The 72089-nt window shown below is 42.2% G+C and overlaps 1 protein-coding gene and 1 pseudogene across 2 annotated transcripts; both read left to right on the top strand.

Moving 5' to 3' along the window:
* The first annotated feature begins 9854 nt into the window (after positions 1-9854).
* LOC142855477 (non-selective voltage-gated ion channel VDAC2-like) lies at positions 9855-10680 on the top strand (annotated as a pseudogene).
* Positions 10681-19874: 9194 nt separating this feature from the next.
* Positions 19875-64764, top strand: LOC142856070 (alpha-2-macroglobulin-like). 2 transcript variants are annotated; one of them, XM_075982873.1, is made up of 36 exons: positions 19875-20340; positions 22363-22546; positions 23453-23609; positions 23764-23816; positions 25520-25540; positions 25782-25950; positions 26789-26873; positions 28556-28676; positions 29379-29493; positions 29640-29749; positions 32328-32489; positions 33644-33871; positions 34281-34344; positions 35510-35652; positions 36224-36373; positions 39345-39512; positions 39956-40034; positions 41213-41339; positions 44519-44747; positions 45635-45761; positions 46638-46759; positions 47209-47260; positions 51804-51887; positions 52656-52832; positions 53128-53215; positions 54012-54168; positions 54445-54519; positions 55420-55600; positions 57334-57557; positions 60054-60272; positions 60429-60556; positions 61367-61457; positions 62261-62329; positions 63743-63845; positions 64276-64317; positions 64637-64764. In XM_075982873.1, exons 1-36 carry the CDS (start codon positions 20243-20245, stop codon positions 64651-64653), a joined length of 4419 nt encoding a protein of 1472 aa, XP_075838988.1. In that variant the 5' UTR covers positions 19875-20242; the 3' UTR covers positions 64654-64764. The 2 variants fall into 2 exon arrangements, with proteins under 2 accessions (XP_075838988.1, XP_075838987.1); XM_075982872.1 differs by having other exon boundaries at positions 20139-20340; positions 29379-29496.
* Positions 64765-72089: the final 7325 nt, after the last annotated feature.

The raw sequence follows: 72089 nt of genomic DNA, 5'->3' as shown, positions 1-72089 counted from the left end.
GCTGGAATAAGATTTATAGGTAGTATATAATAATAGAAATACCATACCCAAAATTAAAGCAATCAAGAATATAGTATCATCTAAAGAAGTAAAGATGGCAGATGAGGGAAATGGGAATTTTAACTCCACATGACATCACTTTAACCAGACTGACTATGTGTTTTCAACTGTGTCTACATGTGCTATTACTCCAGAAATATTTTATGTTTAGGAGGTTTGAAATAATTTATCTTTTAATTCTACTTTATATGCAGTAGTTAATCTTAGAGCTGCAACCTCACACAGAGTGATTAATTGCAGTTTTAGAAAAGATTAGTCTTAAATAGTTAAAGTTTCATCATTTTAATTTATTATTAATAACATAACTTGTCTTCCTATTTTGGTGTTGTGTCATCTTCTACTTTGGGGAAAGAAGTGGATTATGGAATTACAGATAAAATAGTATCACTTTAAAATTTAAAAATGCAGTTGTATTTTTTCCCTTGTTAATGGCAGCAATAAAAACAAGAGGCCAGGCTTGTGAGACATTGGGATTTCATAGTTTTTTTATATTTTAGAACTTCATATATGAGCACTTCATATATGAGCACTATGTCACACCCACCCTTCCCTATTCCCCTTCTAATCCCTCCTGTGTCTCTCTAACTGCCTCTTTAATCCATAGCTTTTCCTTCTTTAATTCTTATTGTCACACATACACACACTCTATTGAGTCTGTTTAATATTGCTTGTACAGATTGGACAGCCTATGTAGGCACTGGACCCCCCAGAGAATACAGATTCTCTCTCTCCCCACCCCGCTTTGATAGTCTGTAGCTCTTCTTCTTCCTCTTTCTCCTCTTCTTCTATTTTTATTTTTTGAGACAGGGTTTCTCTGCATAACCCTGGCTGTCCTGAAACTTCTTTGTAGACCATACAGGCCTAGAACTCAGAGATCTGCCTGACTCTGCCTTCTGACTGTAGGGATTAAAGGTGTGTACCATCACTACCCGGACTGTAGCTCTTCTAAATGTGCAATTTCCCTTGTCCATGTTGACATGTCAACTGGCAGTGTCACTGTATAGGTCTTGTTCAGGCAACCACATTGTTGAGATTTCCTGGGTACCATGTCCTCGTCATGTCTAAAGGACTCTAGCAGCAGGTGTCATGGTTCTAAGGCTCTTAAAAACTTTCTTCCTGTTTATACCCACCTTGGTAGCAAGAAGCCCACTGAGGTCTGTCTCCCTTTTCCTCTCAGAGCCCATCCCCCATGAATCATGAAGATATTCTCCCCAACCTTCTTTCTCTCAGTTCATCCCATTATCCCAGCTTCCAACACCAGCAGGCCTTCCCCGTGAACACACCAGCTGAGCAGGACAGGAAAAGGGGCCCCACACAGTCATCACATGCTCAGAAAACCTAGAGGGGAAACAGAGACCAAGGGGGAAAAAAACCCACTCAACAAAGACAAATTCAGAAATCATCATCTAGACCTCCAATCTTCCCAAACCCAGATGCCTGGATGCCAGCATAAAAACACAATCAATTACAGCCAGGGCAATATGTCTCCACTAGACCCGGCTACTCTACCACAGCAGGCCCTGAATATTCCAACATAGATGAAGCACAAGAAAAAGACCTACCCTTCTGCTCTCCTCCCAAGGAAGGAGTCGATGGTGAGGCAGCCTTTGAAGCCTGGGATTTCTTTCCCAGGTCCAGTCCTTCCCTGCTCTCTAGAATGATGCCCAACCAAAAGCCACGACTCTTTTCCTTTGCTTAGCAAGGAGGCACTTTTTAGATCAATGAGCTCTTTGGGGGAGTACATTAATGAATGGGGCATTTAAACTTGCCTGGCAATGCCCTTGGACCCAAAAGCAAAAGTTTAAGAAGTGATGAGATCTTAGTATTTTTCAGTTTAAATATGATAGGCATCTGGTCGCTGTCCAGGCATTAATTAGCGTCTGTCCAGTCATGGCCAGCTCAGGGATCACTCTGTCCTCTCTTTACCCTAATCAGATGCCACCTCCTTTTTTACTTTCACAGCATCTTATCGTTCCCAAAGACCTCTTCTTCCAGGAGTCAACCTGGGACACAGTGGAGGAAGGGACCAAGAAAGTCGTATCTAAACCACAGTCATTTGGGCTTGTGTTTTTACTCTAGCAGAAACCAAAAGGAAAATAGAAAAAATACTGAGTACATTAGAGGAAGAAGCTCAAATACTGAGAGCAAATGGCACAAAATCCCCCATTTTACACAAAGTGTTTTTACACAGAAGGTGTACCCTGGCTAGAAGCAGGATGCTTCATCCAGAACTCTTTAACTCAGGTTGTGTTCTGTGACGTCAGAGCACCTCATATCACCTTCTCCAGGGCCACGTGTGCTGCGCAGAGCACAGGTACCACAGCTAAACATGTATTAGGGATTTTATTCTTGTTGACTGAACCCAAGACATTGTACAGACACATATTTTTATATGATGTCTGCCTGTACACTTGAATGAAATGAACCAAAATGTACTTAGGGAGGAAAGAGAACCAACATTTCCAAAAATTATTTTTCTAAAATCTGGCAGAGGGTGATGGGAATAAAGTTCAGTGGAGTGCCGGCCTAGGATTCAGGAAAACCTGGGTTGGATTCCCAGTAACCCAAACATCAGAGACCCACAGTCATCTTCTCCCACATAATGAGTTCAAGATCATTACAGTATGTGACATCTCAAAAAAATAATAATAATTCTGGTAAGATCCTCACAAAACTTCTAGGTCAATAGTTTGGGTCTAAATGTTTGCTCCAATTTTCAGAAAATATCAAAAACAACAAAAGAACTATCTGCATTCCTTTGCTGCAGGAACTCCAGCTAAAATGACATTTGGGAGCTTGGAGAAGATGTTCTAGGCTCCCTCCTTTATCAGCATTCTCCACTTCCATCTGACAGAACTAAACTACGCTATTTCAACATGGAAGCACAAGCTGGTGAGCCTTGGGCCTTGTGGAGCACGGACTCTGCTTCATCACCTCTATTATTTTGAACTATACTCATTAACTATTTACCAACTTCAACCAGGTCTCTTTCCTGCACTTTTATGCGGAAAGTAACTCAGTTGTTTTTACTGGGAAGGGACTGCGGGAACTAGGGTGCCAGCAAACCTCTGGTTCCAATGGCAGGCGTGTCTGCTGAGGTAGAGATGGTGGCATTTACCTTCAGCACTGCCGTAGTGAAGCAGCAGAATTCCCACGGCAGCTTCTCCTTTACCCAGCATCCTCCAAGGTGACATGGCAGCTAGAAAGCTGAAAAATGGAATAGTTATAAGGAGAAGAGGAAAGTTAAATCATATAAGGTGTGTTTGTGGAAGATGGGGTTTTGAAAAAAAAAAAAAACTTTTCCCTAACAGTTCTTACTGAATGATGTTTAGTGCATCAGGGTGGAATTAAGGACAAACATCTCTCCTCCCCAAGGCAGCCTGGGCTTACTGGACAATTCCAAACAAGTTCATCATCCCACAAACGTTTTAAGCCAAATTACTGCTCTCTTGGGCATCGTGTGATGTCTGTTCAAATCTGACCTCTCCCCACTGTATGGCGTGGCCTATTTCCAGCTGAGATGAGGCAAAACCGCCCCCTGGTGGAGAGCTCTCGGCTTCAGACTAGATCTCCATAATCCCAAAAGAGGTTTTATGTGAACCAAAACAATGTGATTTAAAGGACCGCGAAGAAGCAGAGCGCACTCCGGTTTGGCAGAGCGACTGAAACCCTCACTTGAATTTCTCCAGGGAACGCTCCCTCTCCATTCTCTTCTGCTTTCCTTGGGGATACCCCTCTCATCCCTTTTCAAGTGGATTTTTTTTCCTGCAGCTCTTGAAATTTTGGCTATATTTCTGATATTATTCTTTGGATGATATAAATAATTGTATCAAACATTCTGAGAGTCTAAGGTGTCCACTCTTATGTGGTTGTCTTTTAATATTTGGGGAAACATAGTAAAACTTTCGCTTTTGAAAAAAAAAGATTAAGTAGTGGGTGAGGAGGGGGCAGAAACTTGGAGAAACGGAAGTCTGAAGTCGTCTCATCCCGTTTTTTCCTTCGAGAGGTTCTCATCCTCGCCCATGCTCATCAGCCATCCAGTCCATGACGATCAGTGCTACTGTTTTATTTCATACTTTTCAAACTGTTCAAAAACTATTCTTTGAAGCTTCCCGTTGCTGGTCAGTGTTGCCAGGAGACCAGCAGGGCCCAGTGAGGCCTCATACCTGGCACTGAGAATTTGGCTTCCTAACCTATGACCTCTAGAAGCAGAATTGTCTGTCCAAGAGGATAACTCCCTTCCGCTCCCGTTTTTAAGTGGCTTACAGAAAAGAAGCTTCCGTGGGGCCTTTTCATGCTTTTGTCTTAACCCTTCCTTCCCCTTCCCCTCCCACTTCCCAGGCCTCTTCAAACCTCATATTTCCCCTCTCTGCCTTCATATTGCTGATGTCCTACCAAGCCCCGTTCTGTAAAGAATTTCCTCCCCCTGAATGGCCACTCGCTAGTTTTCTTGCATGTACAGTCACTTCAAGTTATAAAAAGAAACACACAGCTCTCATGATTCCAAGCCTGGGTCCATGGAAGAGAGAATATTTGCCATTTGTCCTCAGTTACCTCACTATATATATAATATATAATATATATATATATATATATATATATATATATATATATGAATTCTATTTGCCTATAAATTTCACTATTGTTTTTTATCACTGAATAGAATCCCACTGTGTGTATTACCACAGTTCACTATCTTGCTTATTGGATATTCTGGGTGCCTCTTTTACTTGTAAGGATGGCCATCTTCCCTCAAGATCAGGTATTGCACTGACTTGGGTTTGCTCTATGTCTAAATTTGCAGTGTGAGTCTTCTTAAGGGGTTTCTGGGTCCTGCACATTCCATGTGTGCAGTTTTTTTAATCATACATTTATTTGAATGATCTAATTCTTCTACCTTGTCTCCAAGCCCTCACACTCTGTCTGATCTGGGGACTCTTGGAAATGATGTGAGTCCAAGAACGAGTCTTGGATGAAGTCAAGAAAGACGCCTAGTGTGGCTTCCGGCTGGGCCTAGGCGCAGAAAGGAAGCCGAGGAGGGAAGCAAGGGACAAGGACAACTCTCTAAAGAAAAACCACAGGCTTCTGGTGCCCAGCTGCTCCTGGGTCTGGAGGGCAGCACAGGTAACATCTGGGACAGACCCAGCCAGAGAATGTGCCTGTGTCAATCCCCCTTGTGCGTGTGCCTGGTGTGGCAGCCTTGATGGACAGTTCCGGGTCAGGGTCTTGGATCAGACTAAACTAGAAGATGTGTGGACTTGGTCGGCCTGGGTCTGGAACCGGAAGGGAATGAGGTGTGGAAGCAGAGAGAAGAGTGGGCTCAACAAGAGTGCCTGCAGAAGCATCTCCTCCTGGGCCTGGAACAGTGGCTCGGAAAGGGGCAGCATGGGGTCAAGACCAGGCTGGCCTCGAACTCACAGAACTTGCCTTTGCCTCCCACGTGCTGAGATTAAAGGCATGCACCACCACTGCCCGGCCACATTCATTTATTTTTTTTTTAACCTCTACTTTAAATCTGTGTAATCTGCTTTCTCCCTCTCTGGAAAGGTGAAAAGTCATGTCACTGGAATTCTGAACACACAGCTCAGAGCAGGACCCCCTCTGTATTGTTTGAGAACATTTAGTATGTTCACAAGAAAAAAACAAGCATCTTTTCAGTCAGAATTTATTGACACATGAAATTACCTTATTTTTTGTCTGCATGGTTTGGTTTGCATTTTTCCACAGGAATGTAAGCGTCCCAGTAGCAGAGACTGACGTGGCCTTTGTGCAGTACAGAACAGAACTGGGTACACGGTGTGCATGAAGATGTTTGTGCATGGAGATGTTTGTGCACGGACAGGGCAGCATCCTCTGCTTTGATGGCAACAAACCTTCCAGGACCCAATGCAGAGCCTCATTTTTGTAGATTCTTAAAAGCTGACTGGGTGTGTGATCTACTTCAGCATCTTGAAATTCTGAATGGGCCCCACTTCTTACTGGATATCTTCAAGGGATATCCCCCAAATAAGCCCAGATTCTGTACATTTAAGAGTTTTCCTCCTCAAATTTGCCATTGACAAGACCATTTGTTCATTTCAGTTAAAACCCGGGCACATCTCTAAAACAGGAAAGAAAAATGCACATCTATCTTATGAAGCTTTGAGCACATGAAGTAAAATGAGCCAGACCAAGTGCTAGTCACAAATGTTTGTCATTATGGTCAAATGACAGTATTTATAAATATTAACTACCTCAGTATTAACTTATTCTAAAACCAAAAAACGGAAAAAAAGATCTCGTCTTTGAAGTCAGGATATGTTTTACCACCAATATATGCTCATATATTTAGATGAGACTTTTCTTCTTTCGATAGAACATTAGATAATTGTGTCTTTTATGTTGATTTTATCTTAGGTGAGCCAGAATCATAATTTCCTCTCAAATATATTATTAATGCTGAAATGTTAGTAAGTCTTGTCAACTATATTAAAAGTCTGTATTTTTAGCCCCTTCCTAATGTAGTTGTAGGTTTGAATCACATTTTCTCACACCTGAACATACCTCGCTCCTCCATGGCCCTTCACTAACACATGCGCCATAGTCTTGCCAGAAGAACCATGTTTCTCCCATGCACTAGCTACACAATTGCCTACAAAATTAAATCTGAATTCTGTCTTAGGCAGTTCAGGCTCAGCTTCTCTCTTGCTTTATCTACAGGCCCCAGTCAAGCTGAATCTCCTTTATTTGCAGTTTATCTAACACCTCGTGTCATTTCATAATCCCATCCCTTTGGTCACATTGCCTTATCACCAGAATATTTCACGTGTGTCTGAGAGTTAACCAGGAATTCCTCTGGCAGCAGACAACAGGAAAGCCACTGCTAGCCACCTAAACAGACAGAGGTCCATAGGTTGATGCTTCAAGGCTGACAGGCTGGTGCAGTTGCTCAAGGTGCTAAGATGGAGACAGGCCGATGCTGTCTTTTGCCCGTGCTTAGCAAACAGAACTTTGTTCTCATGCTGCTGCTTGACGTTTTCAAGACAGCTACTGAATTGCAGACAGACATCCGCTTGCCGTGGAGGAAGCATAAAGAAGGCCGACATGCACACTAGTGTGTGTGTGTGTGTGTGTGTGTGTGTGTGTGTGTTTAGAAAGTATAAAGTCCCTGTCCATAAGCCCCATCTAGCAGTTTTCTGGTCCTTGTGTTGATCCTTGTGTTGGCTAGCTTTATGTCAACAAAACACAAGCTAGAGACATTTGGGAAGAGCAACTTTCAGTTGAGAAAATGTCCTCTGAAAACTGGCCTGAAGGCAGCTTGTGTAGTACATTTTCGCATTTGATGATTGATGTGGAGGCACTCAGTCCACGGTGGGTGATGCCACCCCTGGGGGTGGTAGTCCTGGTTCTATAAGAAAGCAGGCTGAGAAAGCCATGGGTAAGCAAACTAGTAAGCAGCATCCTTCCATGGCCTTTGCTTCACTTCCTGCCTTCAGGCCCCTGCCTTGAGTTCCTGACCCGATGTTTCTTCATGATGGACTACAAGCAGCAAAATAAAACAAACGTTTTCCTTCCCAAGCTGTCTTTGGTCATGGTGTTTTATCGCAGCAATAGACACCCTAAGACAAACCTCACTGGCTAGACTATATCAAATAGTCATAACTAGTTGGAAGGAGGCCAGAGAAAAGATTACTCTCTGAGCAGGACTATGGGGCACTGGGAAACAACTGAGAAAATGATTTTTTTTCATTTTTTGATACTCATATCAGAAGTTATATCTTAGGAATATATATATAATATATATTATATTTATAAACTATATATTTCCCTTTCATTATCACATGCATATTTAACAAGCACCTCATACACAGTCCATATCACTGAAGGATTCTCACTGAAGTCATAAGGAAAAGAACAAGAAGTGATTGTCTATACATGACTTATTAATTATAATGAAACTATTCACAATAATATATTCTTTTAAAGTAGATATTTTTATTACACGAGAACTCATCTTCAAAGCACATTTAAATAAAAACAGAGCAAACTGTACAATAAAATATTACTTTGAAAATAAAAATCAATTTAAAGTTTCATGTGGCATCTCAAGGGACCCTACACAGCCAATTTTGTTCTTTGGAAACAGCTCATACTTCTAACTTTGCATTATTACATATGCAGTCATGTAAACAGAGCTATACTGGAATAAAGATGACTAAATAACTCAGTGGGTACAATACAGTACAAAAATATACCCTTCTACTATTGCTAAAGATGCTTTAAAAAGTTCCAAGACTACTAAATAGTGGCAGTCTTTTCCACAAAAGGAATTTGGAAAAAATTAAATATGATAGAGCTAGGCCTTCATGCTATACCAATTTTAAAATGGAATTAAAAGTTAAAGTTTTAAAACAAGACCTAAATTCATGGAACTTGTAGAAGAAAGCAGTGAAAAGTTCATAGTGTTGGTCTTGGCCACGATTTGTAGGGTAGAAATCAGAAGTCCAGGTGACAAGGTGACATCAAATGCAAAATGTTTACTCTATTAACTACCTTTCTGCTGCTGTAGCAAAACATCATGACCAAAGATAACTTCAGAAGAAGTGTATTTGGGCTACAGTTTCAGAGAGAGGATCCACAATGGCAGAGAGGCATGGTGATCGGGGCCAGGGCAGAGCTGAGAGATTACATCAACAACTACAAGTATCAAGCAGAGAGAATGAACCATTAGCTGGGTGAGGTTGTAAACTCTAAAACCCGTCCAGCGGCACAATACCTTCAGCAAGGCCACGCCTTTTAAAGATTCAATAACAACCCACAAACAGCACCCTCAACAAGATGCTAATTGCTCAGATGCCTGAGCCTATGTGGTAACATTTCTCCTCCCACACACCAGACATTAAATTCAAAAGTAATCTGCAATTAAAAAAAAATGCTTGCAATATCTAACAAGAGACCAGTATACATACTATATAAAGAACTCCTATAAATGTACAACAAAAACCAGCCTGAGTTAATTAGTTGACAAGTGTCTCGGATGACACTTCCTCGAAAGATGAGGTCCATATACCTAGGAAGCCTGGGGACAGACCTTAACATTGCTACTCAACAGAGAAATGCAAACCATAACCACAGTGGGATAACACACCGTATCTGGTGATGGTCAGAGTTTTAAAATGACACAGGAATTAAGAAAAGGGGATGAAAACGGAGAGAAACGACTCTTGTGCACTGTTTGTTGGGATTATAGAAATCAGTTCTTGAAAAGAAAATGAAATTTTCTAAAAGAAAAAGAAAAATAATGCCGTGTTTCATCATTCCCACTTGTAGGTAGAACATCTTTCCTCAGCATCTGTGAGAGCATGATTTTAGGGCACCTTCACCTTCAGACCCCAAGGCCCACAGATGGTCAAGTCCTTTATGTAAAATGTTATAGTGTTTGTATATGATCTATGTACACTGTCCTGTACACTAAAAATCACTGTAAGATTACTTACGTATAATACCTAATAACAGAAGTCACTGAAGCAGAAGGCAGATGGTGCTACTGGAAGTTATGGGGAGGGGAAGTAAAAGAATCATTGATTGATGAATATAAAATTTCAAATCTGAGTGTTAAGAATTAAGTTTGGACTCCCAGCTGTGGCGGCTCCAGAGAGGGAGTGGCTTCAGCTGAGAGTCGACCCACAGTGGCAGCACTAGGGGGACACAAGCAGGTTACCCCCGACACACACACACACACACACACCACACACACACACACACACACACACACACACACACACACACACACGGGGCACGCGCGTAACTTCACCATGGTGGATTGTTGTGTATGCACTGCCCACAGCCAATGTGCATCCCTCCATCATATGCTGACCTTGGCAAAGCTGCCAGAGATATTCTCAACAAGGGACTTGGATTTGGCTTTGGGTTGGTGAAGCTGGCTGTGACAACAATGTCATGCAGTGGTGTGGAACTGTCAACAACCAGTTCATCCAGCACAGACCCAGGAAAGTTTCTGGGTAAATGATGTGAGTGTTGTCCAACTTTTATAGAAAAATGGAAGGTCGCTAACACTCTGGGGACAGAGTGTGCGGCTGGAGACCAGGCTTGTCAAGGTTTGAGACTGACATGCGTTGTGATCTTTGCACCTAGCACATGTGCAAACCTTGGCTGTGATGTCGACTTTCATTTTGCTGGACCTGCAATCCCTGGTTCAGCTGTCTCTGGTTAGAGGACCAGCGTGCTGGGTACTAGCTGACCTTTGACAGTGCCCAGTCAAAGCTAACAAGGGGTGACTCTGCAGTAGGCTACAGGACCAGAGACTTCCAGTTACACACTAATGTCAACAATGGTACAGAATTTGGAGAATGAACTTATCAGACAGTCTGTGAAGGTTTTCACACCAGTAAACTTTGCTTGGACATCAGGTGCTAACAGAACTCGTTTTGGCATTGCTGCTAAAATCTCATTGGCTCCTCCTGCTTCCATTGCTGTGAAGGTCAATAACTCTGGTCTAGTCAGAGTGGGCTATGCTCTGACTCCGAGGCTTGCTGTGAAACTTACATTCCTCTGGTAGACCGGAAGAGCTTTAATGCTAGAGGCCACAAATTTGGACTTGCCTTGGAATTGGAGGCTTAATCTAGCTGAAAGAACCTCTGGAAACGGATATCGGAAGGTCAGACCTCAATATAGTTCCATGTGTTCAGCAGGCTCCCCCGACTACACCTCCTAGAAGGTGATCAAACCAAAGGTTGATTAAACAAGAGTTGTATTTAAAATATTTAGACAGGTCCCTATTGGCTGGTTATCTAGTTACCAATGCTGCAATAATGCAGCCACCTCTACAGTATTTAAATGTATTCAACTGTTAAGTGTGCTATTCGGCAATAACGAAATAGACATTTATAAAAACTATGTGGAAAAATTAAACATTTCACAACAATGTTAAATATATGTCACACCACTGAACTCTGTACTTAAAATCGTTATGAGTAAGGAAAAAAAGAAAGATCCATATGTTCAACATATGTGTGATATTTATAATTTAAAAATACTTGGGGTAACTCATCTTATGTTCTTCATATCATTTTCTGTACACTAGCATAAGTGTCACTTACTGTTATAACGTAATACATATTTGTAAAAGCTAAAAATATTCAAGTTCTTTTCTTCTCTCCTCAAATCTTAGCAGAATTAGGCACACATTTTCAAAAGATTTATGAAAATATGGCAGAAATACAAAAGAGCAACATATTCTATAAAGAGAAAGAAAGATGAGAAGAAGGGCTGAGGGCAGGAGCTTAGTGTGACCAGAGTGGCCCCTGGCAGTGCCCCAGAACTGCCAGTCATGGACATGGTATTAGTTATTCTGACCTTTCAAAAGTCTAATGCCCTTTACTGGCATTACATGTTGCTGATGAGAATGGCTGGGCAAATGGACACAGTAAGTTAGGTCCACCTCTGTCTAGAAAGGGGAAGCAGAAGTCAGTTGAAAGGACCGTGTTAACTGGTTGCAAGGATCCACCAGCTGACAGACAAAGCATGGGGCTGTGTCTCATCCCGTGTTGGAGACGTGAAGACGGAGCAGGCTGGTACTGGTGGGAAATTGCCACATTTGAAGCACTGGGCAGTTTAACAGCCCAACATCCCTTTGAGTCAGGCTTTATATGAAACCTACACAGCACTTCTTCAGGGGCTCTGAATCGCCATGTGGGATAAATCCATGCTTGGTAGTCAGATGGCCTCTGGTAAGTTCCTTGTTCTTCTGCAAAAAATTAAGAAGCCTATACTGGGACTCCCACTTGGTTCAGAAAAGAGGTTCAATAGAGGAAGGCTTGAATGTCCTTCTCAGAATGTCCTGTCCCATGGGACTGCTCCACAGACTAGGTTGTGTCTCAAATGTCAGCTCTGAAGCTACTAATGCTCTGAAGTGGAGTCTCAGGAGAACATCATATTCTTACATAACATTTGAGTGAAGTACAGTGAACACTTACCAAGTCTGAACTTAAAGCGCTCACGAAATAAGATAGTAGTTCCCATTCTTGAAAATTAAACGAGTGAAATACTAGGCATGAGTGACTGTGTCAGACAGAGTTCCAATCCTTTGCGACTTACACGAGAAGCCCAGCCTCTCTCTAAATTACTGTGCGGCTTTCACAACTCGTACACCAATTGTCTCATTGTAACTCTCATCTGTGTTAGTAATAAATGAACTGACCGAACAGAAACACGAAAAGGATCTCGGTCTTTATATAAAACCGAAGTCCAAAGTCTTAGGAAGGCTCAACAGAAAAGAGTCCTCTGAAAATGTTACTGGGGCAAGGGCCAGTGAAATGGCTCAGTGAGTAAAGGCACCTCCACCACACCTAATCCCAGGACCAACACAGTAGAAGGTGAGAGCTGGCTCCCACCTGCAACTTATCCTCTGACGTCCACACGAGCACTGCTATTGTGTGCATACGCGCACATAGGCACGAGCGCGCGCACACATACACACAGTGAAAATGTCATTATAAATGTTGCCGACGTCATTCTATCATGTATGCACATTTTAAGTAATGTGCTGTAGGCTATATATGTAACAGGACGGCTGCTTGTTTGTCCCGGCTATCCTGAACCGAAATAATCACACAGAAACCATATTCATCAAAACACTGCTTAGCACATTTGCTCTAACTTCTTATTGGCTAACTCTTACATTAATTTAACCCATTCCTATTAATCTTTATATCGCCATGCCTATTAATCTTTATATCGCCATGTGGCAGTGGCTTACTGGGTAAAATTTCCAGCATATGTCTCCTGTGGCTCCATGGCTTCTCCCTCCAACTCTGCCCTTCCTTCTCCCAGCATTCAGTTCTGTCTTCCCCGCCTACCTAAGTTCTGCCCTATCAACAGGCTGAGGCAGTTTCTTTATTCATTAGCCAAGACAGAAGGACCTCCCACATCATATATATATACATATATATATATACATATATATGTATAGATATATAATACTGTACATATTAATTTATATTGTCAATTAAATACTAAATTAGAGGGATCTGGAGAGATGGCTCAGTAGTTAAGAGCACTTGCTGCTCTTGCAAAAGTCTCCACTCCCAGTACTCACATGGTTCACAGGCATCTAACTCCAGTTCCAGGGCATCAGACACCCTCTTCTGGCCTCTGTGGAACCAGGCACACATGCAGTGTGCCTATGTACAAGCAGGAAAAACACTTACACATAAAATACAATAAACGTCTTTAAAAATATTAAAGTCGGGCAGGGAGGCACATGCCTATAATTCAACCATAAGGGAAGATGAGGCAGGAAATTTAGTTTAAGACTAGCCTGGGCTCTATAGTTAGACATTACCTAAAAATTATCCAATTTAGATGAATAAATGAATGAATAAAGTGGCCAAGTAGAGTCTTTAATAGTACATCAGGAGTTCATGAATTTAAACATACTGAATGCATTTAAATTAATTGCCCTTCTTCTCTTGGTTATGCTTTCAGTGTCTCAGCTTTGCATGGTGTAAACCTCCAAAGCTGTCAGTGCAGTCATATTGGCACAATCCTAGTAACCATAGAAGCATCCTCTAGCATCATCCTGTGGCATACCCTTTAGCAGCATCCTTTAGGAGCATCTTCTCACACCATCCTCTAGCATCATCCTGTGGCATACCCTTTAGCAGCATCCTTTAGGAGCATCTTCCCACACCATCCTCTAGGCACCATCCTTTGGCAGTATCCTTTAGCAGCATCCTTTAGGAGCATCTTCTCACACCATCCTCTAGCATCATCCTGTGGCATACCCTTTAGCAGCATCCTTTAGGAGCATCTTCTCACACCATCCTCTAGCATCATCCTGTGGCATACCCTTTAGCAGCATCCTTTAGGAGCATCTTCTCACACCATCCTCTAGCATCATCCTTTGGCAGTATCCTTTAGCAGCATCTTCTCACACCATCCTCTAGCATCATCCATTGGCAGTACCCTTTAGCAGCATTCTTTAGGAGCATCTTATCACACCATCCTTTAGCATCATCCTTTGGCAGTACCCTTTAGCAGCGTCCTTTAGGAGCATCTTCTCACACCATCCTCTAGCATCATCCTTTGGCAGTACCCTTTAGCAGTGTTCTTTAACAGCATCCTGTTTATTTGGTAGAATATGAGGTTCATTTTTGCAGTTCCTACAAAAAATGCCCTTGAATTAGGCCTAGAATAAATAGCGACCCATTTTAAGACAAGGTGTAAAATATCTATGAAAGCCTTTATTCCAGTTTCTGCACAGCAAGAAAATCTCAAGTTCTAGAAAATGTCAATTGTATTGAACATATGTTTCATATAAGAAAACACCATACCAGGCTAAATGATAGAGGTTAAAAGTTATTATAAAGTTACAGGTTATGCCAACAAGAAGCATTTAAATTATTTCCCCTAATAAAAATAAACATTTTCTCTTTGACACAAAAATTAAAATGCATTAACTTAAAAAAGACATTATAATGTTTAACCAATTAATGGAATTATTTCTTATTATAGCCTCAGAGGATGATGCATGACATATGCCTCGTGTTCTTCTGCTTTATAAATAACTCGTAATTTCCTTTCAAATGGCACCGTGCTATTTCAAATTGTATGAGCATACTTAATTATAATTTGCTATAAAAATACATGAAGTACATGAATTATGCCATTTATTATTGACAGTTTCATCTTATCATACCCTTCTCCTCTGATTAGAAAGAAGGACTTTCTAATAAGAAAATAAAACCTAAGCCAAGCTAAGTCATAAGTGGCAGACATGGTTCCTGGAAGTGGCAAAGATGCCAAGCAGCTCAGAGACTACAGACTTCAAAGGGAAGAGTATGTATATATAACCTCCATAAACTGGTTACGTTTTAAAAGATGACTTGTCTTTTATACAGCTGACAGGAGATTATATTCTGAATAGATGACATGAAAGTGTGTGTAAGAAATTTTACAAGACTCTTATTTTAGCAAACATTATACAAACACATCAACTAAAATCTGTCCACTGGAACTGGAGAGATGACTCAGGGGTTAAGACCACTGACTGCCTTTCCAAAGGTCCTAAGTTGATTTCCAGCTCCCACATGGCAGCTCAGAACCATCTGGACTCCAACTCCAAGGGATCTGTTTCCTTCCCTTGACCTCTGCAGGTACCAGGTGTACAAATAGTGCACAGAAATACATGTGGGCCAAACATGCATACTCATAAAAGTAATCAAATTTATCTAAAATCAGAACAAAAACACATCCGCAAGACTTCCAAAATGTGTGTAGTGTGTGTGGAGACAGGGGTGGAATTTATTGCTTGTATTAAATTGGTTTAGTCTGGTCACTAATTCCTCCATATCTCAGTAGTGGTGTCTGGCTGTGGGTGCCAGTTGTCTTCAGAAACCTAAGGGAGCAAATAGAATTTAAGTGAGAAGGCAAAACGTGCTAAACTTTTGCTAACTTGGGGACATCCACAGCAAGGACTTTGTTATAGAAATGTCTGGAAACTGCTCTGATTTTATCTCACTGAAGTTGGGGGAGGCCATGAGACCACACAAACAAAATGTGCTTAGTCCTGAGAGCCTCACCGTGGACACACGCTGCCCCGCCTTCCTGGCTCCAGGCCTGCATGATTTCTGAACTGGTGAGTGTGGCTTGACACCTACTTAACATCCTCTTTTTGAAGGTGTTTAATGTATAAACAGCTGAAATGTCCTCACCATCTCAGGGACAGAAGACATGCCTGTTTCCCACGTTCTCCTGTCTTGGGCATTGTTAGCTAGTGCACACCGAGCCCAATCACAGAACTTTCTAGTCCCTATTAGGTACTTTTGCAATGTGAGGGAATTTTTTTTCTTACTAATTTTTGTTAAGGCCTGTCTCCTAATCTTGCTTCCCCCCCCCTAACTCCCAAATACACCCCTTGTGTTCTCCACCCTTTCTTCCTGTTCCATGAACTGCCTTTCTTATTTCCTTTCTTTCTATCTGTAAACACTCGCTACGTCCTTCCAAGATGTATAAAACCCATCCAGGCTGTGTGCTCCCTTTCCCAAGAGGCATTGTCTATTCAGGTAAAGAAACTTGTATTTTTTTTTTCCTGGAAGTAGTGCTGAACACTGTTCCCATGGTGAAACCCACAAAAGATATGAACAATCTCTTTTCAAATATGAAGATTTAAAATATAGAGATTAATTTTCGCTAGTGTGATAAGGTCTGCAGTTTGAAGATGATAGAATCTGATCAACGATAGTCCCATGAGTCTGACAGCACAGATGGTGGTACTTCCAACTCACTGGCAAGACAGCTGAAGTGCAGAGCAGATACCCAGCTGGCTGTGACCAACCACGTGATTCACTCAGAACCAAGGCTCCGGTGACCTGGAGACTGACTGCTCCACTCACTTGTCAACTTTTTCTTCTCAAGTTCTTCACCCCAAGTGAAATGGGTTTGGAAAACATTTGCTCTTTGTAAATGAGTATGTAGCAATGGATATATGCGGAGAATATATCCATCACCAGGAGGTGATGAATCTCTCTATAGCCTTTGCTTTTCTAGTCAGCATTTCCACTCATGCGCACAGTGTGCACAGATCAGTTCCAACTTCCTCTTGTCCGTCCCAGCTCTAGTATTCATAGTTCTGCTTCCATTTGACTTCTGTTGTCTTCTTGTGTCTGGCTTGTTTCCCTTAGCATAGTATTCTGGAGTTCCATCATCGATTGCAAATGACAGCATTTCATTATAGTTTACAACCAAGTGCTGCTCCATTGGGATGCACATTTATAGCACATCGGCTCGTCATGTCCTCAGAGCGTCCCTGTGAGATGATTCCTTCTCTACACAAGTGGAAGATTCTTAGCCGTGGCCATGGCAAAAGCAACTTAAAGGAGAACATTCATTCCGGCTTGAGGTTTAGGTGTACAACATGGTGGGAAATTCAAAGCCGTTGGATACATCATATCTACAGTCAACGTCGACCATGAGTGTGAACTAAGCTTGCAGACCAGTGTTCCGTTGGCTTCCTCCATTTTCACACTGTCCAAGGAATTGTACCAACCACAAGAGGTGGGTCTTCCAACCTCAGCCAAGGTGACCAAGATAATGGGGGATGTCCAGAGGCCCTTGCCCTAGGTCATTCTAGATTCTGACAAGTTAACATTCACTGTAGCCATCAGACAGATGTTCCAGACTCCCCCCTCTCCCTTTCCTTCTGCATCTCCAGCAGACATATACTGTAGCCATCAGACAGATGTTCCAGACTCCTTCCCCCTCTTTTCCTTCCTTCTGCATCTCTAGCAGACATACACTGTATCCATCAGACAGATGTTCCAGACTCCCCCCACCTCTTCCTTTCCTTCTGCATCTCCAGCAGACATACACTGTAGCCATCAGACAGATGTTCCAGACTCCCCCCAGCTCTTCCTTTCCTTCTGCATCTCCAGCAGACATTCACTGTAGCCATCAGACAGATGTTCCAGACTCCTCCCCCCGCTTTTCCTTCCTTCTGCATCTCTAGCAGACATACACTGTAGCCATAAGACAGATGTTCTAGACCCTTGCTCTCCCTTTCCTTTTGCATCTTTAGCAGATATTCCTGGCATTTTCTCCTTCTTAGATCAACTACAAATGTCTCTCCTGTTTGTCATGTTCCCTCCATATCTGTGTGAAGCTTCTGCCCCACGCAAACAGATGGTTCTCAAGGCTGTCATCCCTAATCTAGATAAATAGTTGTCATTCTATAATTTAATGTCACAATGACATAACTTGTCAGGAGTGACCTTCATTGTTTATCTTCTCAATTTACGATGAGAGAGCAAGTAAATTTTATTAGCTTTTGCCCACCCTGTCTTAAGAAATCATTCTTGGAAATGTTTGTTTCTAACATCTAAAAAAATGTCTCAAATTCTGTTACAGATTGAATCAAGGTATTATAAAGTAAGTCCTTTGTATTTTTAATTTTGAATGCTATTGTTACGGATGACTTGGCATGAATTCACAATCATGCTGATCTAGTAAATTACTTTTTTGGTAGAAGGGTCCTTTTCTTGAGACTCAGAGACCCCCTCACTCTCCTGAGATTCCTGACTTTTGCTCTATTTGACTGCCTCTGCCTCTCACTTAGACAAGTGTTTCTTGGGCCCTTGTCTTGGGCTCTTGACTTTTTCATCGGCATCTTCTGAGCATTGGCATTTGTTCCTGTAGCCTGCACAAGCAGGTGAATCTAGGGACCTCGGGTATCCAGGCAGTTTAACTTTAGCACAAGTGAGAAATAGTGTATATTTTCACGATGCTGCCCACAATGAAATAATATAATCCCAGTTCCGTATTATGACCCAGGACATGGACAGTTAAGGATAGAGGTGATTCACACGTAAGTAATGGCACATAAGGATAGGGTACAGTCTTTACTCCTAGAACAAAGAGACCAAGAACAGAAAGAATACTTGGATGCCACACCCGAACTGCCTAACACTCTGTGTTCTTTCAGCTCAACCCTCTGTCCTTGCCTCTGCTCCTGCCTGTCTGTTCTCTGTCTTACTCAGTCAAAGGTGGTTTAATTCACTTACCGACTAGCTGGGAAATTAAAACGAACAAGGCTTTTTATTCCCTGTCATCTTATCTCTCAAACACGCTGTCACTCGGCAACCTCTTTCCGGTTCCATCGTGAGTGCCCCGGTGTAGAACCCATTCCGCTCACTCCACTCACTCCGCTCAGCCCGCCATCTTCTGGATTATTTCCTTGTCCGCTCCATATTTCAGTAAGATTGAGCTTCTCAAGGAATAGATCTGAACTTTAATGTTGCCAAGGTTCTTCTCTGATTTAAAGCCAACTGTCTTCGCCACCCCTCTAATCGGTCAGCCATTTCTTTCAGAACAAATACATTTATTTTGTTTTATCAAGAGCATCATTACTGTCTCTCCTCCTGAGCTCCTGTGTATGTATGTCATTCTAAAGCTTAGGATGTCCCCTCTCCAGCACCCTTTCCTCGGGCTAACCACCACTCACTCTTCACAGCTTACTTTCAGACACGTTTGCTTCCTCCCAAATTGTTTCCAGGAGCCCCGACTGGACTTTGTGCCCTCGGGGAGTTCTTCAGCTTCTCTAAAGATAATGGTTGGCTACTTCATTTGTCTCTCTGGTAAAATCTATCCTATCCCCTGCCCCATGAGAATGTTAGAATTTTTGTTCATTCTTGCTTCTACTTGTCCGACATTCTATCGCTAGGTTCTGGCCAGGGAAAATCAATAAATGGTTAGGAATAACCAAGGAGCTGCAAGAACGAGTGGATGGACGCACCAATTAATAAAATTGTCTCTAGGACGTAGAGACTAGAGAAGGGAGTGTCATACAAAAATGCTGGATGGCAAAGACACTTAGGATCTTTGTTGGGAACAGTAGAAGGGGGTTCTTTGAAACTTGTGACTTTCCACTTTCTTAGACTAGAAATGTATGTGTGTGAAGGCTCCGGTCAATTCTATGCTATATTGAGACTTAGAAATTTACTGTTTAGGCTAGACTGGCTGGCCAGCAAGCCCAGGACACTCCTGTCTCCTGTCCTCCAGCATTTGGACTACAGTTTAACATTAGGCAACTTAAGAACAATCATTTTTCCTGAACCTGACGCTTTCTTTGCAACCTAGTATATAATACTTCTAAAGTCAAAACCTACTTGCTACTTTGGTTCAAAATCTTTTTCACAGAAGGCTGCCGAAAGTGGGCCTCATGTTAAAGACAGGCTTTATGTGGCCCGGAACTTGTTGGCACACTCGTTTGGAGTGAACTATTCAAGCCTCCCTAGCTCTGCTTAAGCTGCACCCTCCTTGCCAACTATCCAGGCAGGAGCCCAGAGCGTCAAGAAAAAGCACTGCGGGAGGCTACGGGGGGTGGAGAAGCCGATTGTCCGCTTTATTGGACAAACCAGAAAAAGTGAGCAGTAACTGAAAAGTGGTTAATCCTTCTGGGAATTTTGGCTAACCGGCCAGGAATTAACCTTGGCAGTAATTAGGCCATCAATGACCTTTTCAGAGACTGTTCAAAGACCTCAGCTTTGTTTAGAGAAATTCTGTGGGTGGAACCAGCTATTTGCAGAAAGAACAGCGTAAAGCCCGGCTGCTCCACAGCACGTTCAGGACCAGATCTCCGGCGGGTGCAGGGTGCAAGGCAGCGGGGGTCTCCAGTCGGTCCTGTGGCATGGGGAAGCTCAGGCTCCTACACCCAAGCGTGGCCGTGCTGCTGCCGCTGCTGGGGCTTCTTCTGCTACCCACGGATGTCGTCATATCACAAAAACCGTGAGTTCCACAGAACGCGAGAAGCTTGGCTTTAGGGTCTTGGTTTTTTGTTCCTTTCCTCTAATCATCTCCTTCTTTCTCACCTCTGAAGTTCCTCCGAAATGTCCCCAATCCCGCTCATTCATTCGTCCTCCTTCACTCACCCTTAAACATTTCTGAGCTCTCTGGACTTGGGAACATCCAGATCCCCTGTGATGCACCATCTTTCTGGATGCTTGAAGTAACAGTCGGTCTTCGGGACTGCGAGACCCTGTGGTCTTTACATGCCTCACCTTGTCTGAGTCAATAAAGACACACCTCTCCAGAGTGGCGCTTTGTCTGGAGAGTCACAAATCCTTAGGAATGGCTCGCAGTGTGTATGTTGATGCTGAAAAAGTAAAGGACTCAGTGACAAGACAAGACTTTTGTGCGGATTAGCTAGTGATTAGGTCTGTGTTTCAAAGAAACAAGAGTAGACAGACAGACAGACAGAACAATATTTGGGAGCACAGGCTCTAGGTAATTAAGGGCAGATCATACAAGAGGATGTGCAAGAATCGATGACAAAGGTATAACTGTTATCTACCATTTACTTACTGGTGTTGGAGACTGTTTTCCTGAGTGCTTGTGTTTATTCAAAAGAAGAATGTTATTTGTTTTCATGAGGAATATCCAACCACGCATCATCAATGTTCACTGGGGGGTAGGGGGTGGGGGGGGGGCACAATTCTCAATACAGATGTGCTTTGCAAGTATTTCTATTTTAAATCGATTATGTATGAATCATCATTTATGTATTTTGGTAAGTTGTGTGTTATAACTTCTGAAAATAATTCAGTCATAAGAAATTTTTGGCACAAATTTTAGTCTCACATTTAAAACAAGAGTACTGTTGTGTTTTCATACCCGTGAGTTGGGTATAGCCAACATCCATGTTGGATAGACCACAAGCATATAAATTTCATGCATAAAAGTATAATGCGTATATACCTGTTAATAAAAATTATGTTGTTCATGAGATATTTTGAAGCATAAGGAAATTGTAGGATAAACTTCTATAGAGTTAGCAGCACAGAAATTAGAATTTTTGAGCATTACAAAAAGAAGTTTCACATACATCTATTTATTTATTTACTTACTTACTTATTTTGGACACAGGATCTTGCTGTGTAGGCCTGGCAGGCCTCTTGGTAATCCCCCTGGCTCAGCTTCCCAAGTCATGTGCCACCATACCTCTCAGTACAGATTTTTAAATAGGTGATAGTAGTTATAAAATTTAAGATTCTATGGAGAAGTTGAAACCTAACTTAAGAGAAAGTAAGTCTTATTTTAGAGTGTCAAAAAGGCATGTTTGCTTGTGTATAAAAATAGAAGTTAACTTGAGAGTATGTAAGATGGGCATGGCATTTGAAAGTGGTCTTGAGAGTTGCTGCTTGAAACTGGAGTGTTTTTAGTTGTATGTTATGGTATTGAGAAACTCTCTGCCTTTCTCCTGAGTTACCAGAGGATGGGCTGTGTTCAAATGGAGCTTTTCCCTACTTTTGGAAAGGCAAATACGTATGGTGCAAACAAATTGTTGGTGTGTGAGCTTTATAAGCTTGCTGGATACATGCACACATCTATCTGTCTGTCTGTCTATCTATCTATCTATCTATCTATCTATCTATCATTGTTTGTGAGGTTCAGATTCCATATTTGTAAAACAGAAACAAGTTGTTGGTGTGTGAGTTTTACAAGCTTGCTGGATACATGCACATATCTATCTATCTATCTATCTATCTATCTATCTATCTATCATCTATCTATCTATCTATCTATCTATCTATCTATCTATCTATCATCTATCTCTCAATAAAGATGGTCACTACAATGGCCTGGGAGCAAAGGGGGCAGTTAGTTTTTACTCCATTCATGGCAGTTCAGTGTCTGTCTTCTCTTACTATGTAGCTAAGGATGAGGGATGGTAATGGTGGAACTTTGATGGGACATAGTGACATTGATGGCAACAACTCCCTCACTCTCCTCTAACTCCTCCATCCCCAGAATCTACATGATGTTGGTTCCCTCCCTGCTCCACACAGGCGTCCCTGAGAAGGGCTGCCTCTTCCTCAGCCACCTAAATGAGACGGTATCCGTGAGTGCTTTCATGGAGTCTGTCCAGGGAAACCAAAGCCTCTTCACTGACCTCGTGGTCGACAGGGACTTGTTCCAATGTGTCTCCTTCACAGTGAGTACAGCCACTTGGCTTACTTGACTCAGTTAGAGTAGAGATCTGGTGTTACCATGGCAAAGCACTGAGAAACTGGGTGGAGGCAGTGGTGCTGGGTGCAGGGAGTATCCAATAAAGAATCTGAAGCTAGCAACCCAGTGGAGAGATCCAGTACCCACTCATTGGTTTCACCTACATATTATAGACATATTGAAAGTAAGTTCAATGATCAAAGAACAATTGTATTAGTCTTTAAAAAAACCCAACAGCACGCAGTAGAGAAGGAGGAAATGTGAATTTTATTTAAAATTAAGATCATTTTTTAAAGTTTATAAAGCAAACTAGGTCAACGTTAATCATACTCTCCCAAGAGTAAAAAGCTACACAGAGAAACCCTGTCTCAAAAAACCTATAAGTAAGTAAGTAAATAAATAAATAAATAAATCTGTAGAAATCACCCTGGGTATCTGTAGAAGCTACCCTGGGCATCTGAAGAAGCCACCCTGGGCTTGTGTCCAAAATCTCTTCAGGGCTGGATGCACTGGCGATACTTGCAATCTAGTACTAACAAAACACCTTCTTTTTCCCAGTGTTGAGACCCCGAATGGCAGTACCTACCATGTCCTGTTAGTGGATAACTACTTGGCCAGATGCAGGGTGTAACTGAGTCCAGACTTCACTGTATTTTCCATACAGATCCAGATGAGATCCTCAGTCCCGGCTTTTCTCATTAGTGTTCTTTCTCCACCTCATGTTCGGGTCTTCCCATTTGTAAAATGTCAGAATTCCTGCCTCTGCCAACTTCCAGGATAAGAATGAGGGAGCGAAATTAAATAAAAAGGGCAAGATCTCCATGGAGATGTAGAACAGGGAGAGGAGGAGGCTGGAGAGACTCACTGGGTTTCAGACGCTTCCATATTTCAGGTCCTACCGGCTTTGTTCAATGAGGTGATGTTCCTCACTGTCCAAGTAAAAGGACCAACTCATGAATTCAAGAAGAAAAGCACAGTGATGATTAAGAATAAAGAGAGTTTGATCTTTGTCCAGACTGACAAATCCATCTACAAACCAGGGCAGACAGGTATGGTGAGATCCACAGTCAGGACAGCATCAAAAAGGAAGCTCCTCTCCCTCTGCCTGACCCCCATAGTCCCTGTGATCCTTGGTTCCTTAATAGTTGTATTGCCCACCTATAAGGACTGGTCGGGGGCTCACCAAAATTTTTTTTATTTCAGTGAAATTTCGTGTTGTCTCATTGGACGAAAATTTCCACCCCGTTAATGAACTGGTAAGTCTCCTATTATTTGCATAAAGCCATTGTTATTGGTATAAACTCGAGGGAGGAAACACTGGACGGCACTAACAGCGATTCCTCACGCTGCAGTAGTACAGGGTCCTCATTTGAAATAGGGTCCCAGTTCAAACAGGGGGGACCATGTTCTGCCACTGCTGTGACAGATCTGGCACTCAGTCGCTTGTTACATACTTAAACTTACTCTTCAGTTTCTAACAAGGAAGAAAATCGACAATGGACAGCCGTCCAAAAATCTAAGTCCAAGTATTTCTTAGAAATTTAAATCTTTTTCAAGCACACCAAAATCTCTGCCGTGAAAGAAGTTGCGAGTATTAAGTTTATTTCTCTGTGAGGATTCACAACTCTTTCTACCGCAATGTGGACATCAGATCAACTCTCCCTCCTCGGCTAGCTTTCTACTGTATCTTCTCCTCTTCAAAAGAATCGATGCTCTTTTAACCCTAAAGGCAAAGGGAAATGCCATGACCCTGGCTTCTCTGTCTCACACACCGATATGTTGGTTAGAAAAATACTATTTCTTATTACCTGAATTGTTACAACTTGGCCAGTATCTGTAAACAAGACGGATGTGGGATTCTCTTCTGTATACTGTGAATATGTTTTATTACCAATGGTTAATAAAGAAGCTACTTTGGCCTATAGCAGGGCAAAATAGGGCTAGGCGGGAAAACTAAACTGAATGCAGGGAGAAAGAAGGTGGAGTCAGGTAGATAGCATGTAACTGCTGAAGGAGAAGGATGCTGGAACCTTACCAGTAGATTAATAGAAATGGGTTAATTTAGGTTGTAATTTAAGATGTAAGAGCTCACTAGAAATATGCCTGAGCCATCAGCCAAACAGTGTTGTAATTAATATAGTTTTGCGTTCGTTATTCGGATCTGAGTGGCCAGGATACTAAAGCACAGTCTCCATGTACACAAGACCCATCGCAGTAACCTTGATATTTGTCTCTCAACTTCTATTTTCACTCCACCTAAAATCAAATATGATATCCACCACTCTGTCAAGCTAACATGTATGAGCAATATATATGTCACAGGCATACACATATATCAAACCATATATCTATATATAGTATACATATATATGATGTCATCATGTGTGTGTGTTTTCTCTTTCTGTCCATCCTTTTAGAATCAGGACAGACAGACATATTGTTCTTTTCTATTCTCAGCATCTAGAATGACACACAACATACAAGTAGATCTGGGTGGTAGAGGAGCTGTTCTCATCTTTTCTCTTTCTTAGCAACACCTATTGGTGCGTATTAATAATTGGGCTCAAGAGTAGTTACTTCCAGAGGATGCTACAAGCTTTTAGACAGTATTGCAGTATTGGTAAACTCTATTCCTAACAATAGTACACTATAGATAGATGATAGATAGATAGATAGATAGATAGATAGATAGATAGATAGATAGATAGATTAGATAGATAGATAGATAGATAGAGATAGATAGATAGATATATCCATTATATAGGTATATATAATAAACTATATATATATATATATATCCATTACCGATGGCAACTAAGTTCTTAATATTACCTATTAATCACTTGAAATGAATTAATTAAATTTGAGTATAATTTAATTTGGTAGAATATATGTGTGTGTGTGTGTTGAGTTATTCCATGTATTTGAGAACATTATATAATTCTCTCTTTTCTTTCAGATTCCTCTTCTGTACATTAAGGTAAGCAATGTGAATAGTTTACAATCAGGAGAATAGCAGTCAGCAGTCATTTCACGGGAAATCTTCTGTGGGGACTTCTTACAATCATATGCCAGAGACTTTGGAGAAGGAGGAAGCTTCACCTGTCCTCTGAGCCCTTCTCATGCGCCCTCTTTATGGATAACGTGGAAGCTTCCATGGATTTCTTTCATAGCCTCTGATGTTCTCTGCCCTTTTATGAATTATGGTTAATTTATTACAGGACCCCAAAGGAAATCACATTGCACAGTGGCCGAGTTTCAAGTTAGAGAGTGGCCTTAAACAGTTGTCCTTCCCTCTCTCCTCGGAGCCCCCTCATGGATCCTACAAGGTGGTGATACGGACAGAAACAGGCAGGATCATAGAGCACTCCTTCTTCGTAGAGGAATTTGGTATGGATGGTAAAAAATCATAGAATGTTGTCCTTTATAACTGAGACCTCTAGAGCTCATAGTTTGAGTATGTAGAGTCCTTTGGTTTCCTGTGGGTGATTTTGGGCTTAGAGTTGTCAGAGGCTGCTTGTTTGATTCCCATCTGCTAAGACCCAAAATAATCACACAGAAACTATATTAATTAAATCACTGCTTGGCCTATAAGCTTTAGTTTCTTATTGACTAGCTCTTACATCTTAAATTAACCCATTTCTATTATTTTATATTTTTCCACGAGGCTCATGGTTTATGGGCAAGGTTCCGTCATGTCTGTCTCCTGCGGCAGCTACATGGCTTCTCCCTGACTCTGCCTACTTTCTCTCAACATTCAGTTTAGTTTTCCTGACAAGCTCTATTCTGCGCTATCACAGGCCAAAGCAGCTTCTTTATTCATTAACCAAAAAAAAAAAAGCAACACATAAACAGAAGGTCTTCCCACAACATAGAGTAAAATCAATTACATCTAAGTCCAATGGGGCATCAGTGCTTTGTGAATGAAATTTAGTTTGCTTTTTGTAGCAATACTGAATGACCAAAATAAAATATTGTTTCAATAGTGAGAGGGGGAGGGAGGAAGACAAAGTAAAGGGGAGAGACTCTTCAGTGTTATAGTGAACTGTCATAGTTCCTTAATCAAAATCTTTACTTGAGAATGAAATTAAGTGTGGATAAATTGGAGAATGGAGTTACCGCTACAAAATACTGGAATATCGTTAGAGAATTGTTACAAAGAAGTAGACAATATTAAAGCCTTCCACTCTGCAGCATGACCACTAACCTCCTTTCTTGCGGTTCACAGTGCTGCCCAAGTTCGAAGTGAAGGTGGCAGTACCAGAGACAATCACCATTATGGAAGAAGAGATGAGCGTGTCGGTGTGTGGCATGTGAGTTGATGAACACAACAGCGACAGCCCTTTGAGGCAGACTCACCATCTGAGATACTTTGATTTCCTCAGGAGCAGGGGCAACATGGGAAACTTAAATACTTCAGGAGTGTTCCCATAGGCCATGCTTATCCTGCTCCTTTTTGTGTGTGTGTTTCCTTCTTATTTTCCTTTATTTCATCTCTATCAATATTTCTATAACTATCATGAGGTGGGGACCATTTATAAAAGGCCATGTGGCTGGGATTGACCCTACAAGTGAGAAAACTGAACACACACACACACTCGCATACACTCACGCGCGTATGCAAGTGTACTGAAGGATGCTGGTTTTCCCTTAGCCATAAGTGTTACCAATGCACTAAGGAGGGAGAAAAGTAATGCCCGCATATAGAGGAATTTCAGTCAGTAACAGGTCACTTACTTGACCTTGCAAGCAGTGGGTAAAGAAAGTAGATTCAGAATCCAGATCGTTCTTAACTCATCAGGCTGTTTGAGCTATCACCTCCCTCTCTGCACGGCCATATTCACAGAGAGACTAAGCATGCTCTTTCAGGGTGATTCCTTTGAATCCAGAAATGTCTGAAGGACCTTCGGCCCCCAAGAGACCTGCAGTGGCCCTAAAAGACCAGAAAGCAAAAAGACCAGTGCTGCCCTGAGCTCACGCATGTGGCACACACACTAGCAGCTCCTTTGGAGTCGTGTTCACTGAGGCCCCTGTGACTACTGACCAATGTTTTTGCAAAGAGAGGAAGGGGATACTTCAGATTTCCAAACCGGGAAGGAAATAAAGCAATCACATGTGACATTAATGCCATAACTCTACTTCTTTTAGTAAAAGTAAACAAACATATACATAGAGATATACACCGAGAACACATTTTGGTAGTTTGGACTCTTGGGTCATTTTTAAAATGTTTGCTGTTTCTAGTAAGTATATTTTGTGTCTGTAGGTACTACAGTTCTTTTAAGAATGTAAAGTCACACACATCCTCTCTTACCTATGGACCCGAGCTTGTAATGTTCTTATGAGTGCATACTAGTAGGGGTGGATATGGGTACACTCTGTGAGATCAGGAGATCGTTGGAAGGGAAGGGAAGAGAAGAGAAAGGTAGTCTGTGTGGCCCCAAAGTGGAGAAGGGAGATGAAGGGACTAGGCAAGAAGAGTCGGGGGAGAATCCAAAAAAAAAATGTTTTTGAAAATGTCATAAAGAAACCTAATACTGTGAGTCCTAATTTAATTTTTTTGATAAAACAATCTATTTAGCTTTTGTAACAAAGCACCACTATTTAGATGATACTGAGATTTAAAAGTTAAAGACTGAATATGGTGGTATATTCCTATCATCTCAACACAACGGAAGCCAAGGAAGGAGGATGGTGAGTTCAAGGCTACCCCAGGCTCTAAAGATGTCTCAAAATAAATTAACTAATAATAATAATTTTAAAAAAGATTAACAAAACACCTGACAAACGAAGAATGAAGTGAGTTCCAGCATGTGCCGTGGAGGATTTTCTGAGTCCAGTCGGTTTGTCAGCTTCCGGTGTGTGATGAGTGACCTCAGCACAGGGCAGAAGGAAACACTGCAGATAGATGTGCTGTAGCTGAAGGGGATCGCGGAAGAAAGCGACAGGGGTGTCCAGTGCTGCTTTGAATCACGCGGCTCCGTTCTCATGGCAGATACACCTACGGGAAGCCAGTTCCGGGACATGTGGCCGTGAGGATTTGCAGGAATTACAGTCATCCTTCTGACTGCTTTGGCGACGAGTCATTGGCTTTCTGTGAGAATTTCAGTGAACAGGTAGGCTCAGAGCTGCGCCTTCTGGGAGCTTTCAACAGACTTGTTGTTTGTTAGCAGTAACATGATGTTAAGCTGGGGGACGGTCTATAATACCTTTAAGAAACTTCTTTAAAAAAAAATGACTTAGCTAAAAAAATAATTACTTGTCTTTTGCGATTGCCCAATGTACGTTTCCCAGAATAAGTCGAACCATCCAAAGCCGTCTCAGGTATCTTGTGTAAAAGAAGAAGACACGCCACACATCTTTTAAATCACTTTGATCCTGAACTGTGTTAGTTCTGTTTTCTTTCTAGAAGCAAGAATCTATTACAGTGTCCTATCTAGATGCCATGGAGGTGAGATAGTCATCAGATAGATGACCAGTTACAAGCTGTCTGCCATGGAGGGTGGGGGTGGGGACGACCCAGCACTCAGAGAAGTGTTAGCTCTGTTGCAGTTAGATAACCTAAACCATTAGCATATTTCTCAGTTATTCTTTCTAGCAAATATCAGGCAGCGAGGAATTATATCTGTCAGTTATACACAAGATAGCATTATAAAATTACCCATAAGTAGTCCCTGGATAGTGCATAGTGAGTCATAATATGATATAATATAGTATGCCTAGATTGCTTTACCATTCCCCCTAAATTCTGACCCATGAACTGATCCAGCCAGTATAATCTGCATTATGTTTTCGCGTTTTATTTTCTCCCTTGTTAGCTAGACAACCAGGGCTGCTTCTCCCACATACTGAAAACCAAGGCTTTCCAGCTAAAGAGGGAAGAGTATGAGATGCAGCTTGAAGTGAACGCCAAGATCCGAGAGCAAGGAACAGGTGGTGTGTCACATGGGCGTGGGAGAAGGAAAGGACATGGATTTCTTGCTTGGGCCAAATTAGGAACTATAAGAAAGAGGTAACGATGTAAGAAATTCATGGCCATCGGCCACCAGCCATCGAAGAACATCTCCCCTCTGTTTCAGATGTGGAAGGAACTGGAAAGGGGACCGTAAAAATCACGAGAACCTTGAGCAGCCTGTCATTTGTGAACGTGAACTCATACTTCAGACAAGGGATCCCATTTGTTGGACAGGTGGAGTAGTTTTCCATTCATCAAGCCACGTGCTATCAGAATTCACATCGCGGGTACAATGTCTGCTAAAACTCTGCCTTGCTGGTGCTCTCAATCAATGTAGCCCAAGGGGGAACATATAACCAGATGTCGATTACCAAAAGTTATGATGTATAAAAATATACATGTTTTTTACTTAAAGTTGAATCTGAAGTCTCTAAAATTATCTAAAAGCTTATCAAGTTGGCAAGTTTTTTTTTTATCATTTTTAGAACAGTGTTGTTTAAAATCAGTAAGTCTTTTCATGGTCTACTTAGCAGATTTTATAATTTTATCCCCTAACCCTGTCAAAATTCATAATGACAAGTTACATTACCCTTCTAACAGCAAGTCCATGTAAAAATGGATATAGAGGTTGTTTTTCCTTTGTGCCTAGGGTTTTCATAAATATTATATTATCAGTTTTCTGTAAGAACAAATACATATTTTTTCTTTTATCTTTTCTCCTCTCTCTCTCTCTCTCTCTCTCTCTCTCTCTCTCTCTCTCTCTCTGTGTGTGTGTGTGTGTGTGTGTGTGTGTGTGTGTGTGTGTGTCAGAGGGGGCAGAGATATTATTCCTCCTCGAGTGCTATCACTTTTTTAAATTGTTTTTATTGAGCTATATATTTTTCTCTATTCCCCTCCCTTCCTCTCCTCTCCTTCTTCTGCCTTCCCCCATGATCCCCACACTCTCAATTTACTCAGGAGATCTTGATTTTTTTTTCCTGCTTCCCATGTAGATTAGATTCATATATGTCCCTCATAGGGTCCTCTTTGTTGTCTAGGTTCTCTGGGATTGTGAATTGTAGGCTGATTTTTATTTGCTGTATGTCTAAAAGCCACTTATTTTACACACACACACACACACACACACACACACACACACACACATATATATATATATATATATATATATATATATTACATTTATTTTTCTGGATCTGAGTTACCTCACTTAATATGATGTTTTCTAGATCCATCCATTTGCCCACAAATTTCAAGATGTCATTATTTTTCCACTGTATAGTACTCTATTGTATAAATGTACCACATCTTCTGTATCCATTCTTCAGCTGGGGGGCAACTACATAATTTTAGACAGCCCTAAATATAGAGATAAAGCACTGTTTGAGGCTTCCACCCTTTCACAACGGCCCTTCTTGCAGACCTGTGACAACTTTCTGTTACTAGTTTTCTAGTGTAAGCAGATGTACAGATGAGCTTCGTGACTCCAGAAGTCTGAGGGGACCATTGTGCCCCGCTCAGTGTGTACTGTGTATTGTGCAGAACATATTCAGAAACTGTAACCATTTCCTAAAATCCAAGTGTAGTCCATTTACAACTTATCCAAGGTCTAGTGCAGGGTTTCTAGTTTAATGCTGGGAAATTGCGATCTGTCACAGGACCCCTTAGCAAACGACAGGATAGTGAAGTTGGGCGCCATTCTTGGGCTTGCACATGAAGCTACAGCTTCTTGATAAACCTAGATTTTACCGGTGATTCGGAATACTGATACGTGCCAGCCTGTTTTGTTTTCTGCTACCAAATGTACGAGGCAAGTGATATGCCCATTGCCTTGATCTCATCAGTATACACTGTTTGCATATGTATTGAAATTTCACATTGGATTTTATAAATAGATACTATGTGTTAATTAAAAATAAAAAACATTTCAAAGTGAGGCTGGAGAGACAGTTCAGCTGTTAAAAGCTAGGCTCACAACAGCAACAAAAAACTCAAAGTAGCTTATAGTTTAAAAGAAGTCATTAACTTTATAATATGGACTGGGTTGTTTCTTTTATCTATCTATCATCTATCTTTCTATCTATCTGTCTTGTCTATATATCTATCTGTCTTGTCTATCTATCATCTATATATCATCTATCTATATCTATCTATCTATCATCTATCTATCTATCTATCTATCTATCTATCTATCTATCATCTTTCATCTATTTTTCTGAGTTCAGTATTAACAGCTAGGTTTTAAAACCTGATTTACTGCCAAGTGTACCTCCTCTGTTTTACTTTTTGTCCTATGGAAGCACACCCTCATGTCTGCCCATTTTCCAGAAGGCTGACCATCTAGGATGAGAAGCAGGGGCATATGTAAGTCAACTGGAGAAGCACTCGGGACCTGTATTAGGATTCTTTGCTTGCATACACAATGACACGCCGTGGCACTAAGCCATAGGGAGTTATCCTGTCCTCCACAGGATGGGTATCTGAGGCTCAAATAACTTGACTAGTGGACTAAATTTTCCACCATCCTGTAACGCTTGCCTTCTAGAGATCCCTGTGTGTTGTGTGGCGCATACACTGTGAGTGAGCCACAACACATCTACTAAGCCAGCCGCTCCTGTTTCTCCTTGTTGCTGCATCTCTCCTCAGACTTTCACTTTGCTTCCTGGGATTAATTACTGCTCCCCAAGTACACATTAGTGGTGTATTTACCTAGCATCTGTCTCTTTTACCCCTTTGTCGCCCCTTGATGAGATCCACAACCCTGGGACTGTGTACATGTGACACCTAAGGATAGACATTTGCTTTGAATCTGCAGGTGCTCTTGGTAGATGGGAAAGGCACCCCTCTTCCTTCTGAAATGGTCTTCATTGAGGCAAATGAAGCTAACCATCACTCAAATGCTACCACTGATAAGAATGGCCTGGCGTGGTTCTCCATCAACACCAATGACATCCCGGGAACTTCCTTCTCTATCAGGGTGAGTGTGGGAAAGGGGTTGCTAATGGCATGCCTACGTCGTGACAACAAAAGTGCAATCTAAAGAGATGAAATCTCCAAATTGTGGCTTAGTCCTACGGAGCGAAAACAGCCCTAGAACTGGCAGACAATTTAAGAACAAGTTGTAAAAGCTTTAATTAGAAAGCTATGATTAAGTATGGGTGCTCTGCTTTGTCAGATGGTGCATACACTGTGGAAAAGTATTATTCCAGTTTCTCGGGGAAAAAAAAAGTACATTAAAATAAAAACAACCAGGGGTATCTCTAAAATTTAGCACTCTAGCTATTATGGACACCATTGTCCGCCCCGCTGCCCAGGTGCACGGCCATAGCTAATGGTAATGTAATGCATATTTCAAAAAGCTAAAAGAAAGTATTTTAATGTTTTTACCATAAAAAAATAATAAAATATTTCTTTGCTATGGTGTAGTCCTGGCTGTCCTGGAACTCACTCTGTCGAGCAGGCTGGCCTCAAACTCACAGAGATTCACCTGCCTCTGCCTCCCGAGTGCTGGTTTCGAAGTGTGCACTACCACCACTCAACTTTCTTTTAAATATTTTTTAATGTTTATTTCAACAAATAGGATATTCAATCTGAATTAGATGCTATGAAATTCAGAACTATAAAATGTACTCATCACACACCTGAGATAGGCCGGGGAAGGATATCAGCTAACTCTCCAACTCAGCTCTAGGCAGTGTTTTTTGCAGTCACGTCTCTCAAATCCCTAAGGTTACGCTATTTCATTTACTCATAAACCCAATTGGCACTGATTCCAAAGATGCGACGACTTTGAGAAACAGCTACTGGTGTTTACTCTCCCTGGTGAGGTTTTGTAGCTCCAGGGTCAGTCCGCATGGCAAAGCAGCAAAGGGACCTGCAAGCCAGCTAGTCACAAGACACTCAGCTCTCGGTACTCTCTTCCGATACATAAATACCAATCTCAAGGGTGTTCTGTGGTGGAAAGTCACACCCGTGCCTCTGTACCCAAGGCAGATAAAATAAGGGCTTCTCTGACTTCTACTAGAGGGAAAGACTTCTAGCTACGGTTAAGGAGGGTAGCAAACTTCCAGAGCATAGTGAGGACCATGGCATACCATCTGGTGGTACACCATTGTTTCTCTAATTCACTAGGCCAAGTACAAGGACAGCGTCGTGTGCTACGGATCCAGATGGTTGGCAGGAGAACATGTGGAGGCATGGTACACGGCCAACGCAGTTTTCTCGCCCAGCAAAAGCTTTGTCCACCTGGGACCGGCGCCTGGTAAACTGTCCTGCAAGCAAACACTGAAGGTCCAGGCGCATTACACCCTCAATGGAGAGGGCGTACAGGAGCTAAAGGAGCTGGTCTTCTGCTACCTGGTGAGAAGGGAGGTTACTGAGTTACTGCCTACAGACGAAGCTCTCTGTGGACATCACGGCTTTCCCTTCCTTTGAAAGCTTACTGTTTTCATGTATATGTGTATGTATGCATGTGTGTGGGTGCCTGTGGAGGCCAGAAAAGAACATCCAGTCCCCTACAGCTGGAGTTGCAGGTGGTAGTGAGCTGCCCGGCATGGTATGGGAGTGGAATCTGGGTCCTTTAGAAGAAGCCGCACAGCTTTTGACTGCTGAGCCGTCTTTCCAGCCCCTGGCTTCTTACTCTTGTTTCTTTCTAAAGTCTAACTTCTCATGGGGCTAATTACTTTCAGCAGGCTCAATAAGACAAGCCTGAAATTTGGAAGCTAAGTTAAGGTCTCTGTTGGAAAGATGTTAATTTCCTGTTTTGCAGATAATGGCAAAGGGAGGCATTGCTCGATCGGGGACTCACACACTGCCCACGGACCAGGGAGACAGTAAGTATGGTATTATCTCCACAGTTCCGCTCCATGCTGACCACCCAGCCTCATTGCCTGTCAGGGATGCTCCCAAAGGGTCTCTCCCCGATCAAGTCATAACATAGAGGAAGTCAGGGAGAAAGGCAATGTCCTTTTTGTCACTCTTGATCAAATAGTTTCTTTTTTTCCAGTATATTTTGCTTGGGTTTCTTAAGCTGTTGATAGGGTCATGAGCATATTTTAGTTGTTTCAGAATTTCCAGCCAGAATTATTTGTGGGCTGTTATTTCAATGTGAAGGACATTCGAGAGCTGTATAAACTTCGAGTGCTTTCTACTTCGCAGGTTTTGTGCTTCTCTCTCTCTCTCTCTCTCTCTCTCTCTCTCTCTCTCTCTCTCTCTCTCTCTCCACACACCTCTCTGCCTCCCTCACTCCCTCCCCACCGTGTGTGTGTGTGTGTGTGTGTGTGTGTGTGTGTGTGTATTTCTCCCCTGAACTTAGTTTACCAAAGTTTAGTTGGGCATTTCTAGCATGCAATGGGACTCTGCTCAGGAAAAATAGAATAAGAAACACCTGAAGGCTCCCCTGTTCTAATGGGGTCTAAACACTGATTTACTAGAAAACTATGAGCAAGCACCTTTTCCTCTTTTGGTGCCAAAACGGAGGCACTGCAACTGACGCAAGAATATTTAATGCAGACACGACAGCATCCAAAGGCATCAAAGCCAGCTTTTGCTGGAGTGTAGGCTTCCTCCGCAGGAGAAAAGGACACCGCTATATGTTTCACAGAGGGAAAGAGGACATAAGTATAAATACAGTGTGGTAACCTCTCAGCATCGGGCCTCGTGACTTCCTTTCTCTCCTAACAGGGGGAACCAAGAATAAATGATGGTGAAGGCGAAACCTCCGCTCCCTTAGGTAGCATTTGAGGCTACGGTCTGCCAGCTAAAGCTCAAAAGTGATAAGAAAAAATATATATGATTTATACAGGAGAGTGGATTTCATGGAACTCCTTCTCTAGAGACAGGGTTCTACGAGGTAGCCATGCATTTGTCATGTCCACTAATCTGAGCTGTCATTGGCTAGGCCAGGGGGTCGGACAGCTCTATATGACAAAGTGACTCTCATTTTCACTCTGAATGTGTCTAACCCATGGTTGCCGCCTCTCATTCTCTCTGCTCCAGAGAAAGGCTATTTCTTCATACTAATCCCAGTGGAGTCAGACCTGGCTCCTATAGCTCGATTGCTCCTTTATATCATTCTGCCTGGTGGCGAAGTCGTTGCAGATACTGTCAAATATGAGATTGGAAACTGTCTGGTCAATGAGGTGGGTGCTTCCTATAATCAAATTTCTACATTTAGGACTCACAGTCTTTTTGCTAGCCGCTCTTTTATACATGTGTGGATTGTCCCAGCGATGTCCTACGAGGTCACAGCAGAGTCACATTAAGAATTCGTGTTATTGCATCGTTTTCAAAATTCTGTGTGTATGGCCTAGCTCTCAATGCCTTCTTCCTCTCTCTGTGATGGGACATGAGGAAGCATGCAAGCAAATCTAAAAGCCACATGAAGCCTGAACAAAAACGTTTAGAGCGTTTTGCGTGCCACAAATCCAGAGTTCATGAGCTTTCATTGTATATCTAAGATACAAGACTGACACGTCAAACCTGACCATTTAGAAGAATCTGTAGAGACCATCACAATGGTCTAATCAATCTTGAGAATCAGAGCAAATTCCAAGGCACAACAAAGTCTTTCTCATGTAGGGTAACACCAACCACTGGGAAAACAACCAAAGTTGTTACATGCTGGAGGCGAGGAACACCTGGGAAATGTAAGTGACCCCAGGTGGAATATACAGAAATTGGTTTTCCTGAACTTTCTTTCCTCTATGCCAGGTGGACTTGAGCTTCAGTCCAAATGATGGCCTTCCGGCCTCTCGTACCCTCCTCAAAGTCAAAGCTTCTCCTCAGTCCCTCTGTGCCCTACGAGCTGTGGACCAAAGTGTGCTGCTTGTGAAACCCGAGGCTGAGCTCTCCGCATCCTCGGTGAGTCCTTGTCAGCCTTGCAGATGAGAGACAACCATGTGGTGTGAGGGCCTTGAAGCAAGGGGAAATGCCCGAGCAATGTAAGACCTACTGAAACTATGGTGAGGCTGAGGGAAGGGAAAGAATACAGGGAAGCCTCAAAGAGTAAATAAAAACATAAAGACAACTATAGTTCCCTATAGGTTAATAGTTTTGAAGTCTTTGACAGGCCCCTTGCTCAGTGAGGAAGATGCTTGCACACAATCTCTCCTACTTCCTGTTTCCTCATCACTCCCAGCTTCCACGCGTGAAACAAAAAACAGAAACAAAAACAACGCAAGTGTTTTGCTCAGTATATCCAACCAGAAAACCAGTGTTTTGAAAATGTAAAAACACAATGCAAATTAGCCAGAAAGACACAAGATTCAGGTATCAAGAATCATTATCATGTCTTGCTCCAGATCATATGGCCATGTGAACCCTGCTAGGACTGCGCTGAGCCACTGCACTCAACAGTGTTGGGGAGCTCACAAAGCAGGCTGCAAAAGTTCTACAAGAGAGCTACAGATGTGTAAACTAAAAACGGATTACTTCTGACTGTAGAACCAGGAAGGTCATAATAAAGTATATTTGTGTAAAAAGAGAGCCGAGTGCCCGCAACCCATCTCTGCCAAATCAATGATATTTGTTTTCAAACTAGTTTTAGCACTGTGGGAAGCTGAATGAAGATCCTTACCTCATGAGGCGGGTCTGGGTGGTCTATGTGCCTATATTGAGGCTGCATACGTGCAATAGTATTTCAGATTTCTGTTTTCATACGGGTGGTGTTCACTAAAATAAGGGATGTCACAAAGTGAACATCATTATTGAAAAATATGTATTGATGAATAAAAAACGAGAATGTCAATCATCGGATGATAAGAGACATTGAGAAATAAAATACTTGAAAGCAGGACGTAACTAAAGGGTGCACCATTGCCTAGAACCACTCACGGGGTGTAGTTGGCTCTACAGGAATATGTTCTTGCCGAAGTATTTATGGAAGCTTACAAAAGAAAATAATAGATTTTTACTTCAATAATAATGTAAGTATAGTGTTGAGAAGGCCCAGAAAGTAAAGGAACTTGCTGCCGGGTCTGACAATTTGTGTTCAGTCCCCAAGCCCACATGGTGGAAGGACAGAATCACGCCTACAGGCTGCTCTCTGCCTTCCACGCCGACACAGATACAGACACTGACAAACACGGACACACACACACACTTTAAAAAGGACCTTTAATCTCAGCACTCGGGAGACAGAGCCAGGAGGATCTCTGTGAGTTCAAGGTCAGCCTGGTCTACACAGCAAATTCCAGGACAACCAAGACTACATAGAGAGACCCTGTCCCAAACAAACAAGCAAGCAAACAAGATTTTATTTATTTATTTTTGATGTCAAATATATTTATTTGTACAAACTTATCATATGGTATGAGCCTGACATATTTATTTCATTTTATTTCATCTCAAGGAATTTATATTTCACAAATTTGATGTTTCTGTGCTTAGTTTGATGATTGTGATTAAGAAATTCTGGCAGAGATATTAACCAAAGTAAAAACAAGTGAACTAATTAACCATTTTAACTTACTGATATACTTAAGATTATAATTATGTCAAATTTCTCAAATTTTATGGATCCATTTAAAGCATTTCTAGGTAATATTCTAATGTGATTTTGTTCCATTCGTCAAATGGTTTATTCTGAACGATCTATAACAATTGAGAAAAAGGCCAACAAGATTTTAAAAAGGAAGTAGAAGTAGAAGAAAATATAACTTCTTGGTCTTTAATTTTTACTTTATGTCATTGCTGTATGTTTATGACATGTGTGGATGTGTGAATGCTACAGAGTAGATCACAGGTCGAGAACAACTTTCAAGTGTCAACTCCGTCCTTGTGCAGTGTGCTCTGGGGACTGAACTCGGGTCCTCGGGCTTGTGTGGCAGACACACCCGCTGAACCATCTCATCAGTCCACGCTGCTTGGGCTTTTCAAGTCGTATTTTAATAGAAAGTGTTAAAATATATTTTTAAAGGACATGCTAAATGCATGTCAATAAGCAGAACAATAGCCCTGGTTTGTGTATGTGTGATGTGATTTTTAATGCTTGTCAGAGCTCTGAAAGCACAGCAGCACTGATGCACACAGAGTAGACAGCTAGTGCTTCTATAGTCGTGAAGAGGGAGCGTTTGGGCCTTCGTAACAGGACATGAGCTCCTTTCAAGCCTTTGTTAGTATTTTACTAATAAAACAGTTTTACCTGGTGGTCGTCCACTGAGCATGCTCTCAACACCTGCTGTGTTCTCGGGCTGTATAAGTGCTGGGACCTGGTTGGGAACTATGAAAAATCAGATATTTGTGTCCTACAGAATTTACATTCTCATAACTGAAATGGACCATCTATGTTTAGGAGAAAATCAAAGCAAGGGCGGAAAGTTGCGGGGGCAGGGCTGGGGGCGGGGTTTGTGAAGATCACCACACACTCCCAGTCCAGTCTTTCCTGGCCACGGTCTCTTCTCCTTGAAAGCACATCCATGCCTCTCCTAGCACTGGGTGTTTGTTTTACTCCTCTCCCCTGAATGGATTGAAGGCGTTGTGTCCAGAAGGTCAGAGGTCAGCCCCAGAAGGTCAGAGGTCAGCCTGTAGGGACTGCATGATGACCTGGAGCATTTTGTCTCTGTTCCCTCTCACACGGAGGAGTCTACAGTACTTGCTCTGTCTCATACAGGTGCCCTTCATTCTATGCAGAGTTTCTTGCTAACTGCAAGGTGGCGACAGAAATGTCACTTCATTCCTTCTTCCCGAAATATAGTACCACCCACAGCACAACTGTGTCTCTCCATTATTAAGGCATATCTCAGGGCTCAAGGGGATGCTCTTGGTTCTGTGTTTTGTTTTGTTTTAATAAAAAGCCACATCAAGCTAGCCCTACCTGCTTGCGTTTCTGCAGATTTATGATCTGCTCCCAGTGAAAGACCTCACTGGCTACCCTGAGGGTGTGAATCTGGAGGAAGAAGACAGCAAAGACTGTATCAAGCATAGCAATGTCTACATTAACGGCATCCTGTATTCCCCGGTGCTGAATACTAATGAGGAGGACGTGTATGGCTTCCTAAAGGTAAGCTCCTTACCTTAGAGACAGCTCTGAAGGCTCTGAAAGTATCCTGTGTGGAAATGTGTCTTCTTGTCACTGTTGGAACTAACAGAATAAAAAAGCCAAGTGTCATCTCTGAGCCCACCAGCAGGAGCAGATCTGCTGAATGCAGTGACTTCAGGACCAATTTTAATGACTAATAATGTTTTCTTTTATTGAAATTTATTGTTTCGTGATATGTCTAAGTATCATGTATAAAATCATGACTGCTGGGGGAGTTTAAGGGACAAAATTAACACCTCGAGCGTGTTAACATTCCCACAAGCGTGCTAATGTTCCCACAAGCGTGCTAATGTTCCCACAAGTGTGCTAATGTTCCTGCTTTAAATACACACACGGGAAGTTTACTTCAGATGGAAGGACGTGTGCATGGCTGTGCACTGATCAGCTGATCATCTCCTTTGTAGGACATGGGGTTGAAGGTATTCACCAACTCAGATATCCATAAACCCAAGGTCTGTGGATGGTCCGGAAACAGCAGAGGAGGTTAGTGCCGAAAACACTGAACCAAACGACATAAATTTTTAAAAACAAAATGTGATCAAAATTAACAAAAGACTTGATTCAGATGTATGAAGTCCATTGCATAATGTTCAACGATATTAGCTCAAGTCTGATACTGTCACCCCTCTGCCAAGTGCAGAGCACGGGAGGCCGACTGTCGCCAGCGGCCTAAGAGAGGTGCAGATCCAACGCAGGAAGGGCTCTGAGGAGCCAGGAAATCTGTCTGTCTTTGCCGATAGAGATGAGGGGGCGGAAGGAAAAGGGATGGTGCCCAGGAGCTCAACAAGCAGGCTGCCTTCTCCCAGTCAAGCAAAGACGTTGCTCAATGGCCCTGAAGTATCAGTGAAGACTCTTCACAGTGCTGGGGGATGTCAGCTGGGTCTTTGCTGAGTCACAGTGGAAAGCATGGGTTTAGTATTAAATTGCTAACTAGTGACTGGCCGTGTTAAGTATGGAGAAAAGGAAAAGTCTAAGGAAACATTCCGTGAGAATTCCTTTTCTGTGTGACGTTTACTACAGAGAATCGGATGTCTTTATTTATGAATTGTAGACTCCGTTATTATTAGGATTTATAGGCAATATAGATGTATGATCTGCCCATGTATCTACTGTCTATCAGAATGTCCATCTACGTACATTTCTCTGAAGGGAATGGCTGTCGTGTTCATGGTATGGGAGAGCTGACTGACATGCGGACTCACCATGGAGTACAGAGCTTTTCTAGCCCTGCTTCCTCCATTGCTGTAAACTCTTTCTCAAAACTGCTACCATATCTTTTTAATTTGCTTTCACAGACGAACATGTTAATGGTAACCTAGGCTACTGCCCTCCCCACCCTCCCTTCACCCTCCCCAGCACCCTAGGTCTCTTCATGGGGCACAATGGGCAATAGCTTCCTGGGATTGCACAAGGCCCTCTTCCCTTTTGTATACAATCCAAGACTTTCTGCCACTCTTCTTTTATTCCGTGCTTGGGATTTTCTTCCCCTGGTTCAGTTTGTTCTAATGCCTCAGAATTCAGATGAAATGCCACTTCCTCCAAGAAGCCCTCCTGATTGTCCATGTGTCCTTCCCGATCTTTCTGTGGAGGTGCCTTGGTAACACAACATCTCCTGACCTCACTCTTGGCATTTATTGCCCCTGTCTCCTCTCCTACCACAGGACCAGTTGCGTACCAACTCTCAAGCCAAAGCCCCAAGGAGGATTTCCTAAAGGCTTCTGAGTCTCCCAAGGAGATTATACGGAAATACTTCCCTGAGACATGGATCTGGGACTTGGTGGTCTTGGAGTAAGTAACTTATTTTTTATGTAAGATGCAGAAATATAGATCCATGACAGTTTTTCAACTGTAGTGGGTTTTCCCTTCTTAATGTATCTATTGAGGATTGAGTAACACGTGTCTCACTTTCACTGTGGCAGCATCCCTATGGTTGAGCGCTGCAGAAGCCTCCTACATTAAATTGATTTTTAAGTATTTATTTTATCATAAATGGGATCATTGTCTTATTTTCCAGATAGCTTGTTACTGGTCTGGAAGTGCAAACATACTTTCATATATTGATTTTGTACCAAACAGCATCGTTGAGTTTATTGATTAGTTTTGTTTTGTTTTGTTTTAATGAACATTTGAGATTTTCTTCATTTGGGACGAGCTAATCTGTAAACAGGAATGATCTTTGTCGTCTCCAGCTTGGATACTCTTGACTTCTCTTACCCCTCTAATGGATTATTCTCGACAGTGCTCGGTTGAACAAGAGTGGGAATGGGCTCCTGGTCTTGTGCTGGGTATTATAGGCGGAGCTTTCAGGTTTGCTCCACTGGGTACAGTGTTTGGGGTTCTCAGAAGCAGTCTGTGTTACCTGGAGAGAATTTCCTTCTGGACCATCAGGAAGGGATGCTGGCTTTTTGCTCTGTACCTGTTAAGATAATCACATGGGCTCTACTCTCTCATCAGCTAATGTGGTGTGCCGCACTGATGGCACTGTGTCTCATTCAGTGCCCACCGCATCATCTCTTTAATGTCCATCGGGCTCAGTCAGCTAATATTCTATTAGGGATTGTGTTATGGTTTTCTGTCTCTTTAAGAGACAAGCCACGCCCACTCCCTGCCTCATCTGCTGAAGCAGGCTGATCTTCAGCTTCCAGCCTGAGCTTGCTCTCTTTTCCATCTTCCTCTCAGAGAGGCAGCTTCGCTTCTGCCTCTTTCCCCACTTCTCCGCTCCCCCCTTCTCTGTCTCTGTCTCTTTCTCCTCTTCTCTCTCTCTCTCCCCCTCCTTCTCCCTTCCCCCTTCATAACTCCCTGAATAAATATTCAACCTCACCCTGCATGTCGTGTCTATCCATGTCTCTGTCTTCTGCCCGCCTGCTATGTGTCTCCCTGCCTGGGACCAGCCACTACTCAGGGACCAGCAACCGTCTCTGCCTGGAACTGGCTGCTCTCAGGGCCCGCTGCCTGCCACCACATGGCCTGCTACCACCATTTGGGACCTACAGCATTTCTGTTGCCTACTGCTGTCGGGGATCTTGAAGCATTTTTAAAATAAATATAAAAGATTGTGTTTTGGTTTATTTAAGATATTGGCTTAAAGACTGATTTTCTTGTGGGGGTCTCATCCAGCTTGGCTGTCTGATTGAGGTTGGTGGTCTCTATTGCCATTTTTGAATGTCTTTAAAAGGCTGATATTAATTCTTCCCTAAATTAGGGCAATTGAGGAATGAAGCAATCTCGTTAGAAAAGATACACAAAATTATTTTGTGCTTTTTAACATTGTTGAGACTTGTTTCTTGACCCAGCCTGTGACCTACCCTGGAGAGTACCTACTGTGTGCCTGTTATTTTCCCTGAAAGTTCTAAATAGGTCTGTTTGGTTGATTGTTTTTTAAGTTTATTATTGCTTCATGGGATCTGTCTGCATATTGTGGCTGAACGTGAGATATTGGGATCTCCCAGTCAGCCAAGCCAGAGATTCTAGATGCTTCTTGGTTCTTTGTGCTTGTTCGCACCACCTACTTGTCTTTGTGGTCACCAGAAACTTAGCAGTTGCCAAGATCTGTCAGCTCCTCGAGACAGATGAGATGGAAACTGACCCGCTGAGACATGGTTAGAAATCGTTTGCATGTTAACTGTTTGTCCAAATCCTTTGTTCCTCTTGGAGAGCCCAGGAACTGGGTTCACACCGTGCAAAGCCGAGGAGAGGGTCTGTGACAATGGCTCCACTCTTGTTCATATTGCACATATTTTTGTTCATCCTTTCAGTCCCTATGTCCAGGGGCCAACCTTGTCCTCTTGCTTCCAAAGACAGGTGAGCTGGTTGGGACACTTTGCTCTATGTCTGGAGCCGTTCAGAACAGCAGAAGGAGCAGTAGAAAAGGCCCATGCAGCTGTTTGAGTTCCCAGAAGACTATGAGTTCATTAAAGTCCTGATCCCTGGAGAAAACACTGTCAATGAGCGTGGCTAAAGTTATTCCAGGCCACAACTAGGAGCTGGATGCTTGTCACCTGCTCTCTTTGTGCTGAGCCCTGGGAGAAAGGCACTGGTCAAAAGCACACATCCATGTCACCTTTTCTCTTTGTTCTCCATGGAGTCAGAGATCTTGAGAATGCCAGCACCACTCCTTTCCTGTAATGGGTGATTTGGGAGGCAGACCAGACCTGTGGAGAGAGCTACAAAAGCTGAGATGCCTGATGCATTGACAAATTCCTTCCAGGAAAAGCCAGGAACTAATTTTGTCACCGAAGCAAAAACCTGGGGTAGAGTAATAGGAAATGCCCACCTTTCTATCCAGGCTTTTCTCAGTCTTCTGGGAGACCTCCCCTTCTCTACAGTGGGCTAATGAGTCCAACTCTCAGAGAGCAGTGAGGCTAAATGAGTCTCTTCTAGGAGAAACTAAAAACTCTTACCTCATTTTTCAGTTCCCAACTGTAAGTTCCATCCCTGTTTTGGGGAGAAGTTACCGTGTTAACCTATATCTTTTGAGTCAGAAGCAAGACTTTCTAGAAGATTTAAATTATAAGATTCTAAAAATATGAGCATAAAGATCAAATGTAAGCAAGTACCGTACATATTAAAACCAATCTGCTCCTTTACTGATAAGCAAGTAAGGTCAAGCTTAGAATATTTCTGGCCAAACAAACACAGTAGTGGCAGAAGTGAGATCTGTAGACCCACACGAGTGGGATCAGGTTTTATAACAGAAATTGAGAAAAATATCGATTCCATGCACAGTTTATAACTATGTTTTTCTGTAAGAGATTAGATATAGTTATCAGGAGATAATTGTAAAATGGACTTAATTGAAGACAGAAGACAATCTCATCATTTCCCCACAGGAAGTTTTGGCTTTGCTCTTCAATTACCAATATTTCTATTGAGCGCATTTAAGTTATGGCCACAGAATCATTTACAAGGCTCTCTGTCTAAAGGGGATTTATTTAGCTGCTCACCTCCTTCATATCCCCCCCCCCCAGCTCAACAGGAAGAACTGAAAAGGAGCTGACGGCCCCTGACACCATCACTGAGTGGAAGGCCGGAGCCCTCTGCCTGTCCAATGACACTGGACTTGGCCTCTCTCCTGTGGTGTCTTTCCAAGCCTTCCAGCCCTTCTTCGTGGAGCTCACCATGCCCTACTCTGTGGTCCGTGGAGAAGCCTTCACGCTCAAGGCCACCGTGCTGAACTACCTCCAAAAGTGCATCCAGGTAGAGATTTATTTTCTCAATTAAGCACAAGCAGATTTTTAAAAAGTTGCATTGTTTTGTTTTGCTTTTGTTTGTTTTGTTTTGTGTTTTGAGACAGGGCTTCACTGTGTCACTTTGATGCCTGTCCTGGAACTTGCTCTGTAAACTAGGTTGGCCTTGAACTCACAGAGATCCACCTGCCTTTGCCTCCCAAGTGCTGGGATTAAAGGCATGCGCCACCTGGCTGAAAGTTGTATTCTTAGAAATACCAAAAAGTTAAAAAAAAAAAAAAAGTAAACCTATGTCTTGTCTACAAATATGGTCAATAGAAAAAAACTATCATGCATGTATTCATAGGTTATGAAAATGGATATCTCTAAGAATCAACCGACAAAGACAAGTTTCTGACATTGATCACAATCCTTTAAGGTCAAGTCGTTTGTACAATAGAAAGATTTCTGACCCCAGCAAGCATCGCCCTACCCCGTCTCGTGTTTTAGAGTTTGTGCCCTCAGCTTCTGTCTTCTCACATGTTAGTTCTCAGTGTGCTCATTATACATGGTTTCATTTAAAAAGCTGTTTTGTACAACTTGCCTCAGCCCAAACCAGAACTACTTAAAGACTTTTATGTAGTGACTGAGCTGGGGAGTAGTCACGCAGGAGTCCCAGAAAAAGCCCTCCCCCAGGCAATAGCCCTTCGTTATCTTTCTTCTGGCTCCACCACTTATAAGACCAAGCAATCCTCCAAGGGCTGAGGTTCATCTGTGAGGTGCTAATGAAGGCAGCACAGCCCTGTGTCTTTTTCTGCCTCGTTGACGTCAGGCGATATGAAGTCTAACCACCTTCAAGTATGCTTCGGTTTAAACTTGGTCTCCCTGTCTTTAATTTTGCGTCTTATGTGTTTCCAGGTTGCTGTGCAGCTGGAGGCATCTCCTGATTTCCTAACTTCCCCGATGGAGAAGGAGCAAACGTCTCACTGCATCTGTTTGAACGAGCGTCACACTGTGTCCTGGGTAATAACTCCAAAGTCATTAGGTGAGCCGAGGAGTCCCAGAGGATCGGGAGTCACAGGGGAAGCTGAGTTCCTTTTCCCAGACAAAGACCCCCAGGCAGGAGGACTGATTTTCTTTGGCTTGCATTCCAGAATGCCAAACACTGCCAGATTTACTGGTGCACACCTTCAGGCCAGCCCTTAAGAAGGCTGAGACAGGGTCAACCATGAGTTCATGTAGGGATAAGTCCCGCCCCTTAGGGGGCGTGTTCGCCTCGGGCTAATGTCTGCCTATAAATTTTGGCGAGCGTGCTCCGAGCTGTCTCTTCTACTTTCTTAAGTCCATCCTGGGTCGGAGCTTCATAGCGTGCGTCTTCCCTGGAGCAGGTAGCATGGCGTCTCTCTGAAGGCGTCTGCTCCCGAGAGGAGAGCTGTCGAGTCTGACTTCACTTCCTCTTCCTCCCAGCGTTCTGTTCTGTTTACTCCACCCACCTAAGGGTGGGCCTATCCAATGGGCCTAGCAGTTTCTTTATTGCTTAGCCAATGAAATCAACAGATTGATATATGACACTCCCACAAGTTCAGGCCAACCAGGGTCAATCAGGAGTTTAAAGACAGTCAGGGTCATTCATGACTTCAAGGCCAGTCAGGGTCAATCATGAGTTTAAGGCCAGTCTTGCCCACACCACAAATAAAATAAAACACCAACCACAGCAAAAAGAAGTCTTTTCTTGTAAGATAAGGGTGTAAGGGACCCTCAGTTCCTCACCTCTAGTACCACTGGCCTCTAGTAAAAGTTGCTTCCATTTCAGGTGCTGTGTTTTTACTAATCTGAAGCAAACCCTTGCAAATTCTGAGCTTGACAGCATGGAGGAAGGGGGAATGTACTCATCTCTACTTGGCTTTTTTTTTCCTGCAAGGAAATGTGAATTTCACTGTGAGCGCAGAGGCTCTCAACTCCCAGAAGCGTTGTGGGAATGAGGTACCAGTGGTCCCTGAACGTGGAAAGAAAGACACAATCATCAAGTCCCTGTTGGTTGAAGTAAGCAAACCTGCCTCCCTGAGAGAACACATTGAGTCACAAGAGAGTGGAATCAGTTAGGGGTCTGACTATTTTTAGGGTTTCAACTCTTCAACTCTTCAATTTCTTCTTCTAATGTTAAATAATGCACAGTGCATAATAAGGTTCATAATAGCATAAATATGTAGCTACTGTAATAACATTAATATATGTATGTTTCACAATATTTTCATCTCTCTATTCATCACCCATTCATCCATTTATCTGTCTACTTATCATCTATCATCATAATTTTCTCTCTTTAATTAATTGCATTAATCTTCACTCATTTGTATTTATTTATTTATATATGTATATAATGCATAAATCCTTCCCTTAACTGTAAGGAGCTCTGTCTTGAAACAACACACAGATCCCTAAGATCAATGCATTTTATCTTAACTTTTCTTTTTTTTTTTTTTTACCTACAGCCTGAAGGTCTAGAGAATGAAGTGGCATTCAACAGTTTGCATTGTCCAACCGGTAAAGCCTTAACCACTAGAGCTAAGCTCGCTTTGACTAAGACTTGTATAACATTGGAAATTCAAAGATTTTTTTTCACATTTTCCGTGGGATAAAACCTAAAGTGTCATCAGTATGTGTGACAGATGAGCTAGAAAGTAGTTCCTAAAGAGGTCAGGGTGTGTTGGTGCGTGCCCATAATCCCAGCACTTGAGATGCCAAGGCAGGGAATCCAAAACAAACAAACAAAAACATCCATCCTAAACAAAGAATGCTTCCTAAAAGACAAGGAGGAGGCAGGGAATCCAAAACAAACAAACAAAAACATCCATCCTAAACAAAGAATGCTTCCTAAAAGACAAGGAGGAGGCAGGGAATCCAAAACAAACAAACAAAAACATCCATCCTAAACAAAGAATGCTGCCTAAAAGACAAGGAGGCAGTTCTTCCTGTGTTCAGACTACTCTCTGGTTCTCTTGGCGCTCATTTTTGAAGACTCTCCTTTTCTCACACTATTCTTTGCTCTTCATTGAAAGTTGTCTATACACATGTGGATTCACTTCTCATGTCTCTATACTTTTACAGTGGTCTATGTATAGTTTAATGCAAATATCATGTGATTTTAATAATGTCAGTTTTGTAATGTACTTACATATGGGGTAACGCCTTGAGTTCTGTTCTTTTTGCCCGTGATTACCTTTGCTATTTTTTTCTGCTCCCACATCTATTTTAAGGTTGTCTTTTCAATTTCTATGAAAAATGATCATGAAATTTTGAAAGAGTTGTATTTAATTTATAGTTTGATTTGGGTTGTACAAGCATTTTCACAATATTTTTCTAATTGATGAACATGGGGTATCTTTCTATTAATCTGTTTCATTTTTAATTTCTTTCAATATTTCATACTTCCCAGCATGTCTTTTTTAAAATCTCTTATCTTAGTTAAATTTATTCCTACACATTTTTCCCAAAAGCAACTACAAACGGGATTGTTATCTAGATTTCTTTTAGATCCTGAGACCTATTTTGATTTTATGTGTGTGTGTGTGTGTGTGTTGCCTGCATGTGCGTCTGTGAACCACGTGTTTGCATGGTATTCATGAACATAAGAGGGCATTGGATCCCTAAGACTGGAGTTAGGGATGGTTGTGGCTCAACTCCAGGTCCTCTGGAGGAGCAGCTACCAGTGAGTCATCTCCCCCTTCCCTGATTCAATTTCTCTTAGAGTAACAGTAATCTGCAAAAGTAAAAGTACTTCTTTTACAGATTTTTGTGTGTTGATTTTGTGCCCTGTTTATTTACTGCTTGCAATGACTTTAGAGTGGAGGTTTCCTGCAATCATCACACCAGAGTGACTGACATCTTCCTTTATGCTTTGGTCTTCTTCTTCTTCTTCTTCTTCTTCTTCTTCTTCTTCTTCTTCTTCTTCTTCTTCTTCTTCTTCTTCTTCTTCTTCTTCTTCTTCTTCCTCTTCCTCTTCCTCCTCCTCCTCCTCCTCCTCCTCCTCCTCCTCCTCCTCCTCCTCCTCCTCCTCTTGGCAATTCCAGCCCTGTAAGTAGAAGTGGAAAAAGCAGGGTGTCCCATCTTGTTCCAGATCATAGAGAAAAGGTTTTCAAGTTTTCTCTGTTGAGTAAGTGTTGCCTTTGGTGTGTTAAGATATATTCCTCTGGCCAGGCGGTGGTGGCGCACACCTTTAATCCCAGCACTTGGGAGGCAGAGGCAGGCGGATCTCTGTGAGTTCGAGACCAGCCTGGTCTACAAGAGCTAGTTCCAGGACAGGCTCCAAAACCACATAGAAACACCCTGCCTCGAAAAACCAAAAAAAAAAAAAAAAAAAAAAAAAAGATATATTCCTCTGTACCTAATTTGGTGAGAGATTTTATCAGGAAAGTGTTTTGAATTTTGTCCAATTATTTTTCTCCATGCAATGAAGCAGTAATGCTTTTCATCCTTCATTTTGTCACTGTGGTATGTGACAGTGACTGGCCTGTGGTGAATCACTCTTGTATCCAGAGGACCGATCCCAGTTGATCATGGTGTATGATCCATTACATGTGGCATTGAATTTAGCTTGCTGTCACATTGCTGGTTGTTGTTAAATCTGTGTTTGTAAAGACACTGGCCTGGAATTTTCTTTTCTTGTGATGCCTTTGCTAGGCAAGGCTAATCTCACAAAAATTGTTTGGAAATATTCCTTCTTTAATGTTTCTGGAAGACTCAGACTGGTGTTATTTCTTTAGCTAGTTCATCAAATTCAACAGTACAGTCATTAGGTTCTAGATTTTTCTTTAATGGAGATTTTTAATACCAAGTCAGTATTCTGATTCATTTTTAGTCTGTTATGATTTCCTATTTCTTTTTGATGAAGTATTGATTGATTGCAGATCTCCAGAAATGTGCCCATTCCTTCTAAATAATCTATTTGTTACTGAATAATTCTATCTTTTCTACCAGTTCGTGGTAGCTTATCTAGTTCTAATTCCAATGGAGAATATTAGTCTTGAGATCTTCCTGTTCTTTGGGTTTGGACACTTAATACATTTTCCTCTTAGAACTGCTTTGTCTGTGGCCTGTAGGTTTGGATAGTTTGTGTTTCCCTTTTCATTTGTCCCATGTTGTTTTTAATTGGATCTCAATTTCTTCATCAATACACTAGTTCTTCAGGAGCTGGCTACATAATATCCACACAATCATGATTTTTTACGAGATTCTCCCTGTTGTTATTTCATGATATACTGACAAAAAGGTGATTTCATATTGTTTGATCCTGTGGCCTAACGTATGATCTACCCCAAATAACATTTCGTGTGTTTCTGAAGAATGGGCGGTCAGGAAGAGCGAGGTCTCCCCAGAACAAGCCCTAGCTCCTCCTTCAGCTGCCTAGGCTCCTGCAGGTGGTCGGGTTTCCCTTTCTGCAGCTTCCCTGATGTGAGCCCCAGGAATGGTCTTTTTAGAAAGGTCTTTAGTGTTATTTACCTCTCCTGTACTCCACACTCTATCCTACCATCCACTTCTGACCCAATTTAACTCTTCCTCTTCTATTATTTCCCTTTACCCTTACCAGCGCAGCCTGTCTCCCCTCCCTTGGACAGCCCTCCTTGGGGCCCCTTGGTCATTTCCTGATGTCTATGGTTATTCCAAATGAAACATACATTTGTTTGTTTAGGGCTTGTTTATAATATCCTGTCATATCATTTGACCACGTGTTTGAGTATTTTGTCTTTTTTGACCTGAGTTGAGTAACGCTGATTATTTGAGGAATACACTGGGTTTTCTTTCAACCTTATCTATGGCATCTGACTTCTTATGTAACTCAACATTAATTTTATGAGAAAGAGATGATAAATACCACAATCCTTTCATTTGCCTTTTCATATATTCCTCAAGATTAAAGTGACAGCATATATTTAATCACCAATTATTATTACTCTATTTCAAGCAAATCAAAATCTTTTAATTGTTATTATTTTATTTTAAGCAAGTCAACGTATTTTCTTCCACTTGGTTACTTTTATGTTTGCTTAGAGTGTTTGGTTTTTTTGCAAAAATTTTGATAATAGCTTTATGAAAAGGATACATAGGAAATAACTATTATACTTTTCTATTTTATTTTATTTTTAATGGGTCAGGTACTATTCATTTCCTTACTCCTATTTTAGAAGCCTTCCATTAAAATATACTATATTCATATCTAAAAGGAAGAACATGACTTGTAGAATTTAGGAGTATTTAGGGAGTTTCTCTTTGTTTATTTGTACACACGCATCTTTGCCGGATTTTCCCCTCTCGTGATTGTTGAGGGAGAGTGGTGAAGGTGTGCGCTACAATAGGTCCTGTTGTCCTGAGCACACAGTGTAGTGATTGTTGAGGGAGAGTGGTGAAGGTGTGCGCTACAATAGGTCCTGTTGTCCTGAGCACACAGCGTAGTGATTGTTGAGGGAGAGTGGTGAAGGTGTGCGCTACAATAGGTCCTGTTGTCCTGAGCACACAGCGTAGTGATTGTTGAGGGAGAGTGGTGAAGGTGTGCGCTACAATAGGTCCTGTTGTCCTGAGCACACAGCGTAGTGATTGTTGAGGGAGAGTGGTGAAGGTGTGCGCTACAATAGGTCCTGTTGTCCTGAGCACACAGTGTAGTGATTGTTGAGGGAGAGTGGTGAAGGTGTGCGCTGCAATAGGTCCTGTTGTCCTGAGCACACAGTGTAGTGATTGTTGAGGGAGAGTGGTGAAGGTGTGCGCTGCAATAGGTCCTGTTGTCCTGAGCACACAGTGTAGGCTGTGCAGTGACTGCAACGGAGCCTCTACTTCAGCCTCACTGACCGGGCGCCTTCTTTGGAAATGCTACTTCACGTCGGGGGAAAACAGATGGTTTGGGATGAATTATGACAATCTCCAAATTTCAGAAACCCCTAATATCAGAACAAAAACTTGTTTCATTTTTAAAAAGGAACAACTCTTCCGAAGTAGTTTATGTGTAAGGCACAATTCTAGTTTCCCAGCCATCGACGTCACTGAAAGACGCAGTGTGGAATGGACTTTCCTGGTGATGATGTGCTTCTTGCCCTAGGTGCTGAGGTGTCTGAACAGATAACCCTGAAGCTGCCACCAGATGTAGTCAAGGACTCTGCCCGAGCCTCTGTCACTGTTTTGGGTGAGTTCACTCCTTAGGGAATCTGTACGTTAAATTCTGCTGAATTTCTTTTTCATTAATATATACGTAGATAGATGATATGTAGAGATAGATGGATAGATAGATAGATGATAGATAGATAGATAGTAGAGATAGATAGATGATAGATAGATATAGATAGATAGGAAGATAGAAACAGAGTTATTTGTATTTACCCAGCAAAATTGTTGTACTTTATAATTTTTGACTTTTTAAATTAAAATATATTTACATCATTTTTTCCTTTGTCCCTTCCAACCCCTCTCAGGTACCCCCTTGCTCTCTCTTCTAAGTTATTACCCCTTAAAAAATTGTTGTTTTACACACACACACACACACACACACACACACACACACTCATCAATATATTAAAACAACTGCTCAGCCTATACAGTGTTACTTTCTATAAATACTTTTTCGAAACAAACAACAACAACAATGTGGTAAGACACACCTACAATGCCAACACTTGAGAGCTCAAAGCAGAGAGATAGAGAGTTTGTGGCCAGCCTGGGTTTCACAGCAATGCTTTGTCTTAAATACATACATACATGCATACATACATACATAAATGTAACTTTCAATGTCTTCTCCTCTTTGAATTGTTTATTGTTTCTAGTAATTCTTCTGTCCCTGAAGTGCACCCTTTGCAAAATTACTCATTTTTTAACGTGGCTAATTACTCATTTCTTTTGAGTATTTCAGATCTAATCTTAAATTTCAGTATTTCCCATCTCTGCCATTCTCTAGGAGATATATTGGGTCCTGCCATGCAAAACACACAGGATCTCCTTAGGATGCCCTATGGCTGTGGAGAACAGAATATGGTTCTGTTTGCTCCTAATATCTATATCCTGGATTATCTGAATGAAACCCAGCAGCTGACCCAGAAGGTCAAGGACAAGGCCATTGATTATCTTAATATGGGTGAGTACTGGATGAGGGACTAAAAGTCGGCAGCATAGCATCAGTGGGATTGAGTTAATTATCATTATGATCACATATTATCCCACTGTCATGGCTACCATAATAGAAAACATTAGTGTGATTTATTTCAAACGAACTATCTACTTTCCAAACTCCAATAAAACATTCCAAACTCAGAACATACTATATATGGACAAAAACAAAATTAAGAAAAGTCAGAAGAGATGGCAAACATTTTCATCATCTTTCTGGCTTCCATGCGCATTCAACCTGCCATGCTGTTTCACTATTGCAGGGTACCAAAGACAGTTAAACTACAAGCACCGGGACGGCTCCTACAGCACCTTTGGAGAGAAATCTGACACCAACGGTGCCAGTACCTGGTAAGAAGCCGGTTTCCTGAGCTCTTGTTTTGAACCAGCACTTTAGATGTCCTCCAGCTATAACAGCGACTCTGTCAAGTCATACGCTGTTAGATCAAGAGTGAATTATGCTACCCAAATCCACCAGTATTAGCGAGTTTAATCTGATATCCGAGGACATGTATGCTAAATATGTTCCCAAAAGCCATCCTGGCCTTGTTATACCAACATAGTCTCTTCTAAACTAGCTCCCCTAAACCAGAAAGAGATATCGTGAGCATATCACTTGACTTATAGATAAGCCGTATCAACTTCAGCTTCTATCATCTTTCTCAGGTCATGAGAAAGGATGAATTCTCTTACCATGAGAGAGGATAAATTCACTGGGGGAAAAGAATTAAGAATGGTGCCAAATCTAATATTTACATTCCTAAGTAAAATCAGACTTACTGTTACTGCATAGGAGGGTAGGGCATGAGAGGATTCTGCCATCTCTAGGAAGACACCTTTCCAGAGAAGGGTCTAGGACCATCTCATACTGTTTTCTCTTCAGACCATATAAACCTTTTTGCCTTTTAAAAGGGCCTTCCTCAAAGAACTAAGAAAACAATTGGGCTAGAAATCTACAGATTCTTTACGGCTAAGGCAATTTCTAGGCCTAAAGTCTTCTCCATGAGACTAAAGGAGAGGGCATTTCCAGTACACACACGATTGGATACTTCTTCTGTGTAAAGGGGTAATTCATGAAGCATGCTGATGGGAAGTGGTTCTAACGTCATGGTAATGGCGAATGTACAATCACTTCCCCCTCACCCAGGCTCACAGCCTTTGTGCTGAAGAGTTTTGTTCACGCTCGAAAATATATCTTCATCCATGAAACACAAATGGCGCAAGCCCTTCTCTGGCTCTCCCATCAGCAGAAGGACAATGGCTGTTTCAGAAGCTCCGGGTCCCTGTTCAACAATGCAATAAAGGTGAGCCATTCCAGAGCTAGTTTTGATTTATTCCTTATAAGATCTGTGAGGACAGAGAGAAGACGATATATGGTAGAAATTACCAAGAAATCCATCAAAGAACAATAAGACCTAGACATTACCAAGAAAGAGAAGATAGAGTTCATATTTAATGTGACATAATGGCTGGGGGATGGGTATTAAAAAGTGATACGCTCCACAACACAGCATCATAAGAATAACTAATTAATAGAATTCTTAGAACTACTCTGATCTCTTTCTCTTGCCCATTCACAGGGAGGAGTAGATGATGAAGTTACCTTGTCTGCCTACATCACCATTGCTCTCCTGGAGATGTCTCTCCCTGTCACTGTGGGTACCACTTCATTCCCTGTGAAAAGGTGGCTCTGGATGCAGCAAAACCCTGGCCCATTGTCTGAGACTTGAGCTTCCTATCACCAAAGTCAGCTTCCCTTCTATGCAGTACAAATGTTCCACAGATCCTCTTGCTCAATCAAAGAAGAAAGGTTTACGTTTTCTCAGGGAGGCTTCTGTGCTGTTTCTCTCCCATGACCATCTCCACTTCCCAAAGAATCCTAAAGATATGATTGATACCAGACTAATGGTTGATAATGGATTAGATTTTTCTTTCCTTTTGAGAAATTCATGTATGTATGCAGTAACATGCAATCATACCCCCTGTATTTCCTCCCTCCGAGTCCCCTCCATTTCTTCATCAACCCCTCCCTTCCCAACTTCATGTCTTTTTTGAAAAATACAACCCACTAAGTCCAGTTGGTGCTACTCCTGTGTTCATGAGTGTGTGGCCATCCCCGAAGCATGAGACTTTGACCAGGGATTGGGCTCTTGAAAATGCATAATCCTCTCTCCCTCCAGAAACTACTAAGTACCAAGAATGCCTCAGTAGGGGGTGTAATCTGGAGAGCATCTACCCCTTCTATGCCAGAATTTTGTCTGGCTTGATCATGTGTAGGTCTTGTGTCGGTAGCCCTAGCTACTGGAAGCTCATAGTCTGCTGGCCATGCCGTATTCAGAAGCAAGCATTTCACAGCACTCCTCCCTACCCTGACATCCTTTCTGTCTCCTCTTGTGTGATACCCTGAGCCTGGGTTAGATGCTATTCCTTCTACGTATAAGAATGAACTAGAAACATGTCTTTATCTCTAGTGCCGTCTTCTATTTTGTGTGCTTCTCTGGGAAGGCCATCACCTTTGTTCACATAGCTGTTTCCTTTCTGCCCGCTTTTCTCAGGATACTGTTGTCCGCAATGCCCTCTTTTGCCTGGACACAGCCTGGAAGTCAGCAAAGGAAGGAGCCCATGGCAGCTATGTCTATGCTAAGGCGCTGTTGGCCTATGCATTTGCCCTTGCTGGGAACCAGGCCATGAGGACAGAGATACTGAACTCACTTAGTGGGGAATCTGTGAAAGAAGGTGAGAGCAGGTCTGGGATCTTTCTCCTGCCAACATTCCGGGCACCAAAAAAATACAAGGTAGATTGTCCCTACCCTGCATCTTGTGACCTCTGTCCTCTCCATTACCTGCTGTCTATTATCTAGTTACCTACATATTCCATATCATTTTTTTTAAAACCTATGATTTAAAAAATGAAATCACACATCAAAAAATAAGAAGCATCAAAGAATAAGAACAGCTTGAAGCTCAGCCTGGGAGACTCACTCCAAAGAAACTATTTGTGTGAAGCTGGGTGAGCTTCTTCTGTAAGCAGGAATAAGGTTTGCCCTGCAGAATTGTTGCATTAAGTGATTATTAATAATAAATGTAAACACTTAGTGGACTGGGTGGCACATGATAAATATCATAGAAATACCAGCTGCCATCACTCATTACTAAGACTGCAGTCCCCAATCCACATCTGACCCTTCCTTGGTGACCTCATGAGAAAGTTCTGGCATTTGTCTCATTACAGAATTCAGTCATGTTGACCAATCTTTTTGTTTTCATGCGATAGTTTACATACATCACAGTTTATGTGAGAAGTTAATGAAAAAGAAAATACAATACACATACTCAATAACGTTAACCATATCCTCTTTGGTAGCGTTATGAAATGTTCTTAATATGTTGAGAAATACTTCAGATAATGCAAAAGGCATAAAGAACAGTTAGAAAATACTGGGTAACTCATTCCCAGAATAAGAAATAAAGTATTCTTAATGCACACAAAAAAATTCCATGTTTCATTTCCATCTTCAGAGGTTAACATTATCTTGAGTTCATTATTACAATACATACAAGTGTATTTGTTGCATTTGTCCATAAGTAATACATTAATTTTATAAAGTTTTCATCTTTGCATCTGCCGTAGCATATATGTTGATATTCCTTCAGCTCCTTTTCTGTTTATTTTTTAAGTTTAAGATTATGCAAATAAACCTCCCTATCAACACCTGTGGCTTTAGCTTGTTAATTGTCATCCCTTTTTATTATTGAGACAAAATCTTGCTAGGTAGCCTAAGTTAGCCTCAAACTCACAATCCTCCTGCCTCTGTCTCCCAAGTCCTGGAGTGACAGATGTGTGCCGCTATGTCAGACCCCTTGTTGAACAGCCACAGTGGTTACACGGGTGCACACGCCAGCTTCTCCAAGCTATCCTTCTAGAACCATAATGACTCACTATAGACCTGACACTTTTTGCTTTGCTGAATGTTGCCAAGTTGCTCGCCAGCATAAGCTCGCTTTCCACAGCAATCCTTGCCAGTTCCATCCCTTAGACAGGCACGTCCGCTTTGGGTATTTTAAAGATGATAAGAGTTCTTGCAATGTAATGAGCATAAGCTTCTGTTATTTCATATGCTCTGTGACATTCACAGGAGACTTCTCGGGAAAGGTTTTATTAGATATCCACTACAGTCTAGTTAAGCTCAAGATCACATCATAAACAGACTACCCACGGCCAGTGAGAAAACTTTCTCCCAGGGCTCAACTGCAGTGGCTGTTTGAAGTCACAAGTAGTTAAGAGTCCTGTGACTCTACCAACAGCCCCTGCCTTGACGGGACTGAAATGTCCAGTTCACATTTATACCAAAGGGAACATAATTCTCTAAGGTTTGAAAGATTACATCTCACTTTAGCTCTGCCCTGGTTACTTTCAAACAACGATATAAATATTTAGCCACTGATGGATATCTTTTTCTCACCTCCAGACATTTCCATCCACTGGGCCAGTCCTCAGAAACTCATGGTGCCAGAGGGTATTTGGTACCAAGCTAAGGCTCCCTCTGCTGAGGTAGAGATGAGTGCCTACGTGCTCCTGGCCTATCTTACGGCCCAGCCTGCTCCCACCCAAGAGGACCTGACTGCTGCGACGCTCATTGTCAAGTGGCTCACGAAGCAGCAGAATTCGCATGGTGGCTTCTCCTCCACTCAGGTTAGATATTGGTCAGAACCTTTTACTTCACCTTTAAATGGCGAAAGACTTGCTAACTATAAACACACACGAAAACAAAAGAGTGCCGGTGACCTCAAGGATTATAATAGACAAAGATAGTGGGGAGAAATTCAAAGACAGCTAGAAAAGTGTTCTTAGCCGACAGCACCCCACCCCATCCCTGTATTCCCATAGTCTCCTGGTTTCAGCAACAAATCCATGTGCCTACAACAGTCCTAGGGCGCCAGGAGAAGGAAGGGAAAATTACTTGTCATTCTTCTTGCAGGCAGAGGCTCTCTTTTGAACTGTTGATGGGAACCCTAATTCAACATTCTCTCCTTACAGATGTGTCCATTGGTAGGTCTATGTTTAAACTAGACAGTTTTGATGTTCCCCAGACACCTCTTGGTACACAAAAATATGTGTACTAGGAACATATTGGACTGTCTTTACTCACCCAGTCTCTCAAGCAAAACTATGTATTCCTGTATCTAACAATTCATCAGCACACGCCCAGCAAGAAGCTTCATTTTTCAGAGAAAGTAGATGTTAGCATACATCTTCTCTCAGAGAAAAGAGGATGTGGAGAAATATAATCTTGCCCTTTTCTATTCCATTAAAAATAAGATTATTTTTTTCCACAAGAATGAAAAAAATTATTTGATTAAAAATCATTTTCACTGATTTCTTAGAAATGTATCGTTTAAATGTACCCTCCCAGCTCAGAGTCAATGGCATTGAGAACATAGCATGGCCAGCAGGAAGTGAACACAGGTGGTATTCTGACAAAAGGGAGAGTCAAATTAGAAGAGCAGCGCAGCAGGGGGTGTTCCTAAGCTCCCTGCTTCCTGTGGAGAAACTGAGGCCTGACTCTGAGCAGGTATGAAAGACTTTGGCTCCTCATCAGCACAGGAGAAGTTTAATTTGGAAAGGGAACCAGACAACGCTCTGACTGGGTCACAGCGCGAAAGGCTCATAATGGTCCAAAGGGCCTCCATAAGTAATTAGCTGATGCTAATAAAGCATTCCATTCCCATTTACATATGTTTTCTACACCCCATACCACACACGTTTATATAGGGAGACAGAGAGAGGTCAGTTTACTGTAGGGCACACAACCCAAGGCATGTTGTGATGTTATTATTCCATTATCCACCCGGGAGTTGTGATCCGTCTTTAAAGCTTAAATAGACGAAGAGAATACAAAACTAGGAAACCTAAAACCCTATAACTGCTAACAGAACTTTGGGAAATCAGAGTTTTCCTATCTGTATTAGCGCTTCTTTCATTCCATAACAAAATATCGGAGAATAATCCCGCAAAGGATGGAGGCTGATTTAGCTTCCAGGTTTTGATACTGAAAGCCCAGAGGACACGCAAACATATGAAATAAGGCTCTGGTGCAGGCTTCCCTGCCTGTAGAAGGATCAGCGGGCTGCGTTCCTGCCTGGCTCCCCGCACAGCTAGCTTTATACCCGAAATAACAACACACAAACTGTATTCTTTTAAATACTGTCTGGCCCATTAGTTTCGGCCTCTTATTGGCTAACTCTCACATCTTGCTTTAACCCATATTTATTAATCTGTGTAACACCACATAGTGGTGGCTTACCGGGAAGGATCTTAACCTGCGTCCATCTCGGAGAGGAGAGCTATAGCGTCTGTCTCACTGCCTTCTTCCTCCCAGCATTCTGTTCTGTCTACTCCGCCTATCTAAGTTCTGCCCTATCAGGCCAAGCAGTTTTCTTTATTAATTAACCAATAAAAGCAACAGATAGATAGAAGACCCACCTACATCACCTGCCTGCTGGCTTCCTCATCTTGTGGAGAATTGCAGTTGAGGTAACATATGTGGGAAGATGATACTCTGTTTTAAAACAGGAAGCCAGAGATCTGTGTGGGCCAGAGTTGTTCTTTTTATAGCAACGAACTAGCAAGAAGTCCCTTGGATTCCCACCAGAACATAATCCCTCCCAGGAGCAATGCGGCCAGTGCGTTAAGGTCCTCTGTATTAGTTATGATCCTCTTGCTATGATATAGCACTATTATCAAGGAGACTGGGAGAAGGAAGGGTTTATTTGGCTTATGGTCTGAGAGGAATAAGAATCTGTCATGGAAAGGAAGTCTTGCAGCAAGGGGCAGACATGGTGGCAGGAACCTGACACTGAGCGCTCACTCTTAAAGTCAAGCATGGACCGGGGAGCAATGTGGTAACAATGCAAGACTTTTAACTCTCAAAATCCACCCCAGTGGCATTCTTTCCTTTAACAATACCACACCAACAGTAAAATTCCCCCCAAACAGTGTCTCCAACAGGGGAACAGAGACAAATATGGGAGCCTCTGTAGGACATTTTCGTTCAAACCAGGACAGCCTCCTGCTTGCTTTGGTCCCCCTCCAATAGCACCGTTATGGGGAGTAAGCTTCAGGCTTGAGAGCAACAGATCACTTCCAACCATAACAATCCTTGAGTGAGTGGTGACTTTTCTCTTTCAGGATACAGTGGTAGCTCTCCATGCTTTGTCCAAATATGGAGCAGCTACGTTCACAAGAGCTAAGAAAAATGCACAAGTGACCATCTCTTCTTCAAATTTATTTTCTACAAAATTCGAAGTGAACAATGACAACCAATTATTACTGCAGACGGTCAAGTTGCCGACCGTACCTGGGGATTACACCGCAACAGTGAAAGGAGAAGGATGTGTGTACCTCCAGGTGAGACTTGGGCTGAAGAGAAGGGTCCCTGGAATTGTTCTCCCTGTAAAATCATAACCCAGCCAGCAAATGACCAAGTCAGAGAAAGACCCAAGGCAGCTGAGGGGAATTCCAAGAAAAGGACAAAAACCGATTCCTTTCTTAAATGTTCCATAGACATCCTTGAAATACAATGTCCTCCCAGGAGAGAAGAAGTCCCCGTTTGCTTTACAAGTGCAGACTCTACCTCAGACGAGCAATGATTGCAAAGTTTACACCAGCTTCCAGATCATACTTAACGTCAGGTAAGACTCGTTTTCATAATTCAAGGTCAGGGGGAACAGCCCATCTTCTCAGTGGAACGTCTCACTCAGAAGAACTGTTGGATAGTAAATATCTGGATCTGTTTTAAAAATACGATATTATTTTAAGTTGGTAAAACTGAGTTTCCCAGCAATGGAGCTTATGTTGCCTGTCCTCTACCTTCCAAAGTTAACTCCCTCAAAGAACTACTTACTCCTGATAACAAACAAACAATATCACCCTTGTCTATTACTTGAATTCCTTCTATATGATGAAATTTTATAGTAATCTTGGTCTTCACGGAAGAAAAAAATTCTTAGAAGATTTAAATAAAAGAAAGTAGTGACTCTTCCATTGTAATTCCGCTGTCAATAAGTAAATCCAGTCATATATAGTATAATGTTTGGAAAACAGCAAACATATCCACAGCAATAGTCAAGTGGCCACAGGACTTACAAAAACTATCCACAGGACCCTTGTGAGTTGACTGACTGCTCTACTTAGGGAACTGTGGAAGTAAAGTGTGAATAACAAAATCCCAGTGTAGATTGGGGCCTCAAGGGCATGTCACCTGCCAAACTTCCTTAAAACACAGGGCAAGTGAGTTCACAAATTTGAAATCTGATTCCAGACCTGGTCTCTGTGAATTTACTAAGTTCTAAACAAATTCTAACACACAGCAGGCTTTTCAGGGTCCCTGGAAAATCTTACGTATACTTTGTAGAACCATGGAATAGTCAACATATAGACATAGAAAAAAAGAATATTAAATAATACAGGAAAACCTAAGTCTTCCTTCCCTGGATCTTCAGCTACACTGGCAGCCGTTCTGACTCCAACATGGCAATTGTTGATGTGAAGATGGTGTCTGGCTTCGTCCCCTTGAAACCAACAGCGGAGATGGTATGTTCACGATAAGCCCAAGATAGCTATTTTGCATCTGCAGACTGAGATAATATTTACTAAAATACTATTATATTAAGTCTTAAAGAATTATGCCTTCTCCAAATGAAGTGTGTTTGTGCATGTTGTGTGTGTGTAGACATCATGGCTACCAGGGAAACTTGCATTCATGTTATCTTTTTCCCCTCTTTATTTTTTTTATTTTAATTCAAATATAGTTAAGTCTTTTTCCTTTCCCTTTCTTTCTTCCAACCCCCCCACATTTCCTTTACTCTCTCTCAAATTCACGGCTTCTTTTTCTTTGTTATCCTTGCATATGTGTGTCTATATGTGGTAGATAAGCAGTTATGGGGCTCACCCCTGAGAAAGATCTATTGTCCTTTTCAACAGTTGTCTAATTGCATAGATCTTAGCATCTTAAGGGGACAAAGCCTAAGAAGATCAGCCGGTGAAATAATAAGAAAATGACTGATCATAAACTTCTGTGTCACAGAAGTTTAGTGAAAATGAGATTGTTTGAGGCTAGAAGGAAAAAACAAGGGGAAAGAATCTCCTTTATGAATATTACTTGAACCTTGAAAAATGAGTAACTCTCCTTTCTTCAGATACATCAGCTCTACAAGTGCACCATATGCCCTTCGTCCAAGTTACCTTTCATTTCTACTTTTACTTTTTTGTTTATACGGGACTTTTGAAGAACTTCTACCCTCAGGATATTTTGATGATAAAACAATTTCATTTTCCCTGGAGTCTCCAGGGCTCACATCTATTTATTAACATTTGTGGCACCTCTAATTCTTCAGATTGAGAGCTCTGTGAATGTGAGCCGGACAGAAGTCAGTAATAACCACGTCTTGATTTACTTGGATAAGGTGAGTGCCCTGACTGATGCAAAACACATAGAAAAATAACCCTGAGGGAACTGTCTGGGAAGTGAGCATTTGTATTTTAGAGTCTTCGCCTCAATGCTAGAGACATGTGACTTCTAGCATTACAGTGACTGCCCTCTCCTTGGAGATATTTTACCTGAGATTATGAGTAGAAATTCCACACTAGACTACTGGGGTATGCATACTTCCAGGCACCTGTAAGACATTCTCCATAACAGTTTTCATTATGTCAGCTGGTGAGCATGAAGATGCTGAATAATGCGGGGAAGTGGTTATTGTGATCAGTCAGTCATCAACATCTTCATCAACAGAGGAGAAGATACCATCAATCTCAGCTGGCACTTGGACCACACAATAGTAAAACACCAGTGCTGTAGGAGGTCCTTCTGTCTAGGTGTTGCTTTCATAGGTTGAATAAAGAAACTGCCTTGGCCTGATAGGGCAGAATTTAGGTAGGCGGAGAAGACACAACTAAATTCTGGGAGAAAGAAACCAGGGTCAGAGAGAGCTGCCATGGAGATGCCAGGTCAGACATGCTAAATCTTTCCCAGTAAGCCACAACCTTGTGGTGAACACAGATTAAATCAAGATGTGAGAGTTAGCTAATAGGAGGTTAGAGCTAATGGGCCAGGCAGTGTTTAAATGAATACAATTTCTGTGTAGTTATTTCGGGTATAAGCTAGCTGGACGGCCAGGACAAAGGGACCCTCTCTCCATCAACACAGCAGTCCACCCACAAACTAATAATTGAAAAGACGGGTGTGACAGCCTAGCTATGCAGACCTCTATTGATAGGAATTTCAGTTGACAAAGCAGCAGTGGCTCATCCTTCTTTGGGTCTCTATCTGCATTTTTATAGGATGGAAAGACAAAACTGCACTAAACCTCTGAAATTTAAAAGATGATGTAACAGGTAGTCAACAGAAAAGGAGCACACACGTGTGCACACACACCCACAAACAGAGCCATCCGCTGGCATTGGTTAATGCAGGGGTTCTCAACCGTGGGTCACAACCCCTTTGGGGGTCACATATCAGATATCCTGCATATCAGATATTTACATTATGGCTTATAACAGTAGCAAAATTACAGTAATGAAGTAACAAATGGAATAATTGTATGTTTTGGGGTCACTATAACCTGAAGAACTATATTAAAGAGTTACAACATTAAAAAGGTTGAGAGTCACTGGACTGAGGCCTGTGTAGTGATGAAGTTACATTGAATTTATAAGAAGTAATTTTTCTCATTTACTCTGAGGGCTTTCTACACCATGTACCATGCTGTTAGCAGATAAAGCCTTCACCCCCCACCCTGAACCCCAATTAACACTTATCTGTCTAGTCAAAGGGAGAAGAAAGCTTCCAAGAAAGTCATTGATCTCTTGATTTCCAGGTGTCAAATCAGAACATAAACTTGTCGTTCACCGTTCAGCAAGATATTCTAATAAAACACCTAAAGCCTGCCATAGTAAAAGTCTATGATTACTATGAGAAAGGTGAGTGTGAACGACCCAAGCAGACATCCAACTCCCAGTCACAGAACTTAGGAAGGCGTTGGGTGACCCATTAGCACTGGCATCTCATCACTTAGTGCTGTCTCCATCAGGCTGGATACTTGACTTTTCATCTCCTTACTTCTATGGGAGAAAACACATTTTAAATGTATCAACCAGCAAAGCAAAATAGCTGCACAGTTAACTTTCTGTCAGATAAACCAATTGTAGGGCAATATGAGATTTAAGGATGAACGACAATGGCCTGTCAAGAATCTGGAGTAAAAGAAAACTGTGGCTCACTATCCCTGGAAGGATGCTCCAGGCAGCAAGCAGGGCATCAGGGGAATGACCCGGGCACTTGTGATGCAATCTCAGATGCTCATCTTGACGTCACATAATGGTGTTTGTTTCCGTTTTCCCTTTCTCTCAGATGAGTTTGCAGTCGCTCAGTACAGTGCTCCTTGCACCAAAGGTAACTAGATCACACTCCTTTACAGGATTGTCTCCAAAATTTCATTCTCCAAAAAGTTCTATGTAAACTTTCTTCTTAGGAATTATTTTTGCTTATATCAAATATTATTATAGAAAAACATGTGTGTTGGAGAGGCCTCTTCAACCCTCAGCTAGTTTGCAACATTGCCTGTTGGGGAATTATCTACAATGGATCTCATTTTCTACTCTATTCTTTGCACTGTCTTGGACACTATGCTGTTTGTACTTACAGGCAGGGGCATAGTTTGCTTATGGAAACCCAAACCCATCTTAATTTTCTTTTCTTTTTACTGCTACAGATAATGAAAATGCCTGAGGATCCATGAATAAAAAATGTTTTACTGGAGCCCTGTTCTTAGGACTTCATAAGAAAAGCAGTGGTTTTGTATTTCTAGATATTTGATAAATAAAACATTTTTCATATCTATTAGTCACCATTCTTTCAGTCATCATTTTTGAAATTTCCATGCTTCCAGATCTAGTACGCAATAAAAACTGATGAAAATCAAGAATGGAAGGAATTCGGAATACCCAACAGTGATACAGTGGTGTTGGTTTGAATAGGTTTTGTAGGGTGAGGATGGCACAAAAAGTATCAGGTCAAAGCTAGGAGAAAGTAAACCATGTTTGGTTGTGGGAATGCCTTAAGGAAGAGCCAAAGAGTATATTTTTATGAGCTAATAAAAGATTCATTTGATCGGAAATACAAAATTGGATATGTTTTATTGGAAAATAGCCTCACTGCTTGGGATTTATGTGTGAGAGTGACCCAGCCATTAACTTTGATGCTCAGATTCCGCAGTGGATGACTTCTGAGACTAAAGCTGTGATCCGTGCAGATGCGAGTATCTCAGAAGGAAGACTGTCTGTGACTCAAGTCCAGTGTGTGTGTGGGGGGGGGGGGGGTGATATGCTGGAGTGCCTGCAGCCCCTGGGTCATCGAGTCAGGGTGCAAGGACAGACAGCATCGAGGGGGTGTTAGTCGCAGAAAGCAGAACCCTCATGTGATCTAGTCTCCCATACCCACTCCTTCCCGTCCTTATTTTATTTTTCCTGCATTCGATATTTAAATCACCCTTTAGGTGATGGCATACACAGAAGATCTCTGAGATTTGTAGAGGAAAGCAGAAGGACACCGAAGACAGAAGAATCCAGAGGGAGGACACTGGAGGCAATCCTGGCCACCCCAGCCTCCATATGGCAGGAAAGTGGCAGGGTTTACTCTGTCAGGAGATAAGTGGAGGTGGTGTAAGCTGGCACCATGGAAGGACTTCGAAATGTAATCAATCCTTAGTTCTGTTTCCTGGGTAAACACACAAAAAGGACCGTCATGTTTTGTGGTAAATTATCCCATGAGCATCTCACAGCTCTAGTCCCTTTCTTTTTGTCTGTGAGGGACTCATAATGGAAAATGTGTTTTCAGAGAGTCCTTGTGGCAATTCGTTAACCGTCACACCCAGTACAAAATGCCAACTGTTTGCTTTACATCTGCAAAGCACAAGATTATTTCATAGCCTATTCTGCAGTAAGCATAGCTGCATGTGTTTTAAAGCCAGACTCAGAAAGGCAAATATCACAGAGGGGAGGAGGGGTTTTCTCCTTCTCTGCTCATGAGTTGCTATGATACTCTGTCTTCTTTGAAGCCATTTTATCGATGAAGCTTCATATTAAGATTTCTTTTTGTTTGATTTACTCAGTTGTTCATATACAAAATTTCAATTTTATTATTTCCAGTATTTCTGCCTCTTGATTTTACTCCTCTTTTATGTACTGTATTGTCTTCCTTGTTTTATTTATCTGTTATTGTAGTCAGAAGGCTGAAGTAAGGGAGACCATGCACCTCAGGCCAGTCTGTGCCATATGGCAAGAACTCAGAGACAGAGAAGGAAGGACGGAAAGAGGGAGAGGGAGGGGGGAGCAAAGAGCTTGCTGCTAATCTCCAGGAACAAAAGCAACAAGACAGAAGGGAGCAGAGACCAAAGAAAGAAAACACCATGAAGGCTGGGCTCATCACCGAGTGGATTTGCATACCAGCAGGGATTCTGGGGTACCCTAACAGAAAGAACTGCCAGGAAACTCCTCCCTTCTCTGTCTCCAAGCAGAGCAGCTGCAGAAGGCCCTTTTGAAGAAGTCACCGTCTGCATTTCTAGAGTTGAAGGTCCATTCCTCCCTTCACTGCCCATTCTGGGAAGCTAGGGCATAGAGACAGACTTTGAACTTTGTCCAAGAGAAAAACAAACCTGCAGAATAAAAAACTAGTACTATTTTTTTTATTAGGAATGTTTTTTTTATGTATTCTTTGGAAATTTCATATATGTGTAGTGTTTCTGATCCTATTCACTTACAACTCTCATTTTTTACTCCCCTTCCCATCTTTCCAGCACATCTCCACCCAATCTCTACATTCTCTTCATTTTTTATGGCCACTGAATCCAACTAATACTGTCTGTATGCACTTAGGTATGGAATCATCTACCTGAGCAGTGACAATCTACCTCAGGCTTCTACCTGAGCAGTGGTTATATCCTTGAAGAAAAATAACTCCTCATTTCTAATAGCCATCAACTACCAATACCTTATGTAGAGTAGAGCCTCATAAGCTCCTCCCATACCCATCCTGGAATGTTGCCTAACTTGATCTTTTGAAGTTCTTGTGTACATCATCACAATGGCTATAGGTTCATGAGTGCAGTGGGTATGTCATATATAGAAGACAATACTTCTTGGGACCCCTCCTACCTTAGTTAGGGCTTCTTTTGCTGTGAATAGACACCATGACCACAGAAATTCTTCCAAAGGAAAACATTTAATTGGGGCTAGCTTACGGTTTCAGAGCTTTAGTCCATTCTCATTATGGTGGAACATAGCGACATACAGTCAGGCATGGGGCTGGAGAAGTAGCTGAGAGTTCTACATCTTGATCCACAGGCAAGAGGAAGTGAGCTGTGTGTTACACTGAGCATAGCTTGAGCATAGGAGGCCTCAAAGCCCACCCCCACGGTGATACATTTCCTCCAACAAGGCCATACCTAGTGCAGTAGAGTCATAATCCTAATAGTGCCGCTCCTTACAGAGGCCATTTTATTTTAAGCCACCACATTTTACTTCCTGGCTCTCATAGGCTTGTAACCATATCATAATGCAAAAATGCATTCAGTCCGACTTCCAAAGTCCCCATAGTCTATAACTGAAAGACCCTACAGACCCCCTCCTCAAAACCCGCAGCTAACATGCTCTTGGGGGAATGTCCTGTTTGCTTAAAAAAAATTCTCTGGATCAGCAGCCAGCCTGCTCTCGTAAGAACATCCCATGTGCTTGAGAGAGCAGGATGTCTATGAGATAGGAAGACTGCAAGGCAGGACATCGATAAGATAGGACATCAACAAAGCAGGTTGACTGCAAAACAGGATATCTATAAGATAGGAACAGGATGACTGTTGCCAGACATCCATGCTGAGAGAGGAAACCATTCATGCCCCCTGCCTCATTCTGATAACCACGCTTTTGCTTCTGTAAACTTGCTTTTTGCTCTTCCCTATAAAAAGCCCGCCCTCCAGTTGGCACGCACGCAAGTCTTCCAAGAGATCTTGCCGCCCGCAGGTACCTGTGTCTACTCAATAAACCTCTTGCTAATTGCATCCTGTGGTTTGGTCTCGAAGTGTCCTGGTTCTGGGGTCTTCATCACCAGAGGAAAGGTCCTTTCTGAGGGTCTTTCATAACATCTCAAATTTATCTGAAAGTCTAAAGTTCAAAGTCTCTTCTGAGATTCATGCAATCACTTAACTGTAATCTGTAAAATCAAAACCAAACAGCAGATCACATACTTCCAACATATAATGACACAGGATATATTTTACTTTTCCAAAATGGAGGAAAAGAAGGATAATGAAAAAATACTGGATCAAAGCAAGACAGAAAACCAGCTGTGCAATCTCCAGACTCTGTATCTCCATGTCTGACCGATGTCACAATGCTTTTCAGATCTCCAACTCCTTTCAAATTTGTTGACTGCAGCACACTTCTCTCTATTGAGCTGGTTCCACTCCTGGCTAGCAGTTTTCTATGGCAGGTATCCCAGGACTCTGGCATCTCTAACATCTTGGGTTATCCCAAACAATCCAGGCTTCACCTTCACAGCTTCGCACATTGACCTCTCTAGACCACCATTCAGGGATACTCCTGACACATGCCTGGCCTAAGCAGCTCTCCTTAGTCATGGAGGAAGATTCCATAATCCCTTTCTTCTGTCCTTGACTCTAAAGCCAGAACTACGTGACTGAAACTGCCAAATCCTTCTGTTTCCTGGAGCTAGAATATGGCCCCCTCATTCAATTACATCTTCACTACCTTTCTGTTTTAATGATTTCATTCACTGCCTAAGCTTCACTGTCATTGAACTTGCTCTGTAGACCACACTGGTCTCAAGCTCAAAGATCTACCTGTGTCTGTCTCTGGAGTGCTAGGATGAAAGACATGAACCATCACACCTTTTTTTTTTTTCGTTTTTCGAGACAGGGTTTCTCTGTGGTTTTAGAGCCTGTCCTGGAACTAGCTCTTGTAGACCAGGCTGGTCTCGAACTCACGGAGATCCACCTGCCTCTGCCTCCCGAGTGCTGGGATTAAAGGCGTGCGCCACCACCGCCCGGCTCACCATCACACCTTTTATCTAAGCTTTTCTTTAATTCCTTTTCACAAGTTGGAAGCTTAGCTGTGTGGAGTCTTGCCCTAAGGTCACAAAGGGCTTAGCTCCATTCCACTTCATGGTGCCCCCTTTCTCCTCAAATTATACATTTTGTAATTTTCCTTGCTCAGCTTGCCCCCTTTTATTATAAACCTTTATAAGAGTCAACACGAGTAAGCACACGACAGAGTCTACACTAGGCTGTTTTGAGATTTCCTTTGCCAATGCAATTTATCCAAAACTTTTCACTCTACCCTCAGGCAGACTTTTCAGAGAAGGGCAAAAAGCAGCCATATCTTCACTAAAATATCACAAGAATGATCTCTAGGCAGCACACTAAAGTTCTCTGAAATTTCTTGAGCCAGGCACCCACAATTCAAATCACCTTCAGCATCATCATCTTCTATGCTTCTACTAAGATGGTCCGCTAAGCAACATTTAAAGTATTCCACTGTTTTCCTAACCCTAAGTCCCCTAAAACATGGTCAGGCCTATCACAGCAATACTCTGGTTCCTGGCACCAACTTCTGTCTTAGGGTTTCGATTGCTGTGAAGAAACTCCATGACCACAGCATCTCATAAAGGAAGACATTTCATAGGGCTGGTTGGCAGTTTCAGAGGTTTGGTACATTATCATCATGGTAGGACATGGTGGCATGCAAGCAGAAATGGCATTGGAGAAGGAGTTGAGAGATCAACATCTTGATCCATAGGCAGCAGGAAGTAAACTGATGCCACACTGAGTATAGCTTGAGCATATGAGCCCTCAAAACCCACCCCCACAGTGGCAGACTTCCTCCAACAAGGCCATGCCTACTCCCCAAAGCCACACTTCCTAACATCACTCCCTATGGGAGCCATTTTCTTTCAAACCACCACACCTTCTCATCCCCTAGCTCTTGCATTTTCTCTACTCCTTTACCACCCTCTTCAATGATGTTTCCCAGGCATAGGAGGTAGGGAATTGATATCGCTGACCCACTTTGGAACTAAACACTCAACAGTCACTTATTATCTGCACATTACCCAGTCATGAGTGTCTTGCAATAACCACTCATTACTAAAATAAAAAGCTGGGCAGTGGTGGCACATGCCTTTACTACCAGCACTTGGGAAACAGAGGCAGGTGGATCTCTGTGAGTTCCAGGCCAGCCTGGTTTACAATAGCTAGTTCCAGGACAGGCTCCAAAGCTACAGAGAAACTTTGCCTCAAAAAAACAAACAAAAGAAGAGGAGGAGGAAGAGGAGGAGAAGGAGGGGGAGGAGGAGAAGCAGCTTCTCCTGCAAAGGTTAAAAGCAGCAATAATCTATAGGTATAAACATTGATATTTAGTCAACGTGTCCATTAAAAAACAAACAGTAGTAGGTTCTGTTAGGATTCTGCATTGTACTGGCCCTGCCACAGCCCCTTCCTCAGCCTTCCTGCCACCTGTCCCCTCTCCCGTCTCCTCCACTGGAGCCGCCTCGTACACTATTGAGGCTGCACATTGGACCACTGCACACTCACAATCACTGACACTTTCCCAATGGCTACCGGTGGCACAGTAGCAAGATGTATATGGCTTAGGGCAACCCAGTTCCACAGCCACTGTTTCCTGAGGAGACTCACACACAGTCCCTGGAGCAGATCAGCGGTAAACTGTTGCTGCCCCTCAGGATCTGCAAGCAACCACAGAGCTCTCAGGAGGTGACCATGGCCAATGCCTGTCCCTGGGGCAGGAGTGAGGAGCCTCGGCTACTGCTGGTCAACCGCATTTCCTTCCCCTTATCCCTTCCCTTCCCTAATAAACTCCTATGTGGGTTTGCTGAGCCCTGTGGTTTACTTTTCATGGCTGCAAAAACAACAGGTTTACCTCTAGGCCCCACAATCCTCCTAGGCACATACTTTTGACCAGTTTATAGCACCAAACATGAGTTTCAACCACAACCAGAAAACAACTGATTACCCCCATAACAGTGGCACCACCATAGCAGCGGTAGGAACCTCTTACCTAGAAGGTCAAAATTGTAGAATGCAGGGTTCACCAGTGGTTAACTCTCCTGCAGAGGCCTACATAGATTCTTCTGGGCACTGTGAAAGCTATCCCTGCATCATCATATTGCTCCTTTATTTGTAGAGTAAAAGAGGTCAGCCAAAGAAATATACCACAACCCTGAAACCAGAGCCAACAACAACAACAAAACCCATACATTGGCCCTAAAACCTGAGTCAGTGAAAGAAAACCTGAGTCAGTGAAAGAAAACCTGAGTCAGTGAAAGAAATGCATTGTGGCTCTGAAACCATAGCCAAAAGGTTAAAAACAGCCAGTGAAAGAAACATATTTTGGCCCTTAAACCAGAGCCAAAGAAACACATTCTGCCTCTGACCAACTCAGTATGAAAACCTGAGCATGAAACCAGTCAATCCCTGAGCCTAAAATCTAGCCAGTCTTTGAGTTTGTTCAATGGTGTAGGAGGTTCTTCTGTTTGTGTGTTGCTTTCATTGGTTGGCTTGGCCTTTGATAAGGCAGCCCTTAGGTGGATGGAGTAGACAGATCAGAATGCTAGGAGGAGGAAGGCAGACAGGGAGAGCTACCATGAAGTCACCAGGTCAGAGATGCTGAATCTTTCCCCGTAAGCCATGACCTCATGGTGATACACAGATTAACAAAAATGGGTTAGATCAGGATGTGAGAGTTGGCCAAGAAGAGGCTAGATATAATGAGTCAGGCAGTAATTAAATTAATACAATTTCTGTATGGTTATTTCAGGGGTTAAGCTAGCCAGGTGGGATATGGCCTGTACCTCCTACAACAGTCCAAGCTCAGGTATTGAAATTCAAACAGTTCCCACCCTGAAAATATTCACTCTGGAAAAACTCCACCCCTAAGAAGCCCTCTACAAGCCCCCTGTACCTGTTCAGTTGGTAGCTGCCTTTTTCCACCCTGGCAGAGGTAGCCATTCTTCTGGATTCCTTCCTCCCAATAAATAAAATAAATGAATGAGTTTTGGGTAAAGAACTGTTTTTTCGGGAGTGTAGAGGAGCAGAAAAGTAACAACTTTCACCAGCTCAGGAGCAAACCGTTGCATCT

The sequence above is a fragment of the Microtus pennsylvanicus genome, chromosome 8 (assembly GCF_037038515.1).
Source record: "Microtus pennsylvanicus isolate mMicPen1 chromosome 8, mMicPen1.hap1, whole genome shotgun sequence".
Taxonomy (NCBI): domain Eukaryota; kingdom Metazoa; phylum Chordata; class Mammalia; order Rodentia; family Cricetidae; genus Microtus; species Microtus pennsylvanicus.
The sequence above is the reverse complement of the archived record's forward strand: the minus strand, read 5'-3'. Positions and strand labels throughout refer to the sequence as shown.

Coding starts and splice junctions, on each gene's coding strand:
- LOC142856070 (XM_075982872.1), top strand. CDS start 20,243: ATGGGGAAGCTCAGGCTCCTACACCCAAGCGTGGCCGTGCTGCTGCCG. Junction 34,345..35,509: donor GCCCACGGACCAGGGAGACA/GTAAGTATGGTA, acceptor TCTCTGCTCCAG/AGAAAGGCTATTTCTTCATA. Junction 41,340..44,518: donor TGGGACTTGGTGGTCTTGGA/GTAAGTAACTTA, acceptor CCCCCCCCCCAG/CTCAACAGGAAGAACTGAAA.